Source organism: Ixodes scapularis, unplaced genomic scaffold (genome assembly GCF_016920785.2).
Source record: "Ixodes scapularis isolate PalLabHiFi unplaced genomic scaffold, ASM1692078v2 ptg001315l_1__unscaffolded, whole genome shotgun sequence".
NCBI lineage: Eukaryota > Metazoa > Arthropoda > Arachnida > Ixodida > Ixodidae > Ixodes > Ixodes scapularis.
In genome coordinates, this window is record NW_024610137.1 from 13,680 (window position 1) to 85,768 (window position 72,089).

At 46.1% G+C, this 72,089-nt stretch overlaps 1 pseudogene; it reads right to left on the reverse strand.

Annotated features, from left to right (window-relative positions):
• Positions 1-13,174: 13,174 nt before the first annotated feature.
• On the reverse strand, positions 13,175-14,301 carry LOC121834540 (annotated as a pseudogene).
• Positions 14,302-72,089: the final 57,788 nt, after the last annotated feature.

Here is a 72,089-nt window from a genome sequence, read left to right on the forward strand (position 1 = left end):
TGCAGTAGTGTATGAATCGGCTCGGCCTTCTGCCCTTAAAGTGTTGGACCCAGTTCACCATCTCGGCTTGCGACTGGCAACAGGAGCCTTTCGGACGTCGCCCGTCCTCAGTTTGTATGCAAAGCCCAATGAGCTGTCCCTGAACAAACGACGTACAGATCTTAGTCTAACATATGCTTACAAGATTCTGGTTGACCCCCAGCCTTCGACGTACTCTTCGCTTAAGGGGTCAAGGTGTTTTTGCCTTTTTGAAAATAAACCAAGCATTGTGACTCCGTTAAGCTTCCGTATTGAACATCTTCGCACTTCTCTGCACCTTCCTCTGGACCAGGTCGGCCTCGTTAGGAAAGTCAACGGTATTCCACCTTGGAAAGCACAGCGAGTTGAATCTGACTGGCCTCTTGCGAAGTTCAACTAGCACGGCATTTCCCATGCTGTAATTAAGCAAGAGTTTCGTGAACTGCAAACTAAGTATGATGGTTACCTTCATGCTTATACAGAGGGTGCCGAGACCTATTCCTTTGTCGGTTTCGCTGTGTATTCAGAACGCTTCTCCAAGGTTCAACGACTCGATTGTGTCGCCAGCATTTTTACGGCGGAGCTCTATGCGGTATCAATGGCGATCGAATGCATTATCAATCAAATACGGAGGGCGGTCCGGTTTGTTGACTCTCAAAGTGTGATTCTTGCAGTTTGCTCTCTTAAAGATACTAAAAATATGCTTGTACAACAGGTTCGATATAAACCTAACACTGCTATGCATGGAGGTCAAAATATAACATTTTGTTGGGTACCCAGTATCATTGGCATACAAGGCAATGAAGAAGCCGACAAGCTTGCGGAGTCTGCCGGTAACCTTCCACAATCTCTGTCCTGTTCACCCTATCAAGATATTAAGCCCTTCGTGAAGTCCTCCATTCTTCATTCTTGGCAACTGGAATGGGACATGGAGTGCGGTAACAACTTTCATGTTACCAAACCGGCTTTGGGAGCTTAGGAAAGCTCTTCACGCAAGAGTCGACTTCATGAAACGTTGTTGTGCCGTCTGAGAATCGGACACTCTTTTATAACCCATAGGCATCTGCTTTCGGGAGAAGATCCACCAGTCTGCGATCCGTGTGTTGATAGGCCCGCTGTTTTGCACATTTTGTGGTTGTGCCCTGGCCTTGAGCCCAAGCGCCACACTCATTTCCCTGAATTTTTTCAACATCATATCCCATTTCATCTTGCTCTCCTTCTGGGAGAGAATCCTCTGGTCTCTTTTGAACGAGTAATAGAATTTCTCGGTAGTATTGGCCTTTTACACCAATTATAGCTTTCTGGTTATCCGTTTTGTAAAAGCTGTTTTATAGTACAAACCTTCAATTAGTTTGGCGCAGATGGCCTCGTAGCTATTGCGCCATAAACCCCCGAAATCTCTCTCTCTCTCTCACTCGAAAACGTAACGCACAACTAAATTCGGTCCGAGCAGGTCATTTTTAGCGTACGATATACTGTTGCGTATTGCGTACGTAAGATCCAGCAACGCTATACTAAAACTGTCTAATAAAGAAGGGAAAACTATACCGCACGAAAAGGTTGCGCGCATGCTCCTCGGGTCGCAGAGCCAGCGTTATACATTGTCGATACCGAGCCAGTTGGTGGTTCATGTGCCTTAAAGATGCCAGTCGAACGCAGGAGGATACACGAAAAGAAGTAGAGATAAGAGGGCAAACACACTGCTGCACCAGCAACCCTCCAATGTAGAATTTTTTCACCCATTACTTGCATATGTCTGAATTAATAGGTGTGGAGGAAGAAGAGATCAGCATTAATTTTTTGCTAGTCCAGCAGTCAAAATAATTTCTCCACAGAAGAGGCAGGCACCTCAACGAATCTGAAGAGCTTAAGTGAAACGGAGACGAAACGAGATTAGGCTTGCCAGTTGATGGTTGCGTGAAAGAAGCAATTAGAATCGCGCCTGACCATTTCATGACATAACGGCTCGACGAACCAAAGACGTTGGGCAGCGGCGTACGGCCGCCTATTTATGTAATTTAGAGGATAAATGTTGTTGATTCATAAATTCCCTAGAAAACAACTACGCCATAAAGAGGCATGTTATGATCAGAACGAGCGTGAGTCGTTATGTGCAACGTTTTCCTTCCGACTCGGACGCAATCTAATTTTCGCTTAAGCGTATTAGTTGACGCAGTTCCAGGCCTTCCTGTTTTGAAGTATTGTTTAAAAATACCAAACATTCCAAGTTATTGCCTATTCTTACACAAGGTGGATGAATGTTTCCTTAAGAAGACGCGTTGCCGGCTGATGAAAGAAATGACGCGAGCTTCTTAAAACGAATACTTTTCCAAGAAACGGTTTGCGATATCTGCCCGTTTGCTTATGCCCAAATAAACTCTCAAAGGAAAGGCAGAGATGCTCATTGCGAGTGGAATCTACTTTCAGCTTCCCGCCTTTTCCTACAACAAAATGAATATTTACTCACCAAGGCCAAGGCTGAGCACGAGGTGTTTGGGTTCTTGTAAAGTCACTTCGGATTAAGTTGTTATTCCGGTCGTTTATTGTTAGCGACGGTGGAAGCTTGCGGTTTTACCTCGCCTGACGAAAGGGCAAGAAGGATGGAGATCCGTGTCTATAGCGCTCTCATGTTTGAGAATGTATTGTCGTGCCCTTCGCATTGTAGCCCATAAGCCGTTCACCTCCAAGCTGACAGTGCGGTGGAAGTTGAACCGGTCACACGTGGATCTTTGGACCAGTTGGACAAGTCACACGTGAATCTTTTGTTACGTAAATACGCTCTCGTTCATCACCCGCGCAGAGAAGGGTTTAGGGGATGAAAATAAGGTTGTTGATTGCTTCCGGTGAGCTCGTAGATCCCACCGCCCTCCAGCTTAGGGGCGAATGGAGTATATACAGGGTGTCACAAAAGAAAATTTACACGGTCTTTTTTGCCGCAAAAATAAACTAGGCATCGCCGAACGCTCACTCTCCACCCAAAGGTAGAGCTAGGGGTCACAACAAGATGCCAAAGTTTCAGCCCGATCCGATAATTTAATCAAAAGTTATAAGTGATTTTCTGAAAATTTCAATGGGAAAATGGAGCCCATTTTTGCTCGTTGTCGGTTTGTGGTGCCATAGAGCCCCATGTATTCGAAAACTCCGTCGGCCGCCATTTTCCCATTGAAATTTTCAGAAAATCACTTATAAATTTTGATTAACTTATCGGATCGGGCTCAAACTTTGGCATCTGGTTGTGACATCTAGCGCTACCTTTGGACGGAGAATGAGCGTTCGGCGATGCCTAGTTTATTTTTGCGGTGAAAAAGACCGTGTAAATTTTCTTTTGTGACACCCTGTACTTCGTTCACTTCTAAGCTGAGACTGCCTCCTGTAAAAGCTTAGTAAAAGCTTACACCTCATTTTGTCACGTGATGACGCTCCCGCCGATACCCACGTGCAAGAAAACCGGATCGGGTGATTAATGAAGGCGGCTGATTGGCCCGACCTCATGAAGCTCCCACCGCAGACTCAGCTTAGGTGTGAGCGGAGTGCATTACCGTCATGATGATGTGGCGTCCTGACTTTGACTTGTCCAAGGTTCCTGGGTCGTGGTGGCCTTCAAAGAATGTCTTTACACGAGTGCTTTTGTACACCTCCATGTCCTTTTAAGACCGCTTTGTGCTTGTGTCTTATTCTTTGTACGAGGCTTTGCGCTAAGCTGGCCGACGTTTATTTTGCTCAGATATCTCTTTCACATCATTCAAACATGCAACAAATTGTCTCGTTTGGTAAACAAATAGTTTCCAAAGTCCCAAGTAAAGTTTTTTAAATGACTGTTCAAATGTAAATAATTACATAACCTAATTACTAGCCTTCAGTTGTAATTTATTACAATACTTATTGCCACAGTAAATGTTATATGGACTGCAATTTCAGTGCAGTAATGTCATTACTGTCGTCTCTGGTCTGAGTAAGTCGTGAGGCGGTACTTCAGTGCTAATAAATTAAGTGTATGGTCCAACGTCTGGAGTGCACAGGGCGTGCTGCGCCATCTCAAAACGTTTGTAAAAAATGAGAGCGATACTTCGGCGCAGTTGCTCCTTGACGCGCCGGCGCCGCTTAGACACCTCTCTTATATACAACCGTGGCCATGCTCCCACGAATCAGACGTCCTCAGAACGTCTAAGGGCCTATCGGGAACGCAAAGAAAAGCAGAAGTAGGAAGAGGCGCCTTCACCAGGGGCCCCGCAAACGAAAGCCGATACGTGCAAGGCCTGTCACACATGTTGTGCTTACAGGTCCTTGGGAGCATGATAAAGCTTGCATTTTGTTTTCCCCGGGGATACTGGAGGGTAATACGTTCCACGCGAAGATTTTATAACATACGCTGCACGCTGTTTAGAATAAATACTGGGCGGCCATAACTCACAACACGCGAAGCACGAATTATAATTCATCTTCGTGCACTAGCAGCTGCATAACCGATTGAATGAAAACGACTGGCGCTCAGTTCTACGACTTGTAGCCACAGGATGTGGACACCTGGTTTATATGCTGACAATGTTCGTCATACTCACGCGCTGGGATTGGAGACAGTAACGGTTGCACAGATATTGTAGAAGTTCAGCTATTCCTGTCCCAGCAGCAATTGAATACGAGTGCCATTTCAAGTGGCTGCCACGTCTATGATGTGAAGCTTGGCCAATTGGTGTGTGTTTAACGAGTGGTCGTGTAAAACATGTTTGACAAATTCGACCGGTGTAAAGGACATATATCTAATATAATGAATATCGGCACAACCCTAATATTGCTACTCAATTTGTCGTTTTCGATATTTTTTCTAAGAGGCGGGCGTTCCTTTTTTTGCGCTGAGCGAAAAATGAACGCCCACCTTAAGAGATTATGAACATCAGGAATAAGTTTATAAAGTTAGACAACCAGATTTCATTTACGGCTCGAATACCTACTGGCCTTATATAGTTTATGTGCTCAAAGATCAAAGTCAAATCCCCCACCCCCCCCCCCCCTTTCAACTGAAAAAAAGAAAAATAATTCGGTAGCAGCTACCTTTTAATGGGAGCATACCTGATCGGAAACGTTGGCTTCAAGGAATCTTGTACTCAGTCTCCGTGGAAAATATTTCAAGTGCCACGAGTGGGGAATCGCCGGTAGACTCTATACAGCAAAGACAGACTGAGCCTTCCGTCGGATACCGCTCGTTGATTCAAGACCTCGCAACGACAATCGTGAGTCACGCTCCAGCCACAAACGCAGCACCTGGAGTGTCAAAAGTGACGTATTGCTATATCGCGAATACAGGGCAAGAAGCTTTTGCTCCAACGCGAGAAGGATACGACAGCGACCGAAGCTTATATTCTATACAGGTTATTCAATATGGTATAAGAACAATGATTCATAATGCGAGAATAGTTACATTACGCTCTAAGCATGCTTTCAAGTGTTTGAATGCAGCATTAATATTTTTAAAGAAATATCTCCCTCCACCTGCATTCATCAATTTCTAATTTCTGTTGTTTCTTGGTATATCTTATTTAAAAAAGCAAGGACCCCCCAGAACCTGTAGCTTTATTCCAATCATGATTTGTGGTGCTTGAGTGATTTACCTAAATAACAGTACCCGTCTTCTATGTTGCCGTGTCTATAATGAATGGTGGTACGTATAGTGTGGGCGAAAAAATTGTTTTACTCTTTCCGTGTGCTTTTGAACCCTTGAGCTTATGCGTCGCTGAGCTTTATTTTGCGGCCACTTTCTCTCTCTTTTTCTCCTATATATATATATATATATATATATATATATATATATATATATATATATATATATATAAAAGAAAAGAAAAGAAAATCCTTTGTGAAAACAGCAACAGCGCGTGGTATATATTCTTCGGCGTTTCGGCCGAAGTCCGGCGTTCGTTAGCAAGAACTTTCACAGATGAACGCGGGTGGTATTTATGCAATACTACGGTCGAGTTCAAGTTTCAAAAACGGCGGAATCACGGTTGGACTTTTCGTAGAAGAGTAGGGAGAGTTAGTGTCCGGATGGGCAGACGTTTATGCAATCCTACAATCGAGTCTAAATTAAGAAAAAAAACAAAAAAACAGCGGGATGACGGTTGGAGTTATCATGAGAGGGAAGCGTGGACGGGGCCAGGCTCGTATCAGGGTGGGGAGGATTGATGATCGGGTCCAAATTTCCAAGACGGTGGAACGACGGTTGTATTTTGTTGAGGGGGCGCAGGGTGAGTTCGTGTCCGGGTGGAGGTGTGCGACCTGGGTGATAGCGTACAATACACGAGAGTTACACGCGCAAAACAAACAAAAGTGCGGTCATGACCCCTGCGCTTGTATGCCCCATGGCCATGCGGTCATGGGGCGTGCATGAGTCGAAGACCTGGAAGGGATCCATGTTAAACCTAGAAATAAGAGGGAAGAAAATGAATATCAAAACATAGAAATAAAAGAGAAAAGTTGACGGTTTAGTTCCGGCAAAAAACAAAGTACCACTGCAAATACGTAGGGTTTGGGATCTGAAAAAAATGTCCTCTGGTCGTTGTTGCTATTCGTCAGATAGCGCATATATATATAAATATAAATATATATATATATATATATATATATATATATATATATATATATATATATATATATATATATATATATATACTGTAAACGGTTTAATTTTTGCGGGCTCAGATTTTCGCGAATCTCGCGAAATTCGCGAAAATTAGGTCCCCGCGAAAATTTAGTCGTTTACAGTATATATAAATATCAGGGTTGGGCAGAAATACAAAAAAACATGTATTTCAAAAATAGAAATATTGGGATACAGAAAAAAGTAGCTGAGATACTGATGCCAAATTATATCTGTAAAAATGTATGGCGATACGTATTGGAAATACATTAAAAAAGGCCACAAGTCTTTGGAACTACAAATACAGGAATACATATTAGAGAGGGCGGAAAATACAAATACTGATAATGCAATACATTTTTCAAATTTGTTTCAGACGCCAACTGAGATGTACTTTGAAGTTTGAAGTGGACGTATTTGATATCGAAATTACTGTCCCACAGGCTTGGCACTTTGCCTTGCAAGCAGTGGTTCCGAACGAAGAGGAGTATTTCATGGGCTCGAAAAACGTTCCATCAAGGATTTACCACGGTCCTTTCCCTGATATCCTGTCTGTCTGACGAGTGATGCGAAAAAATTTTGACCTCCAAATAAACCCCATCAAAACGTCACCACGCCCCTATCCAATAAGGGTACCCCCCTCAACGGTAATCACATGACGTCACAGTGGAATGAACTGGCATTCTCGTACTTGTAGGTGTTTTTTTAACATGAAACTTTACCCACGCTGTTGTATGGAAGGACATTACGTACTTTCGTTGTACGTAGCCTCATTAAAAATTGCGCAGGCAGTTGTATTTTAAATTTTCGAGCACAGTGAACCACCTGATGCATCCCGGAACACATCTTATATTCTTGTACGGTTAAAAAAACGATACGGTGGGATCCCTGTTGGATCGTCCTTCCTGCCGACCCTCCGCCTCCAACGCATAAATGGCAGCCTTCAAGTTTCGCCTAGCATCATCCAAACAGATACCTTCTGGATTGCGACCTGATATGGCCGACTCAGGTTCGAGCTGTCCGAGAAACAGCACGCTCGAGACGAGTCGCAGGTGTACGAAGACTGGTTCGGCACAGCGTGAGTCACGCCTGGCCTTCTTCCTGGACATCGGATCACTAGAACAGCGGTTCACGTCAACTGATAACGTACCCGTAACCCGTGTAAAATTACGGGCACAGACGTATTCGGATATGTGTTCAACTTCACTGCTTGAGTCGTCCTACTATTTCAAATCAACCACCGCCGAGCTCGTGTTGCCACGGAAGTGTAACTCAGCTTTGCTGGCTGGGTGTCCTCTGTACACCCAGCCGGTTTCTGGCATGAGGAGCAATCACTCATTTTTAAAAAAAAATGCTAAAACAGGAAGTAACACGAAGCGACAGGATTACAAACCAGCGGGATGCAAGCAGTTAAGCTGAAACCCCAGCCTCACTTAGTGTGATTCTAGAACAAGAGATGGCTCTCGCATCGTCATCCAGACCTAGACGAGCAGATAAATTCGTATATGATAGCGCCTCGATAGACTGCGCATTTTGCCTTCTCTTTGATTTTGTCATCCTTTGTGATTGTTTGGTTTCTCCATACTTGATGTCTCTACCAAGTGCGATCCGGTTGGTTTGCGGTGTCATGCAGATGGAGGATTTGATAACCGACGACACCGTGCGCCCAAGAGCGTCGGTTTTTGTTTTTCAAACTTTTTAGTGTGGTCTTGTATTTACTGCCCTTTCTAATGCTTCGATTTTCATCTTAAAAGTCTCCATAAAAAAAAAAAAAAGCTATATTTTTTGCAATGACGCGTCGAGCTTTCTTTTCCTCGGAGAATTAGCCTGGAAATAACTTACGGGACCCAGCGAGGAGCGTTGCTTTGTCGAACGTCGATAGACTACGGCGGCCCTTATGAAACGGAAGCATCCGTTCGATTGAGATAGAAACAAACTACAATAAAAGCGTCAGAAAGTCGTCAAAAAGTGCGGAACGCCACACTGCCCTATTTTTGGTGGTGTGGTAGTAAATAGAAAATTATTTTACAATACATCTGTTGTAGTTCGTTTTTTTTTTTCGTTTATGCCTGCTGTTACGTTTTATTATTATACCGCCACTTCTTTAAACTTTCAAATTACACACTCCAAATTTTCTTTTTGATCTATAATACCCGAAGGATTAGCACAAAATCATTTATTTTTCTTGTTTTGTCGGGAGCCTGGTTTCAGGCTTCTTAGCTGTTTATTAAAAAAAAAAGGAAGATGGGGAACATTTATCGACATGGAGGTTTTATAGTACCATTTTCTGCTCCAGACTTACTCTAGAATAGCTTTCAGTAGCTCTCAGTACTCCTTTTTAGCGAGAAAAACAGTACGTTCAGTGCTATATTTTTTGTTTTTTGTTTTTTTGTTTCTGCAATGTTCAGTTTGGTAAATGAATTAAAGGGCTCGAGGAGCTGTCGCATACTATACACATAGAAAATAAAACGAAAAGATCACAAAATAACTCGGAACACTATCTTATTTGGCGTGATTTGAATACCTGTACGCGCGTCGTCAAAGATAAAAAAAAAAAAAATTACGTTGGATTACAAATTTGTGTTTGGCGGTTAAATATTGAGCGTGCATTGGCAGTGTAGCTGTTGTTTTTGTTTTTATTTTAATGGACTTACTAGGAGGGGGGGGGGGTTCACACATAACAAACACCACATAAAAATGAATGGCGACGTTAGAAAAATTCGTTTACACATTTCGCGGAACCGTTGTAGAGGTGCGCGACATCAGTTCTTCGTTTTACGCTAGCTTTGAGCACGGCTAAGCTCGAGGTCACGAAGTCATAGCTGTGGAAGGTATTGACAGAATATGTGGTGTGTGATCTCAATTTCCACTTTCAGGAGTCAGGGCGAAGAGGTTCAAAAAACGCAGACAAAATCTGAAGGGAGGCGCCGCCGCCCCCTTACTTTGGCGACACAGACGACCCAAATGAAGCTAAAGAGAACCACTAAGTGTCGGGCATGTGCATACCCTCTGTAGCGCTTTATATAACCATAGAACACGTATGGCCTCATCGTATCCTGCGATGGGCTAAACCCCAAGCTGCAGCCTGTCGGGTGTCATCATGAGCCAGTTCAAAATACACGTGTTATATTGTTTCGTGAATACACAGGAGGTATCTAACGGTCTCGTGGTTGGACCAGGCGGGCCGTAGCCTGGTAGCCGTGTTGTACATCGCTGAAGTAGACAAACTATAACTGAAATATTTGGCTCCACAATGACGTCATTAAACAAAAAAAAGATTCCATCTCCACGTGGTGAATGATGTTGATTGGTGCGAAGCTCTGGTGGTGCGGATGATATTGATTTTATTGTTCATAGGTAGTGCTGATGGTGCTGATTTTTTTTTATTGCTCATAAATAGTGGTGAGTTCCGGGTTGCGTTTCGACTTCATTATTACTGCTTTATGGTCGGTGAAATGCAGAGCCAGTGTTTCTTTTACCGGATCAGCTTGGATCCCCTAGAAGCCGTGGGAACGCATCTCCACCGTTTAAGTCAAGGGTCCATGTCAGAAAGAGAATCTGCGGTGTGGAGCGTGGTTATAAACGCGTTTGAGCATTTGACCGCAGCGCCGTCTCGTTTATAAACGTTAAGCTAATGCATGCAAAGTTTAATGGGATTATATACGCATTTGACCGCAGCGCCCTTACCTGCATAGACGTTGAGCGGCTACATGCAACGTTTCATCCATGACAGAAACTCCAGCTCTCGAGTTACTGCCACATCTCAGAGCCCCCTACTCGTCCCGCAGTCGTGGCCGAGTGGTGAGGGCGATGTACTAGAAATCCACTGGGGCCTCCCAGCACAGGTTCGAATCCTGTCGATTGCGCAAACATTTTCTTTCTTTTTCTGTGACCACGGACGGACGGACGGACAAGGCTAGACAGTCAGGAGCTTCGCCCCTAATTTGCGAGAGCCGCAGATTCCGACGTTCAGTCGGCCTCGTCTTTCCATGCGAACGTCACAAACTTGATAGTGTTCGTTACACGTAACGCGCGGCACTTGAGAAATCGCCACAGGCGACAACCTCGCTGATCAGCTAGCCCAGTGGCTTTCAAAGGGGGTCCGCGAAGCCCTGCCTCATCAGTCAAGCCCGACAATAAAAGTTGTACTTTTTCATGTCGAGAACAATTTTTTCTGTTTTTTGTCGAGTTTTCTTTGTGAATGTCAATAAGAGGGGTATACTTCTCCCTATAGCCCTTAGTTATATCAATTTATTCAAAATGTATTATATTTAACGCATCCATTTACCCTCCCCTCACCATGAACGGGTCCACCATTATCTCCGCGGATCAACAAGGGGTCCGCGAAGCATCGATGGTTGCGAACCACCGAGCTAGCCGATGGAGGTGGTAGCCCCAGATGTCTATTGCACCGCGGTAACTAACGTAAACCACCGACAGTTACATATTCCCATCAACAGCGAAAAAAGACAATGCCACAAGCTTGCCGCTTCAGCAGCGATAGCAATCTCTACAGGTCTGGGTAGGTAAGATGTGCTGCAAGTTTGGAAAGTATGTGCGTCTTCCTCGAACGAGGGCAACACAATAATTTGAAAGAACCTATGGTGGGAGAATGTAGAATAGAGCATTGCACTGGCCCCGCCTGCCCGTACATGAACTTGAATGAATGAATGTACAATAGAGCACTGCACGGGCTACATGAACAATAGTTGTAATTGACCGGCTTTTAATACCGCATGTGTGATGGCCTCCAATAAGCTGGCAGGCTCCTCTCTGAAACCGCCGCAATAGAAGTTTTGCAAAAATTTTGTAGTCAACGTTACATAAAGTAATTGGACGAAACCCCATGACGTAACGCAATTTAAATTTATCGGCATCGTCACTCTTAGGAATGAGGACCTTGTATGTTTTCAGGAAAGACGGCGGCAGCGCTTCCCGTTCGTACGCAGTTAAGAAAAAACGTCCAGTAACATCCCGGACACTGCGCTCTTATATTTCTTATATAACTCGGCGTTTAAGCCATCGGGTTCCGGCGTTTTGAAATTCGTCAAATCGTCTATTGCTTTTTCAACCTCTTGTAAGGTGATTACCTGCGAACGACTGTCCCGTTCGTCCTCCGGCAGCTCTGGTAGGTAGTCGAGAAGGTTGCCGCACTCTGGGTCCTTCCTCCGGGAACTTGCGACTCAAAAAGATTTCTATAATGCGCAACAAGCGCTTGCTTAATAGTACTCGGGTCTGTGCTGCTGACGCCATTTTGCGTAATGTCGCGTATTTCGCCGCGCAGCGCGCATTGTTTCTCGTCGGCTGACGCTCTCTTGGTCGGCTGCTCTCCCAGCAGGTACCTCCCTGATTGAGCACGAACAATGGCTCACCGGTAACGCTCTAGATGCAGCCGGTCAAGTCGGTTCTTAACACTCTCTAAGTCTTTGAGACCTACTCCGGGTGTTTGACACTCCGCTCTCAACAGCGCCTGAAAACTGGCGTTTAAAGTGCGTTCGGCACCACGCGCCTCGAACGCTAAAACAGACGACCTTTCAATCGCGAGCATTTTAACTTCCTGCTTGACGGTGTCTAACATATCAAAAATGTCCCCTCCCTGTCCCTGAACGCGCGATTTGAAAATGTTCTCTACCCCCCCCCCCCCCCCCCCCCCCCCCCCCCAAGGAAAAAAATTTCGCTAAGAAGCTTCAAAGTTTCCAATCAAAGCGCGCCCTGGGCAGTGCTCTTTCACCAACCTCTGTCGACACCAAGCAGTGATCAGAAAAGGACAATGGCATGACCCGATACTTCGTCAGGAATAGTTGCCAGTGTCGCTGAAACGTAAATTACGTCTAGCCGCGCATGCAATGACGCCTGGAAATGTGTGAAATGCATCTCGATAGTTTCATTCTGCACGTTTCCAGCGTCTATCAAGTCGAAGTCTTCGAGCAGATTGCTGAGAACGGTATTATCTCCATCGGTGAGTCGCCTGATAGGCGTTCTATCAATCGCTCGAACAACACAGTTAAATCACCACACAGCGTGACTGTTCTATCACAGTCTAGCCAATCGGCCCAAGCCAGAAAAAAAGGAAACACGCCCTCTCACCGTACTGGGGACATATATGCAGATAAGCCGCCAGGGGACTGTCGAAAAACAAAAATCGCACATAATAAACCGTCCCTTCGTGTCGGCTGTAACCGCAAACTCCGACAAGGGTAACAACTTCTTTAAAAATAAAAAAAAAGAAGCGCCCGAGACTCTGACAGTGGGAGCGACACAAACCTCGTACCAGTGTAAAAAAGGCTTTATTGCGCTAAAAACCTGCTTCTCCTCGGCCATCTTGGTTTCCTGCAACGCCAAAAAATCGGGTTTCTGTATCTGCAACAGCCGCTGCGCCTGATATTGCTTCTCGCGCGTGTTAAAATTTCGAACGTTTTCCACTCCAACCGAAATGGCCGAATTGTGCGTACAAATTACGAAGGCTATGATGCAGCGTTTGCCTTGTCGCTCTTCCACCAGTTCTGGAAACCAGGCGTTGCCGTCTTACTCGAAGTCGCAGCGTTGCCGGTCCTCCGGGGGTGCGTTCAGCACCACCTTAAAACGGCTCCGCTGGTTCTTCTCGAACCCCCACCAAAGGGTAGGATTGAGCGTCGTGTCGGCCTTCGAGGGCGTATCCTCGAGGCCGCGCTTGTTGAGTCGGTGGTTTCGTTCATGTCGTCGGTGCGCTCGGAGGTAGTTTCGGTCGTCGAAGGACGGGCCGTGGGGGTCTCAGAGCTCTCAGGCGATGTCGGGGCAGAGGCCGGGGGACAGGAAGCAGGCTTCAGAACGTGAGGGGCTGACTTGTCTCTTTTTGTCTCCACGGCGCCCTCCCCGGAATCCTCATCTCCGGCAGGCTTTCCTTGTTGCTCTGTAGACGGTGGGGCGTCGAACCCCAAACCTCGCGCGGCTTTCTCGGCCTCTTCAGTGCCCATCGTGAAAGCCGTATGCTCCTCCAGCGCCTGTACCTCGGTGACGCCAGCGTACGTGTTCATACACTCATCTTTACCGTGGCCGAAGCGAAAGCACTGTGAGCACTTTGGCACACGATACTCCCGTCTGATATGCCCGGCACGCTTCCATCGTAGGCATACGGGCACTCTGCCTGGTATGACAATAAGGGTGTTCGCGCCGTGAAGCCGCAGGTGGTGAGGCATGTCGTGAGGAGTGAGGCCACTCTTCAGCGTCATGCGAACAAAACGCGTCGTTGATTCGATTCCTTGGAACCCATCGACTCGCCACATCTCCCGGCCGACTTCAAACACCTTGCCGTACGGTGCGAAAAGCCTACGCACGGCGTCGTCGTGAACGTGAGGAGGAACCCAGTGCAAACGCACACGTAACTCGGTTGTGCTCGGGTCGATGATGACGCAGCGTAGGTTCTCCACGACGAGCTCGTTGCTGCTCGTCAGAAGTTGCTTGACCTCCGAATTCCGAAGCGTCGCTAGCCACACATGGTTCGTCTGAAAAGCGCCGACCGCTACGATGTCGCTCAAGACGGCAACACGTTTGAGTTCCTCTCGGAAGTCCTCAATCCGGCACGGGCGACCCTTAAGGTCGCAGTGCAGGGGCACAGAGTTCAAACACGTGGATCCTGTAGGCAGAGGAGGAAGGACCACCTTGTAAACGCCGGACGATGACGCGCCATCGACAACAAAAGAACCGCGGCCGCTCGGGGCCGTTTTCGCCACTCCTGAGGAGAGCATGATTATGCGACCGTACGGTGCGAGCACCGAAAGCAGAATCACAACAAACCTAAAGGTACGCATAAAGCCGCGATTTTAAACAATTCGCGAATGCTGCATCGGACGTAATGCAGAAGAAATTTGTAATATTTTTCTGCTTACGTCGTGTTTCGGCCACAAACCGAAACATGTTAATAAGGTTCCGTAGGTTACACCGGCCGTCACTTATTTCAGTCGGACTTAACTCGAAAGCTTAGAGTAAAGTTACGTCGGACGTATCTTTAATTTTTATTTCGGGTTCCCTCGGACGTAACGCTAGACACTGTGTAAGTGTAATCGACACGTTGAAAACAATCGCTAGTTTGAGTTGGTCAAGAGAACGCTGGCAGTGTATAAAAGCTTCGTCCAATTTACATGCACCTCCTGCACCGGTGTAGAAAAGTGTAGGGTGGCGTCCTTCAAGTAAGCGATTTGCCGATCGACGACAAAAGCAATAGCTAGGAGGATTCGCTGTCGCTTATTGAGCCACGCGACGAGACACATGAACGCCATTGGTGCAAGCGACCAAGGCGATCATCGACGTTTTCTAGGAACCCAAAAACCGAGGGTTGCACGCAGCGACAGTCAGAAATCTTCGTCGCTCGTCGCCGGCACTCGTAGCTTGTCGCCGTCGCACGTCTCGTTGATCGCTATATTGCTTACATGCCGTTCAGAAATGTGCTCTAAGTGCTTAGCATAGCATTGGAACCAGCCTCGTATCCAACCGTAAACAGTCTTGTCTTTTTTTGTTTAAGCCGCCCACGTACAAGTTAACATCGTACATCGTTTTCAAGCATGGCACCTCGTTGATCGGCTCGATTTACATTTTCGGTAAATGACAAACTGTGATGAAGCACAATTATTCTAGCTCAAAATTGTCACGAACACTTGGCACGCACGCTTACGCTGAGCGCACCTAACATAATTTAAAAGTAGAACAAAAAGGGTACGAGATTCGCTTAGCGCTTCACGGAAAGACAGACGCCTTTGGATCTTAGGCCTAACGGACGAACTTCGAAGTCGTCGACGGTCCGGCGATCGGACAAGGCGAGCCGGCCGCGCTGCGCTGACCCGGGCTGACCACACTTGGGTGAACTATGAGAGGCGTCGTCGAGTTGAGAACCAGAGTCGCATTAGAAACGGACCGCCAAACAAGTGTCCGTAAAACGTAGAACGAACCTACACTCTAAAAAAAAAACGTGCCAACTAGCACCTTTTAGGGTTCTTTCGCTTGTCCAATGGGCGGCACCCTTAAAGGTGCAGAAAAGAACCCACAAAAAGGGTTCTTTCGAATGAACCCTATTTCGGGGTTCTTTTCGGATCGTTTATTGGTTCTTCTTAATAAACCCTATTTTTGGTTCTTTTCAGAACGCTTCTGGGTTATATTTAACGAACCCTATTTGGGGGTTCTTCTAAGATCCTTTTTTGGTTCTTCCTAATCAACCCTATTTCGGGTTCTTTCTCGAACCCTTTTCGGTGCTCATGATGAACCCCATTTCGGGTTCTTTCCAGTACCCTTTCTGGTGCTCTTAATGAACCCTATTTCGGGTTCTTTCCAGAACCCTTTTGGGTGCTCTTAATGAACCCTATTTCAGGGTTCTTTTCGTATCCTTTATTGGTTCTTCTTAATGAACCCTTTTCGGGTTCTTTCCAGAACCCCTCTTCGTGCTCTCAATGAATCTTATTTTGAGGTTCTTTACGGATCCTTTTTTGATTTTTCTTTATGAACCCTATTTCATGCTTTTATTCGGAACCTTTCTTGGTTCTTTCAATAAATCCCGAGTTCTTTATATTATGTTAGCGTTATTTTAGTAAACCATATTTTGTACTTCTAACCCTCTTTTATGACAAATCGTTTTTTTTTTCACATTCCTAGTTAGTTTTAGTAAATCGTATTTTGTATTTCTTACTCCACAAGGTGAATTTTTTTCTATCAACCAAAGTGTCTTTAGATTGCTCATTAATCACTAGCACTGGGCCTTTTCGACAGGTTGACAAACATCAGTCTGGCCAGCGTTAACACACTTCATTCCTGTACGTAATCAACTAGGTGAAAGGCAGAAAAGTAAAGATCATGTCCATTCATATACTTTAGTGGGGTCGCAAAAATTGATTCTTCTGTTCGCAGTAAAAAAACTAACAAAATTTGAAACAGTTTTAAGACGAGACGGGTATCACTGCCAGCAATGGGCACACAGCTTCTACTGTCGTTCTGATGCCGCTCACTGTCAGGACACCGTCCAAAAAGATGTCAAACTTATTTTCCTGGAGATGGATAAGTGGAATCAGTGTCTGGACTTCCTAGAACAAGAAAGCAAGAATATAAACACATGTATTTTCCTCTGTATAATTATGCTGCGGGTTACTCATTCGCCGCGCTTTCAGATCAATTATAATTGTATAGGTTTCACTAAGCATTTCATTTCTCGTTTAGCCTTACGCTCTAAAACATACCCGCAGATGTGATTTCCTTTAAAACATTTAGTGGGTCAATCATGTGCAATCTAGAGAGCGCGACCAGCGGATGACGAAGCGTCCCCTTCGAAGCCCCCTTCGCTACAACACTGAGTAAAAGCGAAAAATGGCACGCAGCATCAAGTGTTCCCTTTCCAACCAAGAAGTAGTAAAGGAAGAAAATCGGAAGTCAATGAGTTACATTATATGTACAGTATACACGTAAAACAATGCCCAACGTGCCATCGCATTTTCTCTGCTCTTAAAAATGCCCGTGCGTCCACTTCTCCTGAGAATACTTGAGAGGCCGATCAATGCAATCTACGAAGAAAGCTCGGCCAATGGAGAAGCTGAAAATATGTTTTGATTTAAAAATGAAGTCTGTAACGTGACACTGAGCATGAAGCCAGTACATGAAACGTCATGCTCACTGACATCTCTCGCTTCATTCATATGTCTAAACATGCTTTGGCCTTTTTATTCGCCGAGCTCTCTTCGTGGATTGGTGGGATTGGCTTCTCGAGAATTCTGCGGGAAAGTAGGTGCAAAGGAATTTTAAGCATGTTTCAAGAAACGTTGGTTTTACCCATATTTCATGCTTCTTGCCCTATAGTCAGTAACAGGTTAAGAAAAAAATCTACGAGCTGGAGAGGAGGAAGCGGACAGGAACTAGTAGGGGAGAGGAGAAACCTTCTCTCCATTTCAAACGTCCGTCGGCTTTCTTCTTTTAGATTTTTCTTAACCTGTCATTGACTTTCGTCGCTAATATTTTCTTTAATTTATTTTCAGAAAAAAAAGCAAGATTTGTTTTATATTACTAGCTCGTATATTGAAAATATAACCCTGACAAGCTTGCATTACCATCTGTGACAATGGACTATACTCGGGGGTGACTTGGGCAACTTTTTTGGCAATGTAGTCGAAGTTAAAAACGCCCGCGCATCTTGAGCGCCAATCAAGGCTATGCAAGCGCACTCTTCACTTCAGAAACGCCACAGAAAGTTATTTCCAAGTATAAGTTAGCCCTGTCTTAAACGAAGGGCCCCGATAAGCGGTCATCAGTTCGTAATGAGGTAGTAAGTTAACCCAGCATATTTATGGTGGCCGAAGGTAAACCTCTGTGCCGTCGCAGTCTGAAACTTGTCATTGATTACAAAAACACCGACTAAGTGTACCTTCAAGCAGCTCTTCGAGGTTCAGAGCGACGTTCTTTTCCTTTCAGGAACACCAGTGTAGAAGCTGTAAATGTCTCCCTCTTGGCTCTCATGTCCTCCGGATGTCTTTGCCGAACGGCAGTTTAACGTCTTGTAGTAACTGAAAAATAAACAACGAATGGAGAGTATTGCTGGTTTACAAAAGTACATTTATGCACTATAGATTTGCACACACGGATTGTTTACACACACACACAGATACACACACATATGTATATATATATATATATATATATTAACTAAATGACCACTTACTGTCACTATAGTGGAGTAGGGCTGGGGGTCAATTAAAACAATTTCGATTTATGTTTTTTTATATTGATTAATTAATCAATTTATAGGTCGCGCTGATCTCCGGGCATGATATTGTATCTCAGGAAAGGCCTAGAACAACCGATTTTTGCTTTGACAAGTTTTTACTACATCTTATAATGGGTACTACATAGCAACTTGTCAGTGTGCCTCATACAGAAGTAAGGCATGGCAAACATTTAAAATAATATATCCGTACATGTTTGTACAATAACATGTTTAAATAGCAACTTGCCATTGTGCCTCATACACAAGGAAAGCATGGCAAACATTTAAAATAAAATGTTTGTACATTATTATTTAAACTTCAAAACCACTCTAGATAAAAATCATATAAAACAGTTAAGTAGCCATGAGAGACAATTGTGTTATAAACACACAAAAAGAGTAAAATGAGTATTCTTCTTACTTTTGTTGTTTATAAGACTTTTCGTAATTCTAAATTCAACCAATATCCCGATTAAACTCACTTGATTGAGAGTAAAACAATAGTTAATTAATCGGAATGTTAAGTAATTCATTGCCTAGCCTTATTACGAGGTAAAATTATATCATTTAGCAGGTATCAAAAGCCTTTATATCGTTCACAGGCGATAAAACGGGTATACTTCGTTTGAGGTTCGGTCCGAGCGCGGCCGATGTTATGAGCCGAAGGGCCAATCAAACAGCGCAAAAAGCGCAGCGTCATGGCGTGCTCTCTGCGCTTGATTGGACTAGCCGGCGGAGGAGCGCGCACAGAGAGACAGGGAATACCGGCTGGCCCTATGAACTGCAGCGAAAGAGGCACAACGCCATGACGTTGTGCCTCTTTCGCTGTTTGATTGGCCCTTCGGCTCTTAACATCGGCTGCGCTCGGACCGAAGCTGAAACGAAGTATAGTAAGAAACTTTTGAAATCCTGATTACCTGTAAAAATCTCGAAACTTTAAGACTAAATATAACGACATTATTCAATTACCATTCCGAGAATCGTCATTGCCGGAAATTCCTCAAGGACTGTGAGGGCTCCAGCCTCGCTGAGGATCAATTCTTGGCAAGGCTGAAACGTCTGCATCATGCGGTCTTGTATCAGGTCGACGTTCAGAGGCACTTTAGTTATCTCTTCTTTCATGAGCAAGACATGATGGCGAACGCTCACGGCGTCTTCATATTTGTCAGTATCAACGAATCCCTAAAACAAAAACAATTTGTTACGTTCATGCGCCGTTTACGCATGTAAGCTATTTACACAATAGTTGCAGCACTGAATATAGGACCAAGGAAAACATTTATTTTTATAAAACATACTTCCACATTTGTGCAAACACAAAATGCACAAAAAGTTCGCGCCTGTCGATTTCCGCACAACACTCCGGGAGCCAATCGTTGCAACCTGCGAAGCCCGCTCAGCGAATGACGACGCGGAGCATACGTTTGGACCAAGAAATGCAGTCTGCACTGTTACATTAAGCGATGCAAGCGGGACGTTTTGAATTCCTTAAAGGGGCCCTGCAATCATATTTAAGCGTCCACCTTTTTTGCGGTTTCCGCGTCTCTTGGGATTCGGGCAAGCCAGCGGGCACGGAGAGAGTAACTAAATATCAGTGCGCCATATTTTAACCGGACGACGCGGAAACCTCCTCCACCGACGAGGGCGACCCGCGGTACCGAAAGCGCGCAAAATGGGACGTCTTTAGTCCTGGGCTTACTACTGGTCAGAGCCGCTAAAACCTTTTTTTTAGTCGAAATGCAAAAAATAAGTGGCGGGAACCGCTTCAATTATTTATAAAAGTAGTTTTTGTTCCGTATTTTAGATCAAAAAAGAAACGAATGCTCGGCATCGTCATTAGTTGAGCGGTGCCGTAAACTGCAGTGATTGGCTCTCGGAGTGTCATGTACCTGGCCGGTCAAAAAACAGAAACGTTTACAGCACCTATTCGCTCGCGTCTATTGGGGCCATAAATACGGATACATTAGCTAATTAAAGCCCGGTAACACAAGTTTTTACATTTACGAAGAGATATCATTGCTCATTTCATTCGCGTTGTAAATTCGAAATTCTGTTCTTGAGATCTTTCTGGCGGAAAGCTTGAACTCAGCATTTTGTTATATTATATAAAGTAAGTATTGTAGTAATAAGATCAGTGTTCGCCTCAAAAACGTTTTTTCTTGTGTAGTTTAACATAAAAAACTGTCAAAATATTGTGTTTTTTTTGTTTTTTTTTTGCAACGCGCTTGTTTGGACAACTCCAAGCCAAAATAGCATAAAAACAAATTTCAAACGACAAGTAGCTTAATTAATAAGAAGCCACCCCCTGTCCTACTTATTCTGCCTATGCATCAAACAATTTCCGGCCATATTGAGCACTACTGTACTTATAGCAATTTTCAAGATAAATTTTACCTTGAAATGATGAACACCCAATTTCTCGCGTGCAAAGCCTTTCGAGCCTGGTCATTGTGTCCCTCTATCCGGTAGAAGACTTAAGTGACCTTCGTTTTCCAAAGATCGCTTTATCTCTTTCCTGGGTGCCACAAGAACCCTTTTCGTTCTTTCCAGGCCGGAAACTAGCTCTGCATTTCTTTTTTTATTTTCCATGGGGTGATTTTGCTTGAGAAAGCACGCTTCATAGTGATCTTCCCAAAAATCGGTTCTTTTTTAGCGAAAAGAACCCTTTTTTGCTCATTTGGCTCCTTTTTTTCTGAGAGTGTACGTTTCCTACGCCGCTACGTCTCCACCATCTTCTCCGCGACGACGGGAACCTGGGGAAACCGGGGAAACGGGAAAGCCGAGCACCGGAAGCGAAAGTCACTGGGCGGAAGCTTTACGTTTCGCTTTTAGCCAACGCTGGTTTCGGTTGTGGAATCGTAGGGTTGCAGCTGGTTGCGACGACGAGAGGAGCCACGAAAAGACGCCGAGTTTGCCGTGTACACTGTTAGCAAGTCCCGTGTATTTGGTGAATATTTGGGGTGAAAAACACGCTATTTACACAAATTACCATAAATTTACACGTTGAGTAACGGATAATTTGTTCAAAAATCATGCGAGGTTGTAAAAAACGTGTTTTCGTTCGGTCATACACGCATAACCGTGTAGCCGACCTCGAAAACACGCACCACCGCCGGCGACGACCGCAGCATTGCCGGCTACCGAAGCACCGGAACGCTTGGGGACACACCTAGAAAGGACCGTGGAGTCAAATTCCGCGGAAAGGAACATGTCTCGGAGACAGATAAGCACCAAAAGCAATTACGCCATGTCGCGAGACGGGGCGAACCCCGCGCTTAACGTGCGTGCTGGCTGCCATTGTTTGTGGTCGACAATGGCAATGCGGCTTCCCTTATGTCGCCCTTGTTTGTATTTATATTAGGGGTCTTGATAATTGTTTCTCACACACCAAAAATAAAGTTAGGCGTATAATTACTTGTTCTAAACAGTTACAATGGCTATAAAAAGCGTGCCCTTGATCTGAACACGCGACATTGCAGTTGGTTTCGTTTTGGCTTCAACCCTTCCAACTGCAAGCGAAGGTGCCGCCGCTTCCCATGCATCCTCCTCAGAATTTACGGCGCTCCGTGGTGTCCAGTGTTGCTGCATCTGTAGGTCATCTTTAAGTTAGAGCTGACAGAGAAAATTTGGCCACGGTGTAACGCCGATGTAAGCTGGAAGCTAGAACCGGTTTGCTTTCGTTGTTTTTTATTTGGTCGGAGAAAATCTGGCAACAACGCACGTTTAACATGGCGCCGGTATTCTTTTGGTTGGGCAAGAAGGTTGGAAGGTGCTCGGTTTGCGAGCACATGTAGCGAAGACGTGACCGGACAAGTGCCCCCGTGATGTTCCCGGACGACGGAAAGCATCATTCGCAATCGTCGTGTGTGCTTGGAAAGCGAAGGGTGTCACCGGGTCCACGAGTGCGCAACCACAAGCCAAGGGTCACGACAGCGCTGCGTTTACTTCGGCGATCTCGTTCTGTTTGGTGCAACGCGGCGATGCGACAAAGAGCTGAAGTGTCCGTGGTGTGTGGTGCGGTGCTTGGAGGTAGAAAGCCACACTAACACGGAGCGCGAATTGGTTGCTGTGGGTTTAGTCCGTCGTAATCAGCTGATCCGGTCCAGCTGGTCCCGGAGGACGCAGCGAGCGTTTTTAAAAGTAAATATTCCCTCGTTCTGTTTCAAAATGTGGAGATATACCGACGCATACCGTGAGTAAAAAGCTGTGGGCGTTTTCCACAAAATTACGTCGTTTAAATTGAACAATGGACTCCGGATTGTTGTCCTAGATCTGCCGTTTTTATGCTTCGTGTTGGACTGCGTTTGCACAGCGACGCACACAGCTCGAGTAGATGACTCGGTCCTGCAAACGACCGGTAACAGAATTTCAGGGAAACTTAAGTCACCACTGATATTTTCCTTTAAATCTCGTGCGAGTTTGTTGCGCTCATCATGCGGTGTGAATAAATTGGGGCTAGATTTCCTACCTGCCCACAGATGCATGAACTGAGACAATTTTTTGCGTGGTGAACATAGTGCTTTTTCTTTGTTTTGGAAAGGCGCTGGTGCATTTACTATGGTACTTACAATCACTTGAGAGTTGAGAAATTGGAGAGAGCGAGCAAGCTTTCCCAACTTTGTCTGTTTTCTATGGCACTGCCCTGTTTCAGTTTCAGTAGGCATACCTAAAAGCGGGTACAAACTGCTCTAAAGCAGGTAAAAAACAGAAGAAGCTTAGGACAGTGCGGACTCCGTGTTTCGCGCTTTTCGTAAGGTGACTGGGTAAATGCTTTTGCGAGGTATGCGGAGTATGCAAGCGATTTTGTTATGCCTGTCGTTTGCGTCTCTCCAGTAAAACGAATAAGATGATCTACAAAGGCGCAATCACAAGCCAAGATTTACGATAGCAGTGCGTTTGCTTCGGTGGTCCGTGTAGTTGTATTTTACTCTGCTCTCTGCAACACCGTGCCATGACGAAGAGCTGGAACGGTCACGGTTTGTGCTGGCCTCCCCGTTGACAGAAACCCGCATCGCCCGCGTCGGCACCGAGTGCGCTTGGGCTGTTGATGCTCACAAGCCACGAATGCTTTCATCCGTGGCTTGTCGCCAGCTGATCCTGCTGCTAAACGGTGAGGAAGCGGCGAGAGTGACCTCTGAAGTGAATGTAGATCCTCGTTCATTCAGTTATCCGGTGTCAAAGTGTGGAAGATGTCCAACGTGTACTGAGGGCGGGAACTACGAGCGTTTTGCCTTGCTTTTATAACCGGAACCAGAGCAACGAGATAACTGCCTTGCGTACTTAAAAATGACGGAAGCAAAACGTTTCAACAGGTGGAATACGTCACCGGGCATGTAGGCGAGACGGTGTACATTGTTTAAACGCTTGCAGTATCCACGAGAGGTACCAGGAAAGCGACGTCAACAGAGAAGGAGCTCGCCATTCAGCATAATGCAGTGCTACGGGCCCGTGTATATTCAAAGTTCGGAATGGTAACAGCGTGGCAGTGTAAAAAAAAAAAGAAGAAAAATACGCATTAGCGCCCCACACCAGTGATCACGAATAACACCGGCCACGAACTCCCGAGCCCCACCGCTCCACTCAACACCGACACGACAGACGACAACAAACTGCATCAACACGACCCAAAAGTGAAGGCGTCTGCTCCTGTACTGCAACTAGCGGAAGTGAAGTGTTGAGCACATGTCCTTCACAAGAATATATAAAAAAATGCTTTGCGCAAGCATCATTTCCGTTTATTATTAATTATATAATGATAAAATCTTACTAATTAAAAAAAAATCTGATTCAAGCTACTCGGACTGCTCATAACACTGGTCTAGCATAAAAATAACAAAAATTTGAATTTCTTCATGACCGGTTTAGGATTTATTGTCAATACATCGTTATCTTTCGCAACGGACTAACATTATAGATTTTGCCTCCATACTTTTTAAATGCAAAGGGTTCTTACATACGGCTGTCCATTGCGCCGTGTTTTGTGTCTTCTATAAATCTGTAACGGTCAGCGACTAAATAGCTCACCCGCACATGCCAAGCTTATATACGCCGCGGAGAGAAAAGCATGTTGAGTAGGAAGTGTCGGGCGGAGTGTCGGCTGTTGTGTTTGTGTATATGTCGGTGGTGTGTAATGCGTGGTATTGGCGTTGTGCGTGATGTATGTAGGGGTTGTGTATACTTGTGATCGGTCGTAGGCTCGCAGCATATTAACAAACTTTTTCTTATAGACTGCTAGAAATCCCGCTAGGTGGCGGAAGTTACCGCCCGATTTCAAATAGTTTGCTCGAGTTATTTGTCCATTTAAGTTCGCTTTTTGTGTCTAGCGGCTCGATCGTACACTGTTAGTGAAAATGTAATATTTCGCCTGTTTACACCCCATTTTCACTCGTTAGCATATTTTTACACGCTCTGCTAGTGATAAATCGTCAAAAAATTACTTGGGGTAGTAAAAATTGGTGTTTCGGTTTCGGTTTACACGACTAGGCGTGTAAGCAACACTGAAAACACCCCATCCCAACACCCCAAAACGTCGAGCGCCATGTTGCTTCTGCCTTGAAGCGGTACGGCGGACGTAGCAGCCGAAGGTGAGTGTTTGATTTTTTTTATCAAGTTTGTATAGAATGTAGCACGTCTCAGATTTTTATTACATGACATACAAGAACGTTAGATTTGCTTTGAGCAAGCCGGCTCAGGCGTTAAGCCCGATTCACACAACCGGCGTTTAGCCACCCCGTCGATTGGAAACGACTCGACTGCTCGCCGGTTCTTTTGCGCGAGCTTTCGCTCGGGCGCTGTGAACCCTATGAACTGTGGTGCTCAAAGCTAGCACAATTAGGCACGGCTAGCGTCCCGGTGGAAGCTGCAGAGAGCGGAAACCGAAGACACCGTCGCATAAGAGTGGCGAAGCCGCGATCCTGCGCTGATCGTTGTCCCGCCGCTCTCTCCGGCAATATCGACACTTCGCTGCTGGGTGTCTCGTATTTCGACGTTTTAGAGAAACTTGGCATTGGCAAGCGCGAGGAGTCTCTATATCGTTTTCTCCGTAGCCTGCGTGGAGGAAACACGGTGGCGATAGAAACATATGCTCATGCAGTCAGTCAACTTGGACAATCCCCCTGTTCCCTCAATCCTATCGCATTCTTTGACTGCGTTTGTGACAACAACGTTTCCCCAGTGTGAAAGCTTTCAGTCACAACGGGCTACAAACTGGGTTGTGCATTGCAGGTAGCCCTGAGGGAATTCTTCGCCGGAGACACCAGCACATTAGTTTCATTGGTAAAGTGACCGGCCACTAACGTGTTTGGCAAATGAAGCGATCACGGGTAAGTAGAAATGCAAACAATGTTGAATAAATATTAAGGTGGTTGTAGCCAGAGCCTGCCAGTTGAAATCAACCTTTAACAATATAGTCTGCGGTAACTTCTTTTTGCACTTAGGATTGCAATTTTAAACACAAAGCCACTCCACATAGCTGTCGAAAATCGTGTAAACAACAGCAGTCATCGTCCCCGGTTCGGATGAGCGAAGCCTTAGCTTGATGAAAAGAATGGCGGTCTATACTTTTTGGTTGTTTCAATCACAACCTCTCACAGCTGAACAGACAAACAAATCAAGGAAATATATCCCGTGCTGGCTTGCAAATCACAGCACACAAGCAGGGTACATAGCAGAGCAGAAAACACTGGCAATGAGCACACGGAGGCATGCAGCTTCCTTTCTTTTTCCCTCGGCGGATGATTGGTTTGCTGCAGCATTCCGTAAGCACGTCGACATTCAAAAGTTGAGCCTGATCTGTCTTGCAGTGCCTTGCGGAACGGCAAGTACCGCCCACCATTCCACAAGGCACTGCAGGACTCGCAAATGTGTGAACAGTGCTTTGCAATAAAGGCCATGATCGGGCAGCAGGTGCCCATCTAAAGACATTTAATATTGATTGGCATTGAACTAACCTTTGGGCTTCATCACGTAGCAAGCATGGGTGCGGTATAATTCAAGAACATTTAATGTTCGACGAGTTTAATATGTTGTGGTGCTTTCCCATCTGTTTCGGTGTCACGGAGTGGGGTTCAAATTCATAAAAATAATTCAATGATCCACTCTGAGAATAAACGAGAAATTACGGGAAAAGAACAAGAGAGCTAAGTTCGACCATTGACTAGCGCTAGGTCCACGCCTGGTGTATAATCAGTAGAGAAAGATGATGACACAGGGAGGATAAGCAAACAAAACTTTAATAAAGTGAAAAACTAAGCTGTACACGGCAATAGAGCACTCAACACAAACCACACTCCAGCTCAAAGCTATGGAGCCCTGCGAGCCAGAAACTAATACTAAAAAGACTTGACGCTCATAAAACCGGAATAAGCCAACAAAACAGTGACGAAAACCCGACACTAACAACGAGAGCAAACCGAGATGGAGCTCGAACGTTACCGCTACACACATGGGATAATCCCCCAAAACAGTCGCGACAGAAAGTAGCACTGTGTAAAAATCTTCCCAACATTCAACAATTCGTACTTCAGAGCCAGAGAATGCAGTAGACAAGTCCTAGAAAACCAGGCTTAGCTTTCCGGTAGGTGCCGAGTCCAGAGCAGTCCGTAGTCTGGAGTTGTCGGCCGAAGAACGGCGTCTCGAAGTCCAGCGGTCCAATTAGAGGCTTGATGAGGTCGACACCGCGCACCACACAGCCACACACGCTTCAGCACAACAAACTCAAACACTTGTCCGACAGGCAGGGCAGAAGCCAAAAATTACACGTTCCAAGACTCATCTGCAGGGAGTAACCGCGTTGAGTAGCGACCCAACCACCTCTGGGGTTGGACTACCTTCTTTGTTCCCGAACCCCCTTTTATAGGCTCGTCTACCGACCAACCTCCCGTTTCCCCGCCTTTCGGGTCAGTCAACTTTCAAGAAAAACAAAGCTACACAGCAACGACCCAAATGGCAAAACCTATTACATTTTTCAGACAACCAAACATATGTGCCCATCCATTCCCCCGTACGAGTCCAAAAACATGAATTATCGCCGATACATAGAACACGACAGGCGGCAGACTGAGCAAAGCCGCCGCCTTCAAAAAGCGCGCTAGCCAGCGTAAACATCTTTGTATCCCGGCGGCGCCCCTGCATGTCAAATCGGCACCATACGCGAGCCAGCATACGCACCCCTCCGTCCGCGAGGTCAAAGCCACAAACTGTGACCTGGGATGATCTACGTCGCCCGTTAACAAAAACCCATTCCGCAAACGAGCAAATTCGTTGGGGACTTAGAAAGGAACTACGACGGGACGAACTGAGATTAAAAGTGGCACCACACTCCCCCTTTTTGACCGTATTAACACTTAAAGTGGTCCAAAAAAAAGATCATAAAAGTATTTAAAAAAATGAAGAGAAGCCTGAATTTGTGACACCCGGTTTCTCCATCCTGTGTTTTTTTTGTGCTTTTTCTATTACGAAGCGAGACATTATTCCAGCCGTAGGCACCAGATGTAATTCCCGTCTGCGATCATAAGATTATAGGATCCTAACTGCCGGCAGCTAAGTGTCAATTACATCCGGCTTGTGCATACAGTGCAACATCTTTTGCTATTCAGCCGATCATCACTTTACAGCCTGGGTATCTGTTCTTGTAAACGACAGTAGTGCTACATGTTAAACGGCTCTAAAGCGATAGAGCAAACTCACATCTCATTATCTTTTAACTGAATAAACTGTTTGTTTGGTTATGCTTGTTATCCAATTTTTGTTTTAAATTTAATTTTCTCATATAAACACCTTACATTATAGAAAAAAAATATTTTTATAGTACGGAGGTGTCCATATTAAGAAGACATGACTGTATCATCTTTGAAACTAGTTTGCCACAGCCAGTGTTATAATATGTATTGATTTTTTATGCAGTGCCTGCCTTTCCTTGCCCCTTGTGAGGACGACTGAGAAAGCGACTTTGCGCCACAACGACGGATGGCAAGTGTCCCAAGTGTCGTCACCTATAGTGGTCATGTGCTATGTGTTTGCAGCATTGTAAGCCGACCGTGGAGCACTTTCAAAAGGGAACTTTCGCCATGTGCACAGTATGGCCGTGTACAATACGGGCACGTACAGTCAGAAGAATTATGAGAGGGAACATGCGGGCGCGTGTCACTTGGTACAGGCAGAGCAGCCTAGCAAGTGTCATGCTTGTGCACTGAGGGGCCCTGGTTTGAAGAGCCGAGGCAGAAGTTTCAGCGGCGGTGTCACCGCCCTGGCGGCTTGTCGCCGAAGCAGAAACGGGGTTAGCTAGCTTTGCTCGTGGCTGGCTTTGTGTAGTGTGTGTAGACCGGGAACGTAGGCTTATGAACTTCGGCAACAAGAATACTACACGGCTTTGGTGTTTTGGTACGAGCAACAAACGTGACACTATCTGCTACGACTAGCTACGACCACCCACCGCAGCGGTGAAGGCATCCAAGAAGCAGAACCTGTGTATTACGCCGTTGCCGTAACCCAACAGTGCTCGTTTGTCATGGAGGGCTTTCCGCCCAGAGACTTTGCTCGTCACTGAGTGTTATTTCCCGTGTTTCTCTTTGTGTGCGCAGTGGCTGGACGGGCCTCATACAGCAGTTCTTCAGTCTCAAAGGTGACTAAAAGTTGAGGGTGGATGGACTTGCAGCAATCCCCTCGGTTGGTGCGAGTGACAGAACCTTTGTACGGCATCATTGGGAGGATGCTGTTGTGAGTTAGCAAGTTGTCCAATTGTATGTTCATTATGCTAATATTTGAAAAAGCTTGTTTAAAAGGATGCAGGACCAAAATTTGGATTTCATAAAATAAGGCCGCGGAAGCTTTGAATGGGAGCTCTACAAACTCCGAAACATCACTCATACATTAATATCTCAAACGGATGGCCGTATTCTTGGAAAGGAAAGGGCACAATCAAACAAGAAATGTGACATCATACTTCTCCTGGTACACTTTAGAATGAGGGGAAGCGGCCTCGCTTCTCTCATTCCCGCTTCGGTTCACCTGCTTAAGGGGATGAAGCCTAGAGGAGAGGGAATGAGAATCGCGACATCACATGTCTCGTCGGCCTTGTTGAATCCCACATGTTTCCAAAAATACGGCCATCCGTTAGAAATAATGCTGTATGTGTGATGTTTTGGGGGTTTTGCAGCGTCCCGCCTACCGCCCCAGTGTTGTTTTGCAAGCTTCGAATTTCGGTTAAGCATACCTTTTAATATGAATAATTGTGTCATCAGAATGTTAGAACATGTCAGTTCTACGCAGCTACTCTCAAACATTTTCGAGTGGTCTCGCCTGCCAGATTCAAAGGGGGGGGGGGGGGCAACATGTACATGTTTTTATGTCTACAGCACAAATAGTTCCTATCATGCACTCTAAATAGCTGTCAATCGACAGACTTGGTAAAAGAGTGAGCACAAACAAGTCCAACTACCAACAATGCTGTCCATGGCGAATCTTGGACACCATGTCTTACGTTATGTGGCCTCAGCGGTCTTTCTATAGTTCTTTTCATTGTTGCCGGTAGAGCAGCTACCGATAGGGGGGGTTGCGAGGACGTCAACTTTGAAATGCAGTTTCTTCACATAATGTTTGCACTTTGGGAAGTTTCTACACATATATACCTTGAAGTCGCTATTGTACGGATGAAACAACTTTGTAAGAGTGTCTATGAAAACTTGGGCAGGGTTCTCTTTAACGTGCCTGACTTACAACAAGGCTGTCCAACTTGAGAAATTTCACTGGTGGGAAGCTTATTTTCATATAAGAATGGTATACTTCTTCACAGCGCTGTATGTATCCAACAGAAACTCCAGATGTGTTCAATAAAAGTAGCATTTGCTAATATTGTGTTTTCTGTGTATCTGATGCACTAGGTTGTATTTGTTTTGAACGCTTGCTACGTTTAGGCTATAAAAAATAGTCTAAATTTTATGCCGACAAGCTTATTGAAAAAGAAGTGTTCGGTCTGAATAAAAGATTCCAGAAATTACACTAAAATAAATTGCTACTTGGGGTAGCAAAAATGGTGTTTTACAGTCGACTCTCATTATTTCAAACTCCAGGGCCCGTTTGCTCGAAGCGCTAACCGCGGCTGAAGTTAGCCGCAGTACATAGGAGAGGGATGTTCAAATCACGTGACTGGCTCGGTAGGGATGCGGGGAAGCGTGGCGGTGCCCCGGTGAGTGAGCGCCGCACGCTTTGGAACTAATATGTCGTTGTAGCTGCAATACCGGGCGCGTTAGTCAGCAACGAATGGTGCAGGAGGCTTTCGCTTTGCCTTACCTCACTTCATCACAAAGCATGAGCAAGGCTCTTGCCGCATTTTTTAGATAGTCTTTCGACTCTGGCCATTCCTAAGCCTAAATGAATGTGGTAATTGTCGGCTTAGCAACATCTTTGGAAAGCGGATTGTCTTGACTCTATCGGTCGGGGATTGATTGCACACAAAAGCAAACAGCATCCCTATAGACCTTTTTCTAAATTACCCAAGCATCGAGAAGAACGCTGGAAGTATAATTCTGCGGTCCGCGCGCACTGGCCTTCCTCTTATAAAAGATTCGAAGTAAATAATCATAATAAATATTTGACCAACGCACGTGCAAGACAAAATTTGTTTTAGACTTTTTGCTTTAGAACAGTTACTACTTCAGACGCCAGCACGTGCAACGCGTGTAACTACACTTGTAGCCTGCACCTCGGTGCTCGGGAAATTTAGAGAAAGGTCTAATATGGTCTATTGGGACGCTGTCTGCTTTTGTGTGCTATTAATACCCGACCGATTGAGTCAAGACAATCCACTTTCCAAAGACATTGCCATGCTAACATTCATCGCGTTCATTTAGGCTTAGGAATGGCCAGAATCGAAAGACTATCTAAAAAATGCGGCGAGGTCATATGCTCATGCTTTGCGATTTAAATGAGGTAAGACAAAGCGAAAGCCTCTGGCACCATTCATTGCTGACTAACGCGCCCAGTATTGCAGCTACAACGACATATTAGTTTCAAAGCGAGCGGCGCTCACTCACCGGGGCACCGCCATGTTTCCCTGCATTCCTGCCGAGCCAGTCACGTGATTTCAAAATCCCTCTCCTAGGTACTGCGGTTAACTTTAGCCGCGGTTAGCGCTTGAGCAAACGGGCCCTGGAAGCCACGCACTTTAGTTTGAAATATCAGAAGATTGAATTATCAAAATTCATCTAAATATTGTCACGGATAAAAACATACTTCTTTATTAAACTTAAAATCAGTGTGTAATGCACCGGACTTGTGCTGAGAAACATAAATGAACAAAGACTTTTGATGGTGTCGAAAGGACAACTGCCTCAAGCAGCCAAGCAAAGGTACTTTTGTAAGCGCGTGGGTATCTAGAAGTTTCTGAGCTCGAACAAAAAAAAATTTAGAGTCGTCTCATCATTCCAGTCACGCAAACAAAAGAAAGAAGGACATGCGCTGGCGGGGTCAGCGGCATGTGAGTCGATCACGCTGCTGACTCGGCTATTTGCACGTGGCATTACTCCCCTCTTGTGAAAGACTCATCGTCTTTATGCAACACAAAATTAAATTAACAGCTTAAACAAGACTAGGTCAAAATACAGAGTCTCGTAAATAGCAGATTTTCACAGTCCTACCGAGCATACCTAGTTCAGTTGAGTCGGAAGACGTGAATTGCCTACGAGTCGCAGAGGGCAGCGTGACAATGTTGATGTGCCATTGGCCAACGACTTACAACTTAGGTCTCATGTAGCGAATAACCTTAAGGTCGAAGCACCACTTTAACAGTTCCTTGCTGCAACGATGAATTGGTGTTTAGATTCACAGTGGGTAGCCAGGCTGAAACTGGGCGTCGTGGTGACAAAGATTGTAGCAGTCATCGTCAGGAAGTTGTGGCTTGCATCAAAATGCGACCAAGCTGGCAAACTTCCTCCGTTCAGTGAGTGACATACCAGGCGTCGTCGTCCTGTTCGTCTTCGTGACAGATACCACACATGCCGTAGGTATTGTCATCGGGTTCATCATCAAGGTCGCCGTCAAGTTTGTAGTCGTGGTTGTCGTTAAAGGGCAACTCCGGACCATACTTTCAATTTTGGGATTATGACTGTTTTTAGTGCAGTCAGCGTCCCTGAATTGCAAGGTGTAATTTTTTCCTCGTTATTGTGCGTAGTTTTAAAGATATGGACGCCTCAAAGTTTTGTTTGGGGCACGGCCAACAAAACCGAAACTAGCCGCTCGAGGCCCTGGCAGCACTAGAAATCAGCCGCTATGTGAACGTGACGTCAGGATCGTTCTCGTTCAACGAGTACGCAGGTTGATCAGCAGCTACTTCTGTTGCGCTAGCCGTCTAAAGGTAGGAGGTAAGCTGATTTTATTTTAATTCTGTATATGTGGTAGTTATCCAGCACATGTAGGAAGAGTTAGTGCGTATACCCAAAAGCTAGTGACTGGAAAACCCGTAAACTCGTACAGTGCCGTACTCGGCGGCCGCTGCCGCCGTGCGTGTGCCATGCCGTACTTGTCGCTAGTATACCCAAAAGGTAGCGACTGGAAAACGAGTGAACTCGTTCAGTACTGTACTCGGCGGCTGTCGCCGTGTGTGCAGTCTTCCGTACTCTGTCGCTAGGCCTAAATTGTCATCGGGGCTCCGTGGATGGAGCGGCGTTGCTCTACGACGCGCTGCCAGTGAAGTACAGTACAGGGGGCCCTCTCGCTTTCGCGCTGCGGGTCAGTAACAGACACGAAGCTTTGAGGCTTTCCGGCACGGGCTGCTGCGTTAGGGCTGTACATGTCTGTTTTTGCATTCTTTTTTCCTTGGGCGCGTAAAAGCCAAAGTCCACTCGTCGAACAGCGTTTACCCACACCTTCTTCAATTTCTGGTACGTTGGAAACTTGTGAAAAAGCACCTCCGGGTTGTGCAGCGGGTTGTTTGAGCAGCCCACAGCACTACAAGTTCTACTCGGCATCCTTCGAGGAACAGCTGGGCAGTCTTGGGCGCTACGAGTTGCTCGCTAAAACCAGTCTTTGAGTCCTCACTAGCAAATAAACAAAAGGCTATACCGAAGCTACACGGGCTACAGATAAAAGCAATGGCTAAACATGACAATCACAAGTCCAAGTAGCGGTGGTAGCGGCTCAAAGAAGCGCACTCCGCGTAACGCTTGGAGGAAAAAAAGAACGATACTGACGTCACGGCCCAATGTTGCTTTAGTGATCGGCAACCCGCTAGCCGACCGCTAAGGTGCAGCGGCTCGCGGCGGGTCACATTTTTATTATCGGCATTAGTTGAGAATGCGGCATCCCACGGACGTAATATTTTGGCTGGGGTCGTATTTTGTGTCACCACAGCGATACCAGTAATTTCTTTAATTTCGAGTTTTGGCCGGAGTTGCCCTTTAAAGTCATCGTCCGGATTGTCCTTGGATAACTGTCAAAGCCGTAGTCGGGATCGTCTTCCATGAAATTGTTTGAGTCTTCGCCTGGGTCATCATCAGTGTCGTCATCAGTCTCGTCACCACGGTTGAAGACTGTTTGTCATCGAGGCCGTTGTCAGGTTGGTTGTTGACATTGTAGCCGGGTTTGGTCTTTGGAGTTGTCGTCCGTTTCATCATCAGCGTAGAAGTCGTCATGATGTTTTCAACTAAGTGTGGTAGCCAGGGGCTTTGTCAAGTTCATTGTCCGGGTCGCTTCCGAGGCCATAGTTGAGGTCGTCGTTGGTGTCAGAGTTGGAGTCGTCCTCGGATGATTTCAAGGACGTCGCCTTCACGATCGTCGTCTTCAGAGTTATCGTGTTCACAGATGGTACGCTTTATGGGCATAGACTGCGTTACCCTGCACATCCACCAATATGTCATGAACAAAAACAAACTTGATTAATAAAACTTCAGATCAATGTTAAATGCAGCGAACTTGTGCCGAGAAACATAAAGTAACAAAGACCGCACATACTTTGACAGCGACAAAAGGACGACTGACTCGAGCAGCCATGCGAAGCTCTTTTTGTAAGCCCGTGGGTATCTAGAAGGTTCCGAGCTCGAACAAACAAGATTCTCGAGTCATCTCAAACATTCTAGGCGTGCAAACAAACAAAAGATTCCCCATTCCACCCAACTCCATTGCAGAGAATTGGAATTTTCTAATACTAATTCCATTCCTTTGAACTCCTGGAAAGGAAAAACTGGGCCCATTCCCACTCCTGGAATGGCTGAACTGCTGCATTCCATTCCTCTCAATCCCTCCCAATTGTGAAAATGGCACTTGACAGCTAGTACTAAGTTACCGGAAAATAACGTCGGCGTAAAGCTGGCGTTGTGAAATGCGTAGACAACTGCAAAATTCAAAACCCTACCCGCAATCATTGATTTTACTAAGTTGAGCTTTGGTCGCACATAGCACTAGTGGCAATTGGTATGGGGGCACTGCAGATATTGATCGCACCACCAGGTGTAAAAGCCTCGTAACAGAGAGGAAAACTAAGTCGCCCATCTTTTCCACAAAAGAACCGTATATGTCCTCCACTTTTACGAGATACATAATAAGCGAGGAGTCACGTGTATTAACGAAGTGCGGGCGGTGTGACATTGTCCCTGCCTGGTGGCCTACAACTGGTGCTGTAATCACACATGGTCCCAACAGCCTTATGGTTGCATCTCGCAGCACCAGGAACGACAGTTTGGCTGTGTTCCAAATCTTACCCAAATAGATCCGAGTTACTCCGGTGGGTCGTGTCACGTGACAACACAGATTGAAAAGTGCTGGGCGCGGGTAGTTTTTGGAACGCTGAGGTACAAAACCCTTACCCTGGATTAAGATCGAGTAAATTGCTCTTGTCAGCCTACAACTCTACAGTTTGGGTTGCTTCACTGGGGTTGCCACTTTCATCCTCGAAGGAACATAAGCAGTCAGATAACCAAACCGTCAGTTACCTAAGTGCAATAATGCCGTTTCGAAAGCCCCTTTGACGGCATCTAAGCAGCTCGCATTAGAACAAAGCCTATTCCATTCCTACTCTATTCTGGGCAAAATGTAACTACTAATTTCATTCCCATTCCATTCCAGTGCTGCCACCATTTTATTTGCATTCGATTCCAGGGTTGTGGAAGTGCGGAATCGTTCCAACTCTGGAGTGGCAACTCCTCAACACTGGTGATAGTCACCAAGGCACCCAGTTCAGTGTGAATGCTGTCCTCACAGCCCATCCAAAGCTGTTATTACTGTAACAAACTCCAGTACGACGAAGTAGTTGAATTCGGAAGCCTGTTGTGCAGATTTGTACCTTGCATTGTTTCCGGTATTTTTTATTTCTTTTGTATTTTATAATGGACGACAACCGTTGTAATCTCGGTATTGTTGCCAAACCTGATGGTTTTATCATTGGTGCACTTTTAAATAAATACATATATGCCACAGCCGCAGCTCAGCGATAAGTACTTATACTGCGACTTAGGTGTTTCGTAAGTATTCATTTTGATTGCGCGATAATGATGTTTGTCTCCTGTTAGAATTAAAAAAAAACAATATTCAACATGATGAATAATTTTGGACACCCGTGGCATGTGTGATCTGAGCATTTGTTCTTTTCATCTGAAGTGTGTCTCTTGCTTACTACCTATAGAGTATACAATGTTGTGGACGGAAAAGATGTTGCGACCGACTCCGAGCAATAAAAACATTCTGTTTATTCTCATGTCGTTGAGCTCGTGGTGACGAGTATGAGTAGCACTGTCATCTTTGGCGATGCCAAGGCTGAACCGATAGACTGCCGCAGAGCTATCGCCCTCAGGTCTGCACTGTGAGGAATGGCACGATTTTGTTGAAGTGATTGCGGCTCCAGAGAGGTGTCGTTGCTGTTGACATGTACCGCAAGCAGGATGACATACTAGAGAGCAGGAAAAAGAGCGTTTGGAAGCCGTGCATGGTAGTTGACGCCGAGGTCAGGAAATGAGGCAGCAGACGGGGGAAATCGACCCTGTCGTGCTTTCAGTCCGGCTCGATCAGTTTGGAGTGTACAGCCTCGGACTGAAAGGGGGATGCCGGCCGACTGCGGGGCCGATGCAACATCCCCTAAGATGAGGAACCGAACTGAGAGCGAATGCCTGACATGGCAACGATGAGGAGACCCTGGTCGGCTAGCAACATGCCTTGTGAACAGTGTGAAGATGTCGATGAATATTCACTTGCCAAGCCGGTGGGGCAAGCAAGGTGGTCGCAGCCCATTGCTGGGAGATGCCGGTGCTAGATGCGACAGAGCAGAGGTGGTTGCGGAGGCGCTGCAGATGTGGAGGCTGAGAAAGTTGAATATGTGCCTACTGCATTTTCGTCCGAAAAGGCAGAGCCATTGCTGTGCCCTTGGCCACGAAGAACATTCCCCTGGATAGCAGGTGCTCGGAGTCAATCATCATGTCCAGGTCACCAATCTGTAGCACTTTCGATCTTGAGGACGGAAGAGACGGTGCAACAGACTGAGTTTAACTGTGAAAACATTCTCTTTATTCTCGTACCGTCAAACTCGTTCCGACGAGTAGCTTGCTTTTATACACTGCAGTCGTTAGCATTATAGTTAATCTAAGTATTTTGCAACACTATTAATACAGCAGATTGGGCGAGTTGGTACGGCATAATTACGAACCAGCGCACAGGTAGACCAGTTACTCAAAATCCAAATGCACAAAAATATACACTCGCACAGCGCTGATGTGAGTTTTTTGTGTTTGGATTTTTGGTAACTGTCTACCTGTGCGCTGGTTCGTAATATTGCAACACTGCCGTCTTTAGGCGGTGTGGAGGCTGAACCGATGGACTGCCAGAGGCCCATATCTGTATCTGTTTCATATACTGAATGCCTTTTTGCACGGCTCTGTGTTTACTTTTGTCTTCCAGATTTTTACTGCTCACTTGTTTTTTTAATTTTATTTAGAGGATACTACTGGCCATTGAAGGCTTAAGTAGAAGTGGGGTACAACATATGCATTCACACACCTACGACAACAAACAAATAACACGACATTAAGAGGTTTACAACAACTAACCAGCAAATATACAGGATATATATATTTAAAAGGGGGGGGGGGGGGGGGCGGCACAGCATGCATCAAGCAGCATGTAATTCAATCATTTGTAATAATAGATGTGAAATTTAAAACTCATGTTTAAGATTGAACATTATCAAACAAATGTGAATTTAATTAAGCTATAAATTTTATATAGACTGTTACTTTTTATACAATTTTGTCTAGATTTGTCAGGATACAATCAGCAAGTACGCATAAAGTAACTGGAAAGTTCAAAGAAGCAAATTAGAGATTGCAAAACCTACTTCTCAATAGATATTTTTTTCCCAAAGTATTTACGTGATAGTGCAGCTGAAATAAGGCTCCTTTTTCAGTTTTTTTTATTTGAACCACCTTAAAAATACATTGTTTTCTAAGATTTTTTTTTTATTATTATGCTTGGAAAATTAAGTTACCGATTGTGTTCAGTTTATTCTAAACTATTTATATGAAATTCGATCCAGAGTGCTTTTGTGCATAACAGTGGCTAGATAAGGTTTTTATAATTTCTGATAAAACAAACTGACTAGTTTCTCTTTAGTGACCGTTTCGCCAAGGTGACAGCAGAACAAGTAACGGATCCCGACGTCAAACTGCAGGAATTTAAGATATATGTTTTCTTAGCGAATGCACGCCACTGTTGTGACATATTTGAATATCCTTATCGCTTGCTTGGGCTCAGCGGGTAATGCAGGTCGGCACTAGCGTGAGTATAAAGGCTGAACTGCATAAAGCGATTTAGCGAGCGACGGCGACAGCGACAAGTCAGCGACGTATTACGAAGATTTCTTACTATCGCTCGTCGCGTCACTCGGTTTTTGGATTTCTAGAAAACATCGTTCCGCTTTCATGCGGCTTGCGTCGTCGCGCGAGTGACCGAGCGTCAGCGAAGCGGGTCGCCGTCGCTGTTCTCGTCGCTCGCAAAATCGTTTACATTCGGTTTATACTTCACGCTGTCAATAATATCGACTCGAGCGCACATAATTTCATTTCCACGGGAGCGCGTGTAAATCAAACCGTAAACCAAGACGGGGGCTGCAGCCAGCAGCTTTGAGAGCGTCATACAATGGATTATAGTTTGACAGAAGCAAGCACACACTTCGCTAGCGCATTCCAGCCTGGAGCGCTCGAACTTCCGAAAACGAAACCAGATTTTGCTACATTTTGGCTAGCTCGTAACATTTTTTTTAAAATATAGGGTGTCTTTTAGCTATAATCTAGACTAAGAGAAATGTGTACCTTCCCAAATTATATTTATGTCGCCGTACTATATAAGTAATAATTGTGTAATATCGTTACGTTCATATAAAATACGGGGGGTGTCACCGGACCTTCGTCTGAAACAAAAAGTCTGCTATATATACCGAGCGGGTTTCTATTACAATTGAGTAAGAGTGTCGGGTTGCTAGTGCCTCTGTTCGTTGTTTGTGTATGTAAATGCTTGTATGTTGATCTTGTGGTATGTACTGTGATGTATGTGTTGGTATGCTGCCGTCTGTGTTCGAGCGTGTCACTTCCACAAATGCCGAAATAGCCATCATTTTTGTAGTTTTCCGCATACTCACTAGGTGGCGCAAGCAGCCGCCCAATTTTATTTTAGCTTTGTTTGTACGTAGTCCATCTATGTGTAAGGAACCACACCACATAGCTACAGTCTAGTAGAAAAGTAACCGCGTGTTTAAATGGCGCATAGCGCCGGCGTTCAGTTCGTCTTCGTTCGCTGGCCGTTTCGGTAGCCGATTCGTACCCGGAAAGCCGCAAAATTTGCGTACACACGAGATATGCGTGGATACTTCGAAACGTCGCGTACAACTTTGCTCGCGGTAAAGAGGTGAGCGGGACGTCGGTAACGCCGGTCGGGTAGGGTCGGTGTCGGAGCTATTCGCCGTCGCTCGCGGCAAACGGGCTTTTTCAATAAAGTTCATGTCTGTGGTCGCGAAAAGATAACTGCTGTGGAAATTACCCGGCGTCGGTGACAATGCAACCGGCTTGAGGCCTCGGCGATCGGCTGAACCGCCACGCGAACGAGACCTGCTTGATGGGGAAGCACGCTGTTGGATGCAGTCGACGGTCGCTCCCACTGTCGCGTAATCGCCGTAATGGATACGGCGTCGGCGCTTGGGGGTGAATGCTTGCGGTAGTTCAGCACCTATGGACGATTACGAACGAACACGTGCAAACTACGCTTTCGCTGCGGCGAAAAGCCGTGTAAAGCGCTGGGCCTCGCTCGTCGAACACGTCTTGCGTCAAACGGCCGCCATTGTAAAAAAACACCCCTAGACGTGTGATCGCAGAGCGAAGTACACGTTCAAAGATGTTCATTTTACATGAGACCTCGGGTGCAAACGAAATACACCGAGCCTCGCGTGTAAAACGAACACCATTTGGGGAGTCCGTCCTGGGACAACGGTTTACACGTCCAGGGGTGTACTTTTTCGCTGTGTGTGTAGCTACCGACGCCGCCGACGACGCACGTACGTATTTTTGCGCGTAGCTACGTCCGCCGCTTGGAGACTGTTTAGTGTGTATAAAAGACATCGAAGGAGAACAAACGCCGTCCTGTGTGCTTTCAATTCAGCCGAAAGGCGCGCGGCTTGCTGGGCTCGTCCCTCGCCTGTTCTCGGCTGCTGGCCGCCATGTTTTATGAGCACGCTCAGCCAACACGCTGAACCGTGCTTAGCGGAAGAAAAACACGGTGTATCGTGTTAAGTTTACACAGCACCTCATGTGTAGACGAAAAACACAGATGGCTGCGTGTAAAACGAACACGTTTCGACGTGTCCGCTATGGGACAACGGTTTACACGTTTGGGCGTGTTATTTTTGCTAACAGTGTACGAGTCACGGTACGAGCAACGGGCCGTTCGCCGCTGTCGACCGTTGACGCGGTATCCTCGGCTTTTTGTCGCGATCAGTTTGTTGCCGGGCACGGTGGCTTTGCTATGCAGTACAGCTGGTGCGGCTGTCGAATACTTGTGGTGCAGATTATTGGAGACAGTCTCCCAAAGACGTCGCCGTGAAGAGTTGACCGAGAAATTTGTGTGAGCTCAACGTCGGTATATGTTCCGTTTCGATATGTCAGATCAGATCAAATTTTATTTTCTCAAAGGTATCCCGATTGGGATACCTTTGAGCGCACAATAATAAAAGGTAAACAGCAAAACAAGAAAAAAAAACATTAACTAATCTCACTTTACAAATAGGAATTACAAATGTCGCGAAATTTATTGGTATTAGTTTTATGGACGATATGAGCGGGTAAAGAATTCCAGTCGGCAATAGCCAGTAGAAGGGGGGAATTTTTAAATTTGTTAGCTCTGGAGAAGGGAAGCTGAATTTTTAGTGGATGATTGCGGCGCTTTGAAATTAAAGATGGATCTTGGATAGAGAGGCTACGAAATTCCGATGATGGATAGTAGTTGCCGTGAAGGAAAGCAAGACGGGCTAGTTTGGTTCTAACGGTTAAAGGTTTCAACTCCAGGTTGGTGTTAATAACAGTGACACTCGAGGTTCGTGAATTGCCATGCACGATGTAGCGTGATGCCTTGTTTTGAACAGATTCGAGCTTGTTAAGAAGGTACATGCTTGATGAGGCCACCAGATGATGTTGGCGTATTCCAGTTCGGATCGCAAAAATGCTTTGTAGACGGTTAGTTTGACTCTCTGAGATAAGCGGAAAAGGTTGCGTTTGATGTATCCGAGCGATTTACATGGACTTGAAACGGTGTTATTCATATGATCGTTCCAGTTAAGGTACTCTGAACAAAATTACTCCTAAGTACTCGTAAGTTCGATCTTCTTTCTATGTCTTCGTGGTTAATGGAATAATTCCTTTGCGTGGGAGATGGCTGACTGGAAAATGTTCTAAATCTTGTTTTGTTAGTGTTCAATCTCAGTTGCCATGTGCTGCACCAAAGTCAAATCATGTTGAGGTCTTGCTGTAGCAGTGCTTGATCGTCTAGTTTGGTGATGCGCCTGTAGATAACGCAGTCATCTGCAGAAAGTCTTATGGAGGATATTAAGGTAAGAGCAAGGTCATTTATGTAAATGGCGAGTAAAAGCGGACCCAATACGATGTCCTGAGGGACACCGAACTTTAATCTTAATTTTGAAGACTTACTTTCTCCGACATATGTAGCCTGTCTACGATTTTCAAGAAAAGTGGCAATCCATTGTATTATATATGTAACGATACTGGTGTAAATGATGGACGTTTTTGTTGGAAGATGGCGGTCGCCTTTCTGCAGGTATCATCTGGTGATGCCGATGGTCCTGAGGTATAATCGCTGTGTTGGAAAGCGGTCGGTCGCCTACGACTTGAGACGCAAAATCATACCAGCCGCACCGAATCATATCGGCAAACAAACTATCTGCCAGTGTAGACAGACGCGGAGCCATAGCGGTGCCGGTATGTCCAGATATGCAGAACGCCGAACCAAACTAGCTGCATCCATAATAACAAGAAATTATGGTGGTGTCATATCAGAACTGTACAAGGAGCAGGTGTGTTTCTTCTACTTTTTTCAATAGGGTTTCAAAACTGTATTTGAGATTTTACTCTGTTGTATCTGTAATTCCTTCCTTACTGCATGTGAGACATGTAGTTTTTGTCTCATATTTACTAAATTTTTGTATCACAGATGCGCTCGCAGCACACATCGGGGTAGTGCTGGCCCTCCACACGCAAACCAAAAGCTCCTAAGTGGCACTTTCAAACGAGTGTGCTGGTGAATCAATTTGTATACTTGAAAGGGTACAACATTGAGGACGGGGCGGAATTATAACTTCTTTCATTGAGCAACAACATAAAGTGACACAAACTATAAAACCGCCCCCAAAATGTTTCAACGTTAACGAAGAAGGAAAAGATAAAATTGTTAAAAAAAAATGAAAGTCTTTTACAACTCCCTGTAACTTCGGATTAGAGCACAGCTCTTGAGGAGGAGGAAAAAAACATACTGAGGGATAGGTGACTCCTTGATGTCACGTGAGCTCAGGGGGGAGGGGTAGTGTGGCGTCAGGGGAGTCACGTGACCTCGGGAAAAGGGGGTCACGGGACCTCGGGGGGTCGCGTGACCTCAGGCGGGGGGGGGGGGGGTTTCACGTGACCTCAGGCGTGTCACGTGACCTCAGGGGGGTCACGTGACCTAAGGAGTTACGTGACCTCAGGGAGTCACGTTACCTCAGGGGGTCACGTGGCCTCAGGGGGTCATCTGACCTGAGGAGGTCACGTGACCTCGGGGGGGGGGGGGGTCTCCACGTGACCTCGCGGTTACGCCGACGCCGACGGCGACGCCGACGCCGCTCAAGCCGGAAACGGGCACCTAAGAGCTCCGCTCTACAAGAAAAAATAAAATTTACTATAAGTATAAAAGTTTAAGAGCTCCACGATTTTGCTCACGCGAGCCTCTTGGCCTACGAAGCTGTCGCTTTCCTAAACATGGAAAGTGATTACGGGGATACGGGGTCTAAAATAGTTATCTGCAATTATCGCGTTGCTCCACTGAAAGAGATTTCACTGGCATGACTCGAAATTATAGCATGCCTTATCGCTACAAGTCTGAGCTATTACATTCAAGCAAAGGCATACGAAAACATTTAAGAGGTGTACTTGTGCACAGACTCAGATATAGTTCTCTGCTAGATTCCGAGTAATGCATGCACATAAGAGTCACTTCTGAGCTACAGATTCGCAGAAATGTAGAGCAGGTTCGAGCCTGCCAACTGGAGACATCGCCATAAAAAGAAAAATTCAGCGGATTTAGTGGAAAGGGGAATTTCCACTGCGAGTTGCTGAAAAGCGAACCGTGGTGGATCGGACAAAGTTGGTTACACCAACGTCCGATGTGGCCTTAAGAATCTGGGCGTCAAGACGTCACTGCGGAATCGGCTGAAGAGAGGGTGACAACTCTGAGAACTTTTACGATCATGACATTGACACCAGGGATTGAAAAGTTTAGTTCTGTGGTTCGACTATTATGAACGACAGCGTGAATGTTGCGGTTGAGAAATAAAGCAAGGACACGTACAAACACAGGGGAATTAACAGATGGAGAGCCTCTAAACGAGCAGGGAAGTTTTGATGGAACCAGTGCAGCATGCGGCCTGTTCTGGGGAACTACAGGGTATTCGTGAAGGTAACACGCATCCAACAAGTTCAACATTCAGAACTATTCCCCTCGCTATATTAGACAGATTGAAAGTTCTCCAACTGGCGGGAAGACTTCAGGTTTTGGAAATGTTGTAAAAGGAGAAGAATCCAGTTGTGCTACCGAAAGGCCCCCCCCCCCCCCCCCTTTCAGCAGTTTGTTGATTAATCAGGCTCACCGTCGAGTACTCCAAGCAGGGGTACGCGAGACGCTAACGCAGCTAAGGCACCGATTCTGAATACTACGTGATCTACAACTAGTCAAGCAGGAAATAGCAAAATGCATACCTTGCCAAGGACTGAGCCCTGGACTTTTGACTCAAGCGGCTGCGCCCCTTCCTTCGGACCGTGCACCGGAAGCGGATTCTTTCAAGATCGTGGGAATTCATTTTGCCGGATACTTTAGGGTTTCAGCGGGGAAGTCAACCAAGAAGGCATATTTGGCATTGTTTACGTGCGCGGTGACAAGGGCGATATATTCGGAACTTATTCCGGACCTGTTATCGTCAGCGTACCTGCGATCGCTCAACCGGTTTGCTTCACGCCGAGGACTTGCAAGAGTTGTTTACTCAGACAACGCACTGACGTTTACTAGTGCCAACAAAAAAACAAAGTAAGTCTGGAGCATGCTTCGTGGCGGAAAGTTGAATGGTCACTTCAGAGACAACGAAGTTTATTGGAATTTTATTGTGAAGTGTGGCCAAAGGGGGTTCTATGGGCGTCTCCGTCGACAAGTAAAAACGACCCTGAAGTAGACCATCGGCCGTAGACTTCTCAATGAGGAAGAGCTCGGAACGCTACTGAGCGAGATAGAGGCTGTAATTTATTCGAAACCTCTAATTGTCTTAAATAACAAAACAGTAGATTCACAGCTTTGGTACCTGTCATGTTTTCTTGTAGGAAAGATACTCACGTAACTACCCAACCCGTTCGCTGCTGACATAATGGACGCTGAAGCCGGTACTGAACGGAAGGTATGGAAGCACAAACATCGATCCGTGACGACCGTTTCGCAACGTTGGTCGAAGGAATACCTAAAGAAAATGAAGTCGTTTCATGGTACGAAGCAGTCACGACACCCGATCAAGATTGTGGACTTTCTGCTTATGCACATATATATTCATCACGCTAATTTTGGAAGATAGAAATCGTCCAACAGGTATTTCCAGGACGAGATGGCAACCTACATTCTTGCGAAGTAATTCTTCCCAACGGAACTGCATTGAAGCGACGTGCACAGCTGGTGGTCTGCCTTGAATCCACGGAGTGCGACCAAATCTACTAAGTGCACCAAATCGACTAAACGCTTTTTCCTGGTTGGGGATGTTAGAACTAGTTTGCTCGCGCAAATTGAGAAGGGATGGGGCCAGAGTGAGAGATAACAAAATATGTATCAGATGAAGTCCAACAAGTAAAGTAACTTATTTCTTTCAATTAGGCTCCAAAGTCAACTTCAGAAGAAAAAAAAACTCATTGTGAGTGATTGTTTATTCTTAGAACGAAATATATGGACTTTGTTTAGCTTGTGTTAATTTTCAGCCAAGAATTAAGAAACAGGCTTTAAATTGGGGTATATAACTGATAATCCCCAAAATAGAGCAAAACGTCGACACTCAATACTTATGTCCAGTAAAGCTAAACATTAGGCGGCTGTCAGAAAAAAAATCTGTTACAAATATCCAAAAAATTGACCTCATTCATAATAAAATTTAAGTTCATAAGATGTTTCGAGCTACATATATCTGTGGTAGACCATACCAAAATAAATATTTTACCACGATATATATTTCAATTATTTTCATGCACTGACACCTATTTGATACCGTTATCTATAGCGGTCCGATTACTGACGTAATTAAAGTTGGAGGCAAAATTGGTCCAGTTATCAAGTTCGCTATGTTATAGGAAAATATTTATAAAACCTGGAAAATTATTTTTTAGAGGCAAAATATCCGTAACATTTATTTTTCTGCAGGTTTAGCCTGCTGTCACTTAAGTTATATTTCTTTTTATTTTACCGAGAAACAATCTTGTATTGATTTCTTTAAGTATACTTTTTTTAATCGTTACTTTTACTTTTGTTGTTACTCTTGTTAATATAATATTATGTTGTTACTTTTCTTAATAAAAACATTAATACGTTGTTACTTTTGTTAATTAATACATTGTATGAAAACAACCTGAAGCCTTCCTCCCTCCCCTCCCCCGCCCCCGACACTCTCGCTCCCGTCAAGTTTGGTTGATTTGAAAAGAAAACCACCTTCCAATAATCGCGACGCTGTAGAATAAACAAAGTATGAAAATATTTATAATCGCTATTATATTTAATGCTTCGCCGGCGCGCAAACGATATCCCCCAAAATGCACATGCTGGCACACACGCACACACACACACACAAACACACAGACACGCACACGCGTACACACACACACGCACACACACACACACGCACGCACACACCCACACACACCCACACGCACGCACACACACGCACAAATGCGCGCGCGCACGCACACACGCACACGCGCACTCACACACGCACGCACACACGCGCGCGCGCGCGCACACACACGCACACACACACACGCACACGCGCACACACGCACACACACAAAACAGAAGCACATAATTACACAGGCACGAATACACACGCATACATGCACACAAATAAAGATATATATCACAAACGTGTATAGGGTGTGAAAAATATTATTCTAAACAGAACATCATATGTACATTCTCTAAGGTGTTGAATTTCGACTGTGCAAACTATAAACGAGATGCAGATGAAGAGATGAAAACGTTTCACAAACTCCTTTGCGCGGAACTTCGAAATCCTTCTAATGCCCAGTTTTATTTGACGTGTGGCGAAATATGCATAATGACATGAAAAGAGTGGTTTATTAAATTTCAAAGGCGTTTCAGACGCCCTTTCGAAGGAGTTTCCTCAGTAGTTTAGATTGTGTGAGATGAGGCAAAGATAGCTTTGGTAAAACTAAATTCAATATAAATATGCGCGATGTACGAGGCACAGTCCAAAAGTAACCACAATTTATTTTTTATTTGCGTGGTAGAATATATAATACGAAAAGCCCTTTATTTTTTTTCAAGCTAGTAACCCCCTCGCGCGACACGTGTGTGTCAACGCTTCACCAATGCATGGATGCCACGGATAAAAAAAGTCTCGTGGCTGACTCCGGAGCCAGAAATGCACCGCCTCTTTCAGGTCATCATCTGTTTCAAACTTCTGTTCCCCCAAAGCCCCTTTCAGTGATCCGAATGTGTAAAAATCACCCAGTGCGAGGTCTGGCAAGTATGGTGGGTGCAGAATGCACTCGAAATGCAGTCCTTTGATTTTTTTCCGCTGTCTTGCGTGTCGTGTGAGGGCGCATTGTCGTACTGCAGCAATACCCCTGAGCTGAGCAAGCCGCAACGCTTTGGCCTGATTGCAGGCTTCAAGTGGTTCTCAAGCTAGTTGCGGTATGATGCACTTTTCACACTCAGTCTCTTGGGCATGTTATATTCAACTACTGGAACTTTATGGTCCCCAATGACAGTGTGCTTCAGATTGCCCACCGTTGGCGCTGTCTTGAACTTCTTCGGCTTTGGCGACGTTCCGTATCGCCACTTCTTGGATGCTCGCTATGCCTCTGGCTGGGCGTAGTGTACACAGCATCCATCACCGGTGATAATGCGTTGAAGAAAATCATCTTCCTCGGCTTAGTAGCGTCGCAGTAGCGTCTCACAAGCATCCAGACGCCCCCTCTTTAATCTCCGGCGTAAGTTGTTTTGGTATCCACATGGCGGGTACCTTGTGGCACTACTAGATATCATGAATGGTATAGTGCGTATAGCCATGAGTAATGTTCAGTTGTTCAGCCACTTCATGTTTTCACAGCAGCGATTGCGTTCGGCGTCGTTCAAGTGTGAGCCCGACCGGAGAGAGGTGCGTCCGCCGAACGTGACGCTCCATTTCGGTTTGTGCCACTCGTACACCTGCCGAAGCGATACACAGGTGTCTCCGTACTGCTTCAGCATCCTGCGATGAATATCCGCCGGTTTTTTTGCCTCTGCGTTCAAAACTATGGTACCCGAAAGCTGTTCTCCCTGGTGCATCCTAACAAGCGGGTGGCCATTTTGAAAGGGCTGTGGTGAGTTGACATTTCCCATCAAATCGACAGGCCGGCCTGCTCAACTCCCTCTTGTGTTAGGTCAAAGCATATTTGCAGCGCAGCAATCTATCAGTAAATTTTATGTTTTCACGGCTAAATAGCTGTTACTTTTTTCACTATTCCTCATGTATTACGTTCTGCGAGTGTTTATATCCGTTGCAGTGGAAAAAAATCTGGTTGTTTGTTCGGCTGCATTTCTCCCGACATTTCTTTTGTTTATTTGTAACTGATGTGCAGGTTAAGGGTAGCGCATAAAATGGGGAGAACTCATGTACAATAGTTGTTACCTGACAATTAAGATAAACTTCATTATTGATTGATAACCTTAGGCTAAAACAGCAAAATTCCAGAATTAGACACATTTTGCTTACTTGAATAACTGTTTTTCAAATGGTTCATGACAAGACAACAAGTTACAAATACATTGTTTAGGACAAAAAGAAAAGCAATGGGCCACGTGTGATACAGCTGCGCTCCGGTTGCATGGGGACACGATGCCTCGCCGGCTCAGTACAGGCAAGAATAAATGACTGCGCTGTAAGGGCTTAATAAAAAGCGGGATCAGGCATATGGCGGGTGTACAATAGAAGTTGGAGCTTTCTGGCACTGACCTGGATACGCGGATACAGTCTCCTATCAGTCGGTCTGCAAACATTAATTTATTTAAAAATACTATCAGTCCCACTTTTTCGAAAGGGTACAATTGGAGTGAGCGAAAAATTAAGAGAGTGGCATATACACCGAGCACACCGAAAACCACATGTGTAAAATGCCAAGACAAAAACCAAAATTTACACGACGTCTGTTAGACATACAGGGCTAAGCACATCCTAAAATCAGACAAATTTTTCCCTCCTCCACTCGTTTGTGGAACACGCAGCTAAGCCACTTAAGGAAAGAAACAAGCAACTCTCAGACCTTTTCTTATCTAATGTGAGTAAATTTCGGTTCTCGTATCACACGTTTTAGCATTCCGGTTATCTTGTTTACACACATACACCTGTTCATCGCATCTATAAATTATTTCTTTGAAAAATCGCGTGACTAACTTACATACGGGATAAAAATTAGTTGACAGAGGCACTATAGTTAGAGTCATTTGCAGCTGAGACAACTACTTACAAAATACTTATTAAAATTGAATACAATGAATGAAGTGCTAGTCATAATTGAATCTTATGTGATACAGATGATGGCGAATGGCCGGACTGGTTTTACACGTATAAACTAAAAAAAAAAATAGGCAAGAACCAACGACTTCTAACAGGAAATTGACTGTTTTTTTTAATTTTCATTTACAAATATGCAAACGACTTATGGCATTTTTTAGTGAGAAGTTTTATTACATAATATGAAATTATTAACGGAAAGGTTTGGGACAAAATAAAACAGAAACGGCGAGAGTGTATAGTGCTTCGCTGTTTTGTGAGAAACGAAGAGCTCAACAATCGCCGACATCCACAGTTTTATTAGTCATTTATGAAGTGAACAAGACATGGAAATAGCCAGTTTAGCTGATAGTGCTAGGTACCACAAAATGTTGGAAGTGTTCAGAGACGTCCGCGTATATTTCGTCCTATGTAACGAAATCCCTCGTTTCGACTGACAACTCAAAACGCATAAAGTATTAAAGGGTGAAAACTGAACAGTTTAGTCAACTCGTACACCTTCAACAACAGCAAGAAGCCCGTTCACGTAATCACCTTTGACATCGTCTTCACCCCCATTTTTTTACTGGGAGGGGCGATGATTCCTATATTGATAAATAAGCATTCCTCAGCCTGGTAAATGAATAGTTTGTGCGTGCCGAGAACCTTCCCAAAAAGAAGAATGTTCCAGTCTTGACAATCCAGACCTAAATTCGATCTTCTAAGACTATTTCTAAAAACTGTATACGTTATTAGGGATGTAAAAGAACCTTTTCCCAATATATTCTAACTCTATTTTTTAGCTTTTAACCTTTGATGAAGACTGAGATTTTGCAGAAAATGTTCCCGATAGGTAAGATACACATTTGTTAATAGAACACTTCGTGTGACAAAGCAGCAAGCTGCAATTGCATCCTTTTCTTGTGTGTTGGTTTTTAAATAAAGACGTATAAAAAGCACAGTTCCTGGCGTCCGCTTCGGTCTCTCCGGTGGCTACGAGGTGCAGTCTAATTCATGCGGCCGGAGGCAACCGGCAGGACGGCTTTCTGCACCTGAATTTGTGAGTTCGACCTGAACGGTAGTTCGTCTTAAGAAGATTACGTCAAACCCGTCGAGTTATGCTGCGCTTCTAACAAGCTCGAAGAGGACCACAAAAGGAGGGTTTCGGTAATCAACTGCTCTTGGAAAAAAAAAAAAACACGTTCGCCTTGATGTTGACCCTTGTCAAGTTTATTCGACCACCCAACGTCGAATACAAGGTCATCGTCGATGCTGTTAAAAATAACATCAACTCGAATCCGTTCGAACTGTACTGAAGGTATGTCTTCTCGAAAGGTGACCAGCAAGACTGAGAGTCTGCGGCTGACTACGTCTACGCCTAGCGTAAATTGGCCGAAAACTGCAAGTTCGGCATTCTGGCGTTTCCACTTCACATAATGCCGTACGACCGGCTGTCTTTTGGCATTTGGGACCGCGTTTGCAGCAGCGCCTGTTAGCGCAGAAAAATTTGACGTTCGAGACAGCGTACGACTTAGCCGTTAGAGCAGTGACAACTGCAAAGCAGCAACAAGTTATGCGTTGCAAGCGGCAAGGGCAAGAAGATTGCGTAGACGTTGCCGGGAAAGTTGCTCCACCGTTCCGCAACGTGAAGCAGCCAGTTGAGGAGCGGGAAGAAAAACCGCCGAGTCAGCGTCTCGACAGGCGTTGTGCGCCATGCTTCGGCAACCGCGAAGCGACACGCTGCAATTCCAAGAATGGTCTTCTTTAGGTGCCCCTGAAAAGGGCACATGTCAAAGTGTGCCTAAGGAACAAGAAGAAAACGTAGGTGCCGCATCATTCTGACGACTCAACGAGTTCCGATGAGATGGAGCACGACGGTTTGCACAGCATCCTTCAAGTAAGGATCGGCTGTCCGAAGTACATCGTCACCGTAATTATCGTAGACGAAAACGTGCCCAGGCAGCGAGATTCAGGGGCGGCCCAAGCGATTATTAGTCATAAGCGATTCCAGAAGCTCTAGGGGGCGAAGTGCGTTTTTCTAGAAAGCCCGGACACGCCACTTGTGACCTGGACCAGGGGGTGTCTTGAAGTCTTGAGAAAAGCGACAGTGCCTGTTAAGTTCTGGAGTCGCTGTCATCCCCTGCCGTTGTTCGTTCTCAAAAATGAAGGCTGCCGCTGGGTCGCGATTTGTTCAATCTACTCGACATCCGATGAAAGGGACTGCCCAGCGTTAGTGCGGGGCAGGACCCCATCGTCGCTATATGGCCAAAGGCTTTCGGCGAGTCATTTTCCGGCGCTAACCATCCACCCATTTACAATCAGCCCTAACCAGACGCCCGGCCGAGATTCCTAAAATGCCGCCGCATTTTGTTCGCTTTCAGAGATGACGTCGTGGACGAGCTGGATAAGTTGGAACAGCAATACATACTGCCACCAACCCAGCAGTCCGAATGGACCATATCTGTGTTCGTCGTTCAGAAGAAAAATTTCTCCCAAGGGGCATTTGAGTGATTGAAGCAGTCACTGAGGTCCGAATCTCTGCTTGTGCATTTTGGTGGATACAACTGCCCCCTTGGTGTTGTCGTGCGATCCGTCGCTTTTAGGCGGGGGAGCAGAACTCGCTCATTGCGACCCGGAAGGACACGAGCAGCCCGTAGTTCACGCGTTCAGAACCTTAACCAAGACAAAAAGGAACTACGCCGAGACTGACCGAGAGGCACCTGTAATGGTTTTTGGGGCTTATCATTTCCTTTAGTATTTAAATGGCAGACAATTTATAATTCTCTACTGACCACAAACCATTGTTGGGAATTTGTCAACAGCGAAAGCAGATACGTTTTGTGCTTTATTCTGTATGCTGCTGTTGACATTAATGTTCGCAGCATGCGACTACAAAATATATTACAGGAAGCCGGAGTCACCACGGCAACGTAGACCTTTTGAGCCGACTACCATTTCTGGTAACGCGACATGAGACCGAAATATCATGCGATGTCCTTCTGCTGGAAGCGGTGGAATACCCTCTAATTAGAGAGGAGGAAGTTGCACCCTTCACCCAGCGGGACACTCATCTGTCCAAGGTGAAGCAGTGGACCATCGAAGGATGGACCCCTGAAGGGGTAACTGGAGAGTAGGCTGTATATCACTTGAGGAAAGAAAAACTTTCCGTCCATCGTCATTGCCTCCTCTGTGGAAAGTAAGTGGTTGTGCCTGTAGGGCTCCGGAGTCAAGTTCTCATTCTTCTGTTTTACAAATTACGCTGGAGTGAGTGCAATAAGAAATATGGCGAGATCTGATGTTTGGTAGCCCAAAATGAATGCACGGACTCGAGAATTAACCTGGCTACGCAAGCCGCGTAAAGATAATAGACAGACTGAACCAAAAGCGCCTGCTCGTGTCCGGGTAAAGCCCGAACGTCACTGGGTCCTCATTCACCTTGACTTCGCAGGGCCTGTCAAGGGCATGTTTCTCTGGTTGTCGTGGACTCGTCCACGACGAAGATAATACCGTCTCTTTACTTGTCTAACGTTAAGAAAATGCTACGCCAAATGTTCGCATCCTATGGATCACCAGACTTAGTGATGTTTGATAATGAAACCGCTTTTGCAAGTGGCGAAATGCAACCTCTTTGAAGTTAAACAGCGTCTGGTACAGGTTTACTGCGCCATACCATCCCTCGAGTAACGCAAGAGCGGAACGCAGAATCCGCGAGCTCAAAGATGAGCTCAAAAAAGAAATGCGATGAACTGTTGCCTGTAAAGTATCACGAGTTTTTTTGTTTAAGCAGCACTCGACGGCGGGACAAGCTCCGGCAGAAGCTATACTGAGCGGGAACCTGCGCTCTGCTTCGTAAAGACTTTACTCCGACGTATAAAGAGAGGAGAGGTGTCCTATTTAACCCCCTCCACGGAGCTTCCAGTGTGGCGATTCCGTGTACCTAGGTAACTTCAGAGAAGGCCCGAAGTGACCAGCTGCTCGTGTGCTTAGGTGTGAGTGGCGTCGAACGGCAGCGTACAGCGACACTACCGTGACCATCTGCAGAAAACTTGGGAGTTTTTGTCCTCGACCCAAGCAGGTAGCACTCAGCCGTTTCTTCAGGTTTCCACCTACGCCAAGTGTCGTCCACAGTGGCCCCACTCCAGAAACATTGCAGCCACCACTGCCGCTTCGTCGATCTACCCTTGATCGTCGCTGGGTGCGTCGCTACGCCATCGATGCAGTCTAGGAAGGGGGACTTCGGGAAAGCAGCAAGTTGCAAATGTGTCTTTTTGTTTATTTTTTGCTGGCTCGCATCTAAGCATCGGCGTCCCGCCTACGCTCCCTCTAATCAAATGCTTCGTTTCTGAAATAAACGTCTTTTTGAAAGCCACTTGCTGGCGTCTACTTCGGTCACTACAGTTTGACGAGTGCAAAATAAAGAACGTATTTAATAGGTCAATTTATAGTTTTAAATTGTGAAAGAGTTTTTGTCACGCAGTTCCGAAATTCTTTTGAAGTGTGTAGATGCGTTAAAAAATTATAAAAAACTCATATTAACCTTTTATTTTTCAAATCAAGCGTCCACAATAAAACCTAAAACTTATATGTGTGAGTAGAATGAAAAATGTGTAAAAATATTTCGATACAAAATTTCGGGCGGGGGTTTCTTTTTTTAAGATGAATTAATACCGAAAATATAGCAAAATAATATATTTTCATAAAAAAAAACTGATAAAGTCGTCCCGTCCAAAAATATATACTCAACGGTATTATACACTCTACAAGCGACACAACAAGCGAGCAAAGTTACGAACAATTATTAACATATAATGCAAAAAAATCGACTTTTGTGTTTAGTTTTTGTTTTTTATTATTGAAAATATTGCAAAAATTAGGTTCTTGAAATAAAACTCATAAACGTGCTCAGTCTAAATATGCATACTGTACTGGTATATGTAGCTTTTTAATAGGATAAGAGAAACTAACAAAGTTTCAAAAAGGTAATGCTTTTAGGAACAGAACTCGATATAGTCTTCTGAAACAGGCAATATGTGTACTAAAAAAAGTCCTGAAAACAAAATTGATCATTAATTTTTCGATAGTCATTTACTGCAATTTAAATTCAATAAATGTTAAAATAAATAACTTTTTATTTTTAAAAGATTTTATGAGCATATAAGCAGACTCGTGCCAGTTACTTGGCAAATGTAATAATTACAATGATAAAATTGCGAGCCGCGGTGTAATAATTATCCTTATAAATTACTTCCGCAAAAAAAGGATTTCTTTAATCGTACCGTTACAAATTATTTTCACGTTACATTCCCATACACGCATCAAGCAAACAATAAAAACACAAGTATGATGAATTCAAAAATGTGCTGCAACACTCTCCATTTCTCATACGCCAGCACTATGGTAGCCGATATAAAAACACAACATTGTATGTACGTGAAAGAATGTAAGTGTGCACCGTTCAACTGTAGGCTGACAAGGCAGTGAAAGCTGCAACCCCACCCGCCATCCCACTTGCTTACGGCGACCGGAAATGATCCCTGGAATTTCGCACACAAAGCTAACGGTGCGCATGCCGAGTAGCAGTCGATCTGAACTAGGAGATTCGGAGGTAAAGAACCGATTAACCAAAGCTGCCTTCTGAAACGGCCCTTTGAAGCATGAGCTTTACGTTTCAAAGCTGCGGTCTCACGGCTGTAGATTTGACGCACTTTCAGCTTAAGGATGAACGGAGCATTGATATTTTTGCTGTTTACAAACATGAACTGCTTCCTGCATCCCAAGCGACTTCCGGCCACTCCATGTTGGCAGACTTGTCGAGCGTGCTTATGTCATCAGACCAAGAAAGCATAAATGCTAGAGGTACATCAAAGTTGGAGATTTAACAAGGGCCCTCGGCTGGACTATTTAACGTCTCGGAGGAGGCAAGTTGGTTACAAGAATATTCGAAATTTGTTAGCAGATCTCACTTTTCGTTCTCTCGGCGTTCACCTGGATAACTGGTGGTTAAACGTTTCATCGACATTTCAATGACCGGTATTAGGGTGGGCTTTGTTCATTCTTTTGATGAACCGAAACTCTAATTTGGGCTACGTTTGTTAGTAAATTTAGGAAAAGTAACCTTTCCTAAATAGTCTAAAATCTTTTTTGATAAAGCTATTGAAGATGTTTTCACACATAACCAATCCAGCGTAATAATGTTCGCGTTTTCTATGTTTTCTCTAGAGGGCTTATGTGTTAGCACACCATCGAAAGTTTTCCCTACTGAAAAAAACCATTTGGCGCCTGTATGAAAATAAACGGGTCCATACCGGTAACAGTTTAGCCATACCGGTCACCAGTTTGCCAAAAGGGTCGTCCGTATGGCTCAAAAGGATCCCCCGTATGAGCCCTAACGGTCACCTATTTGGTCAAACAGGTCACTTCTTTGGCAAACGGGTCACTCGTCGGGGCAAATGGGCGACTCGTTTGGGCAAAGTTGTCGCACGTTTGCTCAAACCGGTGAACCTGTTGCACAAGCGGGTGACCGTTGACCGTCAAACTGTACCGGTTTAATCAAACGGCTCTCGGGAGCCCGTTTGATATTGAACGTACAGATCGGCGGCCTGGGCACGCCTGGCTGTTTCAGCCGTGGCAGCCAATGTTTCCGGAAGGCTCCACTTCTTTGATTTCAGATCGTCCGCGTAATGCAAGTAATTGTATTTATATCTTAAGTGCTCTGATGTGCGCTTATACTGCAACTAAAACTAACATATTTTTTTTTCTTTTTTCACGTAAACGCGCGACGTTGGTGAGCCGATATTTTTCACAGAACTTTAAAACTTTGTCCATCTTTTTTGCCTCAATTTTCTTATTCAGCTCGAATCTCTCTCGCAGAAGACGCGACCGCATGAAAGAATGTACTTCTAGAGTCCGCTTCACTTCATTTCAAGACTCGGCGAAGGTAGCGCGCGAACACCTGGCTGCAAGAACATCGAGCATTGCGAGAGCACGCCCGCCGTTGCAGCAGTCAAATTACGAGCTCGTGCTGGGTGCTTCTTTGGCTCGGGCGCAAGCTAAGCTCATGGCCGACGCCATTTCCAGCGTGCGTGCTGAAATGCGCGCGTTTCGCCTGCTTTCCAAGGCTGCAAACGCGACGTGCAGTGGCAACTCCAAGAGAGGAGAAAAGCGCGTGTACAGCGGTGTTGGTACAGCGGTCCATGCACCCTCCCCCCTGGCATTGACTGCATTGGCACAAAAAGCCAACCGCAGGTTTTCTTCTTTTTTTTTTTATGGAATGCATGAGGAGAGGGTTGCGAGGGAGGGTGGTGGGGTGTCCCGGTGTCTTGCTCCTTGACCTCGCCCCCTTCCTCCTCTCTGGTCGGCACTGTCACCTGACCAGAGAGAGGGTAGGGCACGCTCCACGCTGATAAGCATTGCCAGATCCGGCTGCGCGCGCGTTGACAGTCGCTTGTTTTTTGTCTGCTTGTTTTCCGTCGCAACTTCGTTTGTCCTGCCTGCTTCGATCTGCCGCCTTTCCCTGCGGTCTTATAAGAATGTCTCTCGACAACGTATGGGATGTGCACCAAATGTTCGAAAAGTCCTACGCGTACATCGGCAACAAGCGATTCTTCGAAGAAGTCAGGAATTCTTGCGGTGTGGCTGGGTTCGGCAAATGACAGCTTGTGCGCCGCATCGTGTTGAAACTTCAAGGAGCCTTCCTTCACGTTCTAGTGTCTGTGTGGCTGTCCTGTTTTGACCGTGTCGACAAATATTACGGACTACATCTTTCAAGTCCGCTATTATTATGGTAAGTACACTGCAACCTACGTGTTGGCAACGATTGACCGCTCTTCTACGCGTACTCTTCCAGGTTATCCGTAGAATTATGCAGCGCCTATTCACGCGGCAGCCGGGAGAATAATTTCCCCGAAAGTCCAGCTGTATAGTCTAGAATTACCTCGATTCTTGTTTGCTTTGCAATCTTCTCAGTTGTATAAAAGCTTAAAGTGCCTCGCACATTTCACAGATCGCTTGCACGTTTGTACTTGTCGTCAGAAGAGCTAATAAACTTCGAGGAGAATTGAAAACAATGTTTTGTGTCTGTTTTCCTGTCCATTTGCATGCACCTATGCGAGCGCATTTGTTCTACGTGTTTTCTCCATGTTATAAATACGTTTTTGAGTTTCGGGACGTCTTAAATAAGTTTAAAATAACCAACCTCCCAGACGATACCCATTTGGGGCTAGCGAATCCGAATGGCACGTTCAAACGTGTGGTCACGTGCCAGGTCGAACGGCACCCGTATCAAACCGGCACCTGTATCAAACGGGCATCCGTATCAAATGGGTACCGTTTCGAACGGGTACCATTTCAAACGGCTTCCCGTATCCCATAATCACGTTTGATTCAAACGGATCGACAGGTTTGATTCAAACGGGTCGACCAGTTTGAATTTCAAATGGTTTTTTTCAGTAGGGTTATGAAAAAAAGTTACTTTACTATATCAGCTGTAGCTTGAATGGGTTATTTATATATAACAGCAAAAAGAAGGTGAAGCTCAATACAAAAGCGAAAGTTGCGAGTCAGTGTAGTGTAAGATTATTTGATTTTATTAGTGAACTTTTGAAGTATGTCTTTTCTCGTGCGCTGTGAAGTGTCAGCACGAAACACCACATCACCCAAGCGGAAGTGTGCAACCATGCGCGTCTCTTCCCCAGGACGGGAACGCACAAACAGTGTGAACCAATCAAAGAAAAAATATCTTTCTCAGTTAAAAAAATTAATAAAAAAAAGATGCGACATATTTTTTTTTTTTTTTTTTTGCTATATATGATCAAACTCGAAAGACATACGAGCTGTGATGGAACTTCCAGCGCACTACCGGCGCCGAGTAGAAGCTTTGGTTATGGTAGGTGGGGTTTAAACACATCGGAGTAAGAATGACGCCCTCGCGGGCACCCTACCCTCCTCCCCCAGTTTCATCAGTTAAGAGAGGAATTCAGAAGGCGCAGCCTCGGTCGACGGCCACGCGCTCCAGAGTCCGCAATCCACTGGCGCCCGATAGTAGAATACTTACTTATGCATATTTAGACAAAACACCTTGGTTTTCTTCTTTTTATGACTGATATCTCTGCAATCTGTTCAATGCTAAATAATGTCGCGCGCATTGCCGAGCGAGCGCGTGGCCGAATGGTTACCGCGCTTCGTTATCACGCGGAAGCTCCGGGCTCTCGTAAGTTAGAGAGCCTTGTCGTCTGATCGAGTTAGGAGTGTTTAACACGCCGAACGTGCCACGCCGATTGTTTTAGAAACCCACACGGATACAAAGGGTGCTTCGCGTGGCGGTCCGGAGTCAGTCTCGCCCCTGCGTTGGATCCTGCTTTTACGCCGACTTCGACGCCCGCGACGCTCTGTTGTTATCTTCTGTCCACTTTTTGTTTTGGCCTCAAGTTCGCCCCATTAAACGTTTAATTTTTCCCATATATTTTTATGTCACGTCGTCATTCGTGCCGTTTTGGTGCAGCTACAGGGTACAACCCATGCAGCGCAACCCTCCGAGGGCCCGCACAGTTAGCCCACTCCCCAGCGAAAGGATACTTTTTGAGGAGGAAGCAGCAGCAAGAGCAAGGTGCCTCATTGAAGGGAAGCCCGTGGAGATTGGTATTCTGGCATCCATGAATAAAACAAAACCAGCCATCATCACCCAGTCGTCGCAGGCCTCGACCGCTCCATACGCCATCTTCATGACTCTTGTGCCATGCAATCCGATGCCATTCAATGGTGAGGCCTACGAGGATGCGTAAGAGTGGCAACAACATTATGAACGCATAGCCCGTCATAATGGAGGGACTAGGAAACAGCGCGTACACAATATTTACTTCTCCCTGGAGAAAATGCAAGACACTGGTTCGAGAACTACGAGGCTTCGCTGAAGTCGTGGGATGCCTGCGTCACAGAGTTGAAGCCGACATTCATGAATCAGCATTGTATGCAGCAGGCCGAAGATCTTTTCCAGGAGACGTCTCAAGCACCCAACGAACCCATCACGAGCTTTGATGAAGATGTTCTACCGACGAATAGCCGCGCAGATCCTCAAGCCACAGAGGAGTAAATACTGCGGGTCCTTATTCGTGGCGTAAGGGAAAACATCTTCGGCGGTCCTGTCCGGAGCCCATCGACAACAGTCGAACGTTTTGACGACAAGGCGACGAATATTGAACGTACCTTTCAAGCGCAGGCCTCCCAATACCAGTGACTTCCCGGCGTCGCTGCCTTCTCGCCTTCAAGCTGCAACAACTCGGACCTCCACAATATAATCGCGACGTCTCGCGGGAGGAAATCAAGACGCTTGTGCCTGCCGCCGCAAGCCAAGCTCCACCCTCAATCGCCGAGATTGTCCGGGAATTAGTTCAGCAGGCGCTGCAGTCAAAAGTTTTCTTCAGTGCCACCCCCGAACCACCAACGCTGAGCTACGCCGCAGCTGCCCTACGATTACCGTCCCTTACTCAACAGGATACGGTGCCTTAGCGACGTGAACTTTCAGTTGCGCAGTGCGTCCACCCAGAGCAACCGTCGCCAAGGAAGACGGACGTCTGGAGGATGGCAGAAAGACGCCTGCTGTAGTACCACTCCGAGGAAGCCGACCATGTGCACCGGCGATGCCCATATTGGCAGCTCGGTCTTCGTGGGCTCGCACCTAGCGCCCCCCGCCCAGGAAACGGGAGGCGACCGAGGTTCATCGACGCTTTCTTGCAACGGCCACCATCTCCTGGGCAAACTCATGCCGAGGATGCCGCTCGCAAACCCCCGCCGTCACGTGTCGCCTCTTCGATGGTCCCGCCGAGAGAGTGTGTCCCCCATTTCCCGCCAGGAAAACTAAACGCGGCAACACCCGGAGGTGAAGTAGCCCTGAACGGACGACGTAAAAAGCCTCCACGAACGCCGGAGCGCTCCCACTCTCCCAACACCACACATTGCAACAACTTTCCTTCGATGGTGCACAACAACTTAAACGTTTTTTATTGACGGCCATGACGCATCGGCACTGGTGGTCTATGGAGCAGACTAATCACTCTTGAATGGGAGGCTCTCTCGCCGCCTTCGAAAAGTAACCACGTGCTGTGATGGGCTGCCGATACGACTCGCTGGAAGAAACCTCATCGCGCTGTCGAAAGGTGCACTGCTCACGTCAAAATTCTCGGTGAGACGTGTACTATGATTTTGGCCGTTCTACAAGATGTGCCAGCGACGTCATTCTCGGCATGAACTTTCTGTGGGAATACGGCGTAGTCATCGACCTTGGAGATAACTGATTGACTCTGCGGGGACAACGTCAGCCGCCGTCCGAGTCGCTGCCAAACACATGAACCTGCCGCCGCGATTGAGTGTTGTCGTAACCGTCGTGACCCATGCAGCTACCTGCGGCGAAGTTTTTCTGGAAGCAAACTTTCAATTAATTGCCACTGAGAAGAGGCCTTGACGTCGCAAGAGGAGTAGCTGAACTTCACGATGGCCGCACTGCGGTCCTCGTCAAAAACTTCTGAAAAGAAACGCAAACCCTTACCAAAGGTGCAGCCGTGAGCCACGTCGAAGAACTCCGGACTCCGCCGAAATCGCCGCGATTACTGAGGAATCCTCACCACTTCAGCAAGACATTGCCAGCGTAGCTCGACATTCACTCTAAGCTTCCGCACCCGAAGCGACGGCAGCTGATACACCTCGTCCCTGAATACTGCACCTGCTATTCGACGTCGTCGAAGGTGTGCCACACCGCCGTTGCGAAGCCCCCATCGTTACCGAGAATGACGCGCGCCCTGTGCATCGATCGACGTACAGAAACCTCCGTAAAAGAAAGGGAGGTACCCAGGAGCAAGTTTAAGAAATGTTGAATGGCGACATAATCCAACCTTCCAGCAATTCATGGGCCTCTCCAGGCGTACTAGTCAATAAGGACGGAACACTTGGTTTGTGCTTAGACTACTGACAGGTGAACGCGGTGAGGAAGAAAGACGTCAATCCGCTCTCCCGCAACGACGACACTTTAAACCCGCTGCGCCGGTCCCGATAATTTCTATCGATGGACTTTTACTGGCAGATCGAAAACGACGATTTTGTCACGACAGATTTTGTCACGCTGGATAGACTGTACGAGTTCAAGGTGATGCCCTTCAGTCTATGAGTGGTGCCAGCAACCTTTCAGCTTGTGATAGACACCGTTCTGGAAAGACTGAAGTAGTAGAGCTGTCCCGTCTACCTCGACGACGACGTAGTGTTTTCCCGCCACTTCGACGAGCGTTTTTGACGTCTCCGAGCTATTGTCCCACCTATACGGACTGCCGGACTCACCCTATAATCGTCAAAGTGTCGATTCGCCTATGAATAACTGAAATTCCTAGGTCACGTGTTTACTTACAAGGGCCTTCGCCCGGACCAAGAGGGGACTCGTGCCGTCGCAGCGTTTCCAGCGCCAACAGACAAGGAGGTCGTGCGAAGGTTCCTTGGACTACGTGCATAGTATCGGTACTACGTTGGGGATTTTGGTAGAATTTCCGCATGGCTCACAAACCTTATGAAGGACGCCGAGAAGTTGGAATGAGCCAAGGAGCAGCAGCAGGCATTTGACAAGCTGAAGCAACGACTCCAGACTCCTCCTGTTCTTCTACGTTTTGATAAGGATGCGGATACCGATATTCACGTGAACGCAACTAACGCAGGACCTCGCGCAGTACTGGTTCAAGTGCAAGAGGGCACCGAGCGAGTTATCGCCGACGCTATTCCGGCACTCTCCAAGGCGGACATAAATTACTCCACGACTGAGAAAGAATGCCTTGCGGTCGTCTGGGCAATCGCGAAGATTCGTCCGTACTTGTACGGGAGGCCGTTTCGAGTAGTCGCGGACAGCACTCGCTCTGCTGGCTTGTCAACCTCAAGGGCCCGTCAAGAAGCCTCGTTTGATGGAGTTTGCGACTACAAGAGTTCAACATGATTGTGGTCTACAAGTCACACCGCAAGCGCACTGACGCCGACTGCCTGTCCGGAACCTCTTTCCAAATGCAGTAAACACTTCCTAGGCGCTTCCTAGGCGCTTCCACTTTCTAGGCGCAGTGAACACCGACGATATGCCACGACGTCAGCGACACGATACCGAGTTGCGCGAAGTAATGGAGCACCTGGAAGAACGCCAGGAGTGCCATTCTATGTTTTTCTCAAGAGCCCAGCCGAAATTCGCCATTCGACATGTTGAGGTCTAAAAAGAAATTTCGGGGGACAAAAACTCGACTTGGCTGCTGGTAGTCCCGACCGACCTTCGAGAGGAGATAATTCAAGCTTACTATGACGACCTGACGTGTGAACACTTTGTTTACAGCCGGACACTGGCCCGTACTCGTGAATAGTATTACTGGGCCAAGCTCTCCAACACAGCCCAACTACACACACGATCATCACGATCATGCCACGAGTGCCCGCGACGGAAGAAACCGACGACGAGGCCGACCGGTCTCCTCCCTACTGAAAAAAAAAAAAAAAAACATTTGGCGTCTTTATGAAAGTAAAGGGGTTTATACCGTTAACAGTTTAGCCATACCGGTCACCAGTTTGACAAAGAGGTCGCCCGTATGGCTTAAAGGGGTCCTCAGTATGAGCCGTAACGGTCACCTAGTTGGTAAAACAGGTCACTTCTTTGGCAAAAGGGTCAGTTGTCTGGGAAAGTCGGTCACTCGTTTTGGCAAAGTTGTCGCGCGTTTGCTCAAACCGGTGACCATGTTCCACAGACGGGTGACTGGTGACCGGCAAGCTGCACCGGTTTAATCAAACGGCTCTCCGGAGCGCGTTTAATACGCCTCGCAAGTGGGCTCATTTTCGTCTTCTGCGCATAAGAAAGGAAGTAGCGGTGACGTCAAAACGCCAAACTCTGATTGGCTGATCGCGACCCCCTATGTCAGCGTCGTCTGCTCCTTTGCAACGTCGTCTGCTCGCAAAGTCGTCTGCGTCTGTCTTACCTTTCCTGCGACTTTCGGAGCGAACTCGACCTCGCCTTTAAGAGAGGGCAGACGAAATAACTCGAGCGGTACGTTGTTTTTGTCTAACAACTAGCAGACGCGCATCAAGGAGGGAAGTCAAAGGACTCCCTGGCAAGGTGTCCCGGGGCGCCGAGGTTTTTTTGCTTAGAACCGAGGCAAGTTTTCTCCCAAATACTTTTTCCCTCCATTCGTGTGCGGCGAGACCCCTCACTCTTTAACGGCGTCGGCGGGTTGGCGCAGTTAACGTCGTCTGCTTTACGTCTGCTAGTCAAAGCGGTCAAAGCGATGGCTGCTTTACCTTTGCTGCGTCTGTCGGAGATTCGCCGCTTTTTCATCGGCGAGAGTCACCGTTGCCTCGGGAAACAAGGAGATAACAAGAGGAAGAAATTGACATTTTAATCTAAAACTGAGGTCAGCAATCAAAATATTATACGGGAAGGGTTCAGAAGGGTCGCGCGGGCATATTCCACTCAGCACGCCAGCCGGTCGTGGGCAGACGGTCGCCGAGTCGCGGAGAGCCTGCTTGGCCTAACTGCCCCTCGTTTGGTCGCGTTCGGTGGGATCGTGGCCGTGGGAGCTTTTCCCGGGTGTTTGTGGATCCAGCGTTCTTGTTCGTCGTGGTCTGTTTCAAGTACTTTTTACTTTTTTCTTGCTGCTTGAAGTCGGGACGCGTCAGAACCGCACGTAAAGAAATAAACGTCCGTGGGTCGTCGCGACCGCGACGTTGTCGGCCATGCTGATTTGATCGTAAGAAGTGCGTAAGACAGCTTCGGAGCTGTCGTAGGATTTTGTCGTAACCTGCGCAAAACTTACGAAAATTTCGTTTCGTGAATACGAATTTATTCTTAAGCTTTGTCTTACGCACATTTTTGGCGTAAGATCGTTTCGTGAATCTGGCCTCTGCACTTCCGAAAGTCGCAGGAAAGGTAAGACAGACGCAGACGACGTTGCGAGCAGACGACGTTGCAAAGGAGCAGACGACGCTCAGATAGGGGGGCGCGATCAACCAATCAGGGCTCGGCGTTCTGACGTCACCGCTACCCCCTGCGCGAGAAGCAGACGAACTTGCCCTCCGCATACTGAACGTACAGATCGGGGGCATGGGCACGCCAGTTTCAGCAGTGGCAACTTGTTTCGGGAAAGCCGGGAGCGCCGGTTGGTCGATTTACAATCCTCCGCGTAATGCAAGTAATTATATTTATATTTTGATTGCGCTGATGTTCGCTTATACTGAAATAACACTAAGCTTTTTTTTTAAGTAAGCATGCGACGTTGCCGAGCCGATATTTTTGACAGAATTTTAAAACTGGCGTTTCTTGTTGGCTCAGTTTTCTTATTCAGCTCGGACCTCTCGCGCAGAGGACGCGACCGTGTGAAAGAATATACTTCTTGACTCCGTTTCGCGTCAAATCAAGACTCGGCGAAGGTAACGCGCGAACACTTGGTTGCACGAACATCAAGCATTGCGAGAGCAGGCCCGCTGTTGCAGCAGTCAAATTACGACAGCGCCTGGGTGCTTTTTTCGCTCGGGCACAAGCCGAGCTTCAGGCCGGCGCGCGCCATTTCCAGCTTTCAAGCTTGCTGAAAAAATTCGCCTGCTTTCCGCCGAGGCTGCAAACGCGGCGTAGTCAACTTTCTGGGGCAATTCTAAGAGAGGAGGAAAGCGCGTGTACAGCGGTACAGCGGTAGGTGCACCTTCCCCCCTAACATTAACTGCAAAAAAAAAAAAAGTCTCACCGCGAGTTTTTTTTTTTTTTTTTTTTTTTATTAACGGGTGGGGTGTGTTTCGGTGCTGAAGGGTTTGGATTTGGTTTAGTTGGTTGAACGTGTTTAGGGGTTAAAAGCGCTAAGAACGAGGGACGAGTAGGAGAGACACACACCACAGAGTGCTACTTGCAACTCGTTTAATCTTGGAAAAACACACGTACCGCGAAACCAAAAAGACACACATCTGCTTCAGTTCAAACCGCCGCTTATCACACTTCGTACTCTTACACCGTGCATGATCGTAAAAACGATAACTCCGATTCAAACACGATTATCGGTGGTGTACTTACACACGTACCTTCGTCACACACGGAAATAAAAAAACTCTTCCGTTTTGTCCCTTGTTTTTCTATTTTTCTTTCGTGCCAAGATCACGATCTTGTCTAAGTAGGGCTAAACACTCACACCCATTGCCATGCACCGCGAGGTTGCCAGAGGTGGCTGACCTCCATGACAGGGCATGTTCCCTTAGTCTTTCGTTCACGCATCGCCCCGACTGCCTCACGTATAGCCTCCCACAAGACAGAGGAATTCTGTACACAACCACCACTCTGCATCCTACGTATTTTGTTGCGCGTTGTTTTGGAAGGGCACGCCCGGCAGTCGCTTTTTTCTTTGTCTGCTTGTTTTCAATTGCAGTTCGAATTTCGCCCGTCCTACCTGCTTCCATCTGTCGTCTCACCCTGCGGTCTTATTAGGATGTCTCTCGACAACGTATTGGATGTGCACCCAAGCTATCAATGTTCGAAAAGTCCTACGTGTATATCGGCAACAAGGGATTCTTCAAAGAAGTCGGGACTTCTTGCTGTTTGGTTAGGTTCGGCAAATGACAGCTTGTGCGCCGCATCGTGCTGAAACTTCAAGGAGCCTTCCTTCTTGTTTTTGTGTTGGTGTGGTTGTCCCCCTTTGACCGTGTCGATGTGGTTGCCCAAAAAGGCAGATGAAGTACGCCAGCTCGTCAGACTGCGAACTAATGCCGAGCAATGTGTGGACACTGGCCGGTACGACCTTTGTCGTCGGGACGTACACTTCAGCCCGGAGAAATCGTGTGGGTGTGGACACCGATTCGCCGCCGCCGTCTCAGCGAGAAGCTGTTAAAACGCTCCTCTGAACCGTACAAAGTGCTTTGTCGACTCAAGGAATTGAACTACGAGGTGATGCCCAACGAAACACGGACTTCACCACGCCGTCCTTCACGACCGGAAGTCGTCCACGCGCATCCCTCAAGCTGCACTACGATCGACAGGACTATAACGGCGTTTTTTGTAGTACGCTCGATAGCACTGTTTTACAAGCCTCCGTAGCAGTGTGTTACGGAACGGCGTTCCAAAGAACGGCGTTCCTGGAACGCGTTCCTTTTCGGAGGAACGAAGGAACGCCGCCGTTCCATTTTGCATCAGTGGAACTGGAACGGGAACGCGTTACTTTTTTACTGGAACGGAAGAAGGAACGGCGTTCCTTTTTTATCGCCCAGTGCAGTAATTTTTATTTTATTTCTAAAAGGGGAAATTCTTAAATGTAGAAAAACAATATCATTACGAAGAGCAGGCTCTCGTTAACTTTTTTGTTACTTATCTTAAGACACACTTGTTCAACCGCGTACCACCGTGAGAGACAAGGCCTGTTTTTAAGCAACTAATGACAGCGAAGGACGTGCTCCGCAGTAGCGCGTCTGGTTCTATGCCGTCGTAGGAGGCTTAAAAACCGGTATTTTCTCGCTGAGTCGCACTCGGTTGCAAGTACGTGAATGGCAACTTAAGTCCCGTTCACACACTTGCAACCGAGTCAGACCGACCGAGACAAGACCGGTTTTTAATAGCGAGTTCGTTTCACACGCACTGGCACCGTTCGAGTTCTCTCCCAGAATGCATCGCACTCACTGAGTGTTGCACGGAAAACTGGACTCAAACGAACTCGCCAAATGCACCGAGTGCAGAAGACTGATGCTGTCGCCATCTATGTTATAGAAAAGGTACCGACTTCAAACCGAAACTAGTGCCTTTCTGTTCCGAGTGATGCGTGGGAGTCGCTACCAACGTTTATCTACAAACGTTGGCAACTGCAACCTGTAGTTAATAGTTGCGATGTCTTCAAGTGGCTCGGCTGCCGTGGGGATAGTTACAGACGGCGTAAATTTCCGCAACCAGCTGTCTAGAAAGCAGCTGGTTGCGATCTTTCAATCCTTATAACCGTTTACACTGAAGAAAACTGATGATGCTGTCCGAGCAGAAGCTTGATCCGTTTGAGCATGGTATTAAGGCCGGTACAGACACTTGCGTTTGAGTGCGTTTGACTGCGTTGCGTCGAGTACGGAAAGCGGGTCACCGGCACATCTGTGCTTCGTATGAAGCGTGGAATCCAATTCAAGGAATCCCCTTGGCACGCGATGTAAGCAGCGGGGAAGTCCTGGTTTCTCGCTGCCGCAACGCAGTCAAACGCAGTCAAACGCAACTGTCTGAACCAGGCTTTATGCGTGAACCACTGAAAGGGTACGGCTTAAAACTAGCCTGTTGGAATATCCAGCAAAACTGGGACTTTCGATTTGGATCGTCATCAGGTGGATTAGATATTAGCCTTGGTGAGGGCGTCGAGAACGAGAGCTTTCTCGAACAAAATACGACGGGGCAAGTTAGCTGCGTAGGTAAATGTTAAACATGATGATGTTGCCCAATCCTCGGGTAAAGTCACCATCTTTAGTTTTCTCTGATGCTTATTGGGCAGTCAGAGGTTTCTGCTGGTGCTGGGGGAGTTTTATCGACAAATGTTAAATTTTTCACCCGCACACGGATGGCGATCGACATCTCGGGGGCCGCTGTTGCGTTTGTTCTGAGCATTTCCTTACACACTAATATATTACAGCGTTTATACGGCAACAGAGCGATTTAAAACCTGCAAATAAATCACGGGTTGTCAATTGCTTCCTCAGTGAAATAGCAGACGCTCACAATTCAAGCTCGCGTTTGATTTCGTTTCCCGCGGGACGCGATTTCTATCAGAAAATCTACTTTTTTTTCCGTTCGGTTCCGCGACACATCGCAGCAGACGAACCCTCGTCGTCTGCTCCCGCTCCTCGCCGGCCCCGCCGGAGCGAGGCATGCCGGGATTGCATTTTGGCGCACTCCCGATTTTCTCGGTGCAGCGAGTGCATGCACGCGTGGGGTGTAAGCGCTGAAACGAACTCGGAGAGTGCAACCACTCGTGGAGCGCCGGCCGAAACGAACCCGTTCCACGCTGCGAGTGGGCACGCGTGGGCACGAGTGCCGTGAAACGAACTCGCTATAAGCTTGTTGCGACGACTTAGGACCGGATGCGCTGCTGTGGAGCTGGTCCTAAGACCTCGCAAGAGGCTTAAAAACCGGTGTGTCCCTCTCGGTCGTACTTGGTTGCAAGTGTGTGATTGGCGCTTTAGGGTTTATTTTGTGAGGTTTTCTCTTGTGAACAGTTGGGTGCAGGAAAGCTAATGGACATCAATACATTTTTTTTCAGTGGCCAATACCGCAGTACAAAAAACGAAAACTTTGAGTCGAAAGAAAAGACGCAGAAAGAGGGACGTGTCAAACTCAGTTACTTTCTTTGACGAATCCTCATACACCATAAATCTAAGACGACAACAGCCATCCCTGAATTTTCAGAAAGAGACCTACAGTGACAACCGAACTACAGGTTATTAGACATCAAATGCAACCTTGTATCCCGAACATTGGTCACTTAAAGTATACACAAAAATTTAGCTTTATTCATTCTCGCGTTGTCTCCCACCTTAAAACAGAACAACGAATCTAACCTTCACGAAGAAGTGGCAGCTTTCAAGATTGGCCTTCTAAAAACCCTACCCTCTTCTCCACTAGCTCCTCTTGCAGACAGAAACATCGAGAAGCAAGTGTTGTTAAGTTCGAACAAGGAACTTTTTTAGATTGAAACGTGTGAGATTGTTGTAAAACACGCGTGCAACAGTACATTTGGCTCGTATAAATTGCCAACCACAAAGATAAATAATCTTTGTGGTTGGCATAAATATGGCCAAAAGATGAGATTTTAAATGTGAATATATCAACAAATGAAACCTTGTTCCCGCTTGTCTTCTTCTCCTGTCCTTCCATCACGGTATTCAAAACTGTATGTTGCCATTTGATGGGATAGATTAAAAAAAAAACAAAAAAAAAAAAAACTATGTTTGTTCCAATTGAATATGGTAATCATCAAAAATGGATATGTAACGTATATGTAACGGTACGTTCCATTTTTTTTTAACTGCAACGGGAACGAAATCCTTTTTCACAAATGAAACTTGTAACGGGAACCCGTTCCAAATATCAGAAGGAACGAGGAACGAGCTTTCGTTCCTTTTTTTGAGGAACGTGTACAACACTGCTCCGTAGTCCGCCATTAGTTTTTTTTTCTTTTCTTTCCTGGCATGTCATATCAAGACGATGCGCTTTTATAAATAGGGAAGTAACGCCGCGGGCTTTGCTGAGGGAGCGCCTGGCTGAATGGCGCGTTAAGTGATCGAGCTCAAGGCTCCGGAGATCTGAGCTCGAGCGGGCGCGTTCGGAGCGTAGCATAACAACCCAAATTTTCTTGGTACTGAGGCGCTATCTGACGCCTATTCGTAATGTTTCCGGTTTCGGCTTTGCGGTGCCCTCTTGAACATGGCTCCCGTCACGTCGAAAATCGTGAAGTGTTCGTTTGACGACAACTTCGATGAAATAAGTGCGAGGAGACGGCGGCAAATGCAAGAGCTTGCATATGTGCTGCACGCTGTTTGTGCGGCGATTAAGGCAAACCGAAGGCCTTATGAATTTCCAAAAGCCTATAAAAGCGACGGCTGATTGTCCCTAACTCATCGGCTCGCCTGGTCCTGAAATTGTGGTAAGGCGCAGTAAAAACTTTGACAAGCAAATGAAGGATGTATGCATAACTGTCTAGACCAACATTTTTTTTTCCACGATGAAAACTGACCGCACGAGCTGTCAAGTGATCGCCGTCTACGTATCCACGTATCCAAGCAGGCGCGAGAATGGAAGGCGAGACGCGTGAGACCAGCGTGAGACTGGCCGCGATACCGGAAACGTCGTCATCTTACCGGAAACCGACCTGTTCGAGCTTTCGCACACTATCTCTTACGACAGAGTTCGCAGAACGCGCTCCGCCACCGCGCACCGGAAATGAGACAATGTCGTTTAGTTTCGCTCGAGCGCGCTCTGACCGCTAGAGCGCGATCAAGCGCGTAAACTTAACGCGCTCAACGGTTACCGCGCTTGGCTCTCACGCGGAAGCTCCAGGTGCGATTCTAGGAGCGAACTTGTCTTTTATTTATACTTTAAACTTGTCATTCTCGTAAGTTCGTAAACCTGGTCGTCTGATCCCGCTACGAATGTTCTACGCGCCTAACATTCTCCACGAAAAGTTCCAGAAACCACCGCGGATGCAATAGGTGCTCCGCTTGGTGGTCTGGAGTCGGTCTCGCCACAGCGTTCGATCATGCTGTTACGCCGACTTCGACGCCCACGACGCTGTGTTGTTATATTATGTTCTTTTTTTGTTTTGGGCCAAGTTCGCCCCATCAAACGTTTCAGTTTATTCAGGTATTCTTTGTTTCACCAAATCGTCATTCTTGACAATATAAACCAAAATTGAAAAAAAAATAGTTGAATAAAAATACATATATTTCAAATTTATTTATTTGATTCCTTCAATGTTTTCGGCATATAACCCATAAATATTGAGTTTCTAGACGTAACACCTTTTTTTTCTTGCTTCAAAAACGTTGTATTTTGCAATTATTGTGATATACTTTTTTAAATACATTTCTTTCTTATAAAAAGCACTTTAATAAACGTTATTTGTGTTCTTATTTATTAGCTGAAGATAAAACGTAAAGTATGCGTTGTTAGACAAAACAAATTTTGTATCGTGCTTCAAAAACCGAGTTTTTTTTTGTTTTTTTTTTTGCAATATTTTTAAGAGTGAAAGTTAACCGAGATCCAAAAATAATGTCTTCACCTTTACATCTTTTTAGCTTTGTTGTGTGGGTTCCAGGCTATTCATATTCGTTAAGTAAATGTTTATAGACGGACCGCATTTATGAGTTTTTTAACTGCGTATTTTGCTATATATTTAGTGTTGTCCACATATTTTAGGAAACATGATAACACAATTTTTATATAAATACTTTTTTATATGCTTTTTCCCTTGCTGCAACACACATAAGATTTAATGCCTAAAATGGCGGCGTGTTTAAAAAGAACGATGAATATAAAAATTAAATGATATTTCCACAGGGGTCGCCGAGCAAGCGCATGCGCGGTTGAGTGGTTAGCGTGCTGGGCTGTCGCGCGGAGGAACCGGGTTCTGTCCATCTTTTGGCGGATATGTGCTGCAACCTAGACACGCGACTGGGTTCGAGACTAAGTGGCTCGAAGTCAACGCTCCCGCAAGGCCTTTCCCACCCGTTCGACACCCAAAACGTCAACGACATCCTGTTCGTCCTTTACGCCGCTACGGCCTAGATACGGCTCTACCAAACTCGTATTTGTCCTGTAGTAACGTGGACAGTTAAGCTAGCTGGTACTTAGAAGACACACCTGAAACAGCGCACAAGCAGAGCTCCTCTTTCTCTTTCTATTACAACACATAAGTTGGGAGTCCTCGCTCTTACCTGTGTTCTAATCTCTTCCTGCTGTGTTTGTGCGCTGTTTTAGGTGTGCCGCCTTCCTCCCCATCCTGGGTTACCTCCTGGCCCGAAGTCGACACAAAGAAGTCATCTTCTCTCTCTGCGCGTCCAGAAGGAAAAGAGAGAAAGGATACTAGAACCATTTACACTCGAACCGATGTTTCTACAAATTGTCTATTCCAGGGAGCGGAACGTTCTTTTATTTATTCTTTCTAAGCTTCTCTCGTAAGTTCGAGAACCTTCCCACCTGACTGGGTCACGAATGTTTTATGCATCGAACGTTCTACGCCGAATTTTCCGGAGACACACGCGAGTACAAAAGGTGCCCTCCGTGGCGAGCCGGAGTCAGTCTCGCCCCGGCGTTCGATCGTGCTGTGAACGCCGCCTTCAACACCCGAGACGCTCTGTTGTGACATCCTGTTTCCTTTTAGAGCGTAGCTCATAGGCGCCCGTCTCCGGCTTGACCGGCGCCGCCGTCGCCGTCAGCGTTGGCGTAACGCGCAGTGCATTATAGGTAAATCTCACCACTAAATATAGCGGAAAATTTTCCCCGCTAAATTAAGGCGGAAAGTTTTCCCGGTAAACTTAGTGGAAAAACTTACCCACTAAATTTAGCTAAAAAAAAATTCCAAGCCAAATTTAGCGGAAAAATTTTTCCGCTAAATTTAGTGCCCGAGATTCCCCGCTATATTTAGTGGAAAAATTTCCCCGCCAAATTTAGCGGGAAACTTTCCCTGTTAAATTTAGCGGAAAACATTTTACCGCTAAATATGGCGGTA